The sequence below is a fragment of the Ipomoea nil genome, unplaced genomic scaffold (assembly GCF_001879475.1).
Source record: "Ipomoea nil cultivar Tokyo-kokei standard unplaced genomic scaffold, Asagao_1.1 scaffold0642, whole genome shotgun sequence".
In the NCBI taxonomy this organism is placed as follows: Eukaryota; Viridiplantae; Streptophyta; class Magnoliopsida; order Solanales; family Convolvulaceae; genus Ipomoea; species Ipomoea nil.
In genome coordinates, this window is record NW_017617070.1 from 112,535 (window position 1) to 184,623 (window position 72,089).

Sequence of the window (72,089 nt, forward strand, 5' to 3'; positions counted from 1 at the left end):
GGTGAAAAGGGCCCATGGACTATGGTGGGCCTTTCTTAATTAATTAGTTAATGAGATTTATTTTTTCTTTTCCGGGTAAATAGTTAATTGGTTCATGGGCCGTAACACGGGGTGTTACAATGCTGCTCATCTCCAAAGACCATGAGGTTGCTGCTCATCTCCAAAGATTCTGTAGGAAGTTTGGCTATGTGCAAATACTACGTCGTTTAACATCACTTTCCAAAAAGATTGTACAATAAAGATTGAATCCAACCATCCCCAAAGTGGCCCTGAAATCTATAACCGAGTGAACCCCAAAGTGAACCGAACAGGCGAATGAATCTCTGATACCAGGCTTTGATACTCACTCAACTGGCTATAATGCACATGAGCCAAACCACACTAAAAGATTGAATCCAACCAATTAGCTAGTCTAACCAATACCCTTATAAACCCATATGTTCTCTCATATTTTATCAATGTGGACTCTTAACAAAAGACTTTCACAATTTAAATGGTCGTAGAAGTAAAAACATGGACCAAGCACAGAAGCCAATCATTAATGAGCTGTTAGCTCAAAAAACAAAAATACTCGATCTTATCAAGGAAAAAGACCAAGCAGTATTTCAGGCGTTCAACAATGTTGTTCAAGTCTGGAAATCAATTGCCAAAATTCGGAAGGAGCTTGATAAGGTATTGCATTTTTTTTTTGTTGAATCAATAATTGATTTGAGGTTTATTTTGTTTTTACAGATCATTAAAGAGGATCATGCAATCAAAGCGGTCAATCTCTCTCAGTTGGCTAAATCACTTACTTCTACTGTTGAATCCCTGACTGCGACTGCTCAGCTTGTAAAGGATCACGTGATGCCTTTGAATGCGAAATACTACAATTTGGACAAAGTAATAAACAAATTGATCGGTGAACTTCTCGAGATGGTGAAGAATTTGGTTGGCTATGTTGCAGCCAATTCAATGAGTACTAGCATAATTTCTAAAGCTTTACCGCACATCTCCAAAGCTCATGAGGTTGCTGCTCATTTCCAAAGATTCTGCAGGCAGTTTGGCTATGTGCAAGTACTAGGCACTGATATCCATAACCGGGTGAACCCCCAAAGTGAACCGAACATGCTCTGGTACCAGGCTCTGATAACATGCGATTGAATCTCTGATACCTGGCTCTGATACCAGAGGACTTTTACCATTTCTATGGCTCGCCGGCGAGTGCTTCTTGTCTTGGTGTCCAGGATTCTTACGGGTTTTTCTTCGTAAGTTAGTGTCGTCGAGGCCCACGGCCTCGAGTTGTAGCACGTGGCTTGGATCGTGTACATATTTCTTTAGTTAGGATATGTGGAATACGTTGTGTACCCGTTCCAGTTCGATGGGTAGGGCGAGGCGGTAAGCCAGGTTCCCGACTCTTTCTATGATTTCATAGGGGCCGATAAATCGGGGGCTGAGTTTCCCTTTCCTTCCGAACCTCATTACCCCTCGCGTGGGTGAGATTCTCAACCAGACCTTGTCTCCGGTGGTGAACTCGGCTTGTTTTCTCCCTAAGTCGGCGTAGGATTTTTGGCGGTCTTGGGCGGCCTTCATTCTTTCTTGTATGTGCTTGACTTTAGCTATGGTGTCTTGTAAGTATTGGGGTCCTAGTGTCACTGGGCTGACCATGTCTTCCCAACATAGGGGGGTTCTACATTTTTTACCGTACAGAGCTTCGTAGGGAGCCATGCGGATACTCGCGTTGTAGCTGTTGTTGTAGGAGAACTCGATGAGGTCTAGATGTTCTTCCCATGTCCCTTGGAAATCTAACATGCAGGCCCTTAGCATGTCCTCGAGAGTCTGGATGGTTCTCTCGGTTTGGCCATCAGTAGTGGGGTGGAAGGCAGTGCTCAGATTCAGCTGTGTCCCTAGGGCTGTTTGTAGAGACTTCCAGAATTGTGAGAGGAACCTGGGATCCCTATCGGACACAATGTTTCGGGGGATCCCGTGGTATTTTTCTACTTGGTTCAGGTAGGCCCGAGCTAGCTGCGTCATGGTCCATGCTTCTTTCATAGCAATGAACCGTGCTGTCTTGGTTAGCCGGTCCACTATCACCCAGATTTTATCCTTGCCGGTTGGTGTTGTGGTCAATCCCCCGACGAAATCCGTGGATATGGAGTCCCACTTTCCTTGTGGTATCTCCAGGGGTTGGACGAGTCCTTTGGGTTTGCATCGTTCAGCCTTTACTCTTTGGCAGTTCAGACATTTGCCCACGAAGTCTGCGACTTCCTTTTTCATGTTGGGCCACCAAAACATCTTTTTCACATCTTGGTATAGTTTGTCGCCTCCGGGGTGCACTGAGTATGGGGAGTTTTGTCCTTCTATTTAGATTCGTTGCTTTAGGTGGGGGTGTGTTGCCGGCACGCACCACCTTCCTTGATAGCGGAGGCTGCCATTCTTGCATATCTCGAAGGGTCCGCCTTTTTCCTGAATTAGGGTGACTCGAATTTTATTTAGTTCTGGATCTTGATGTTGTCCGGCCATTATTTCTTCGAATACCGTGGGTATGACTCTGGCATTGAATAGGTGGATCTCAGAATTGGTTTGTCCTTGCTCTACTGCCTCCAAATTCAACTTCTGGAAGTCCTTGTATAGCTGGTCAGGCAGGATCCAGGTGGTGTTGAGGGAGTGGTTAGTCTTTCGACTTAGGGCATCTGCCACAACGTTAGCCTTGCATTCATGGTACTGGATGTCTAGGTCGTAATCTTTTATAAGTTCCAACCACCTTAGTTGTCGCATGTTTAGGTCTTTCTGGGTGAAGATGTACTTTAGGCTTTTATGATCCGTGTAAATTTTGCATTGTACTCCGTATAGGTAATGTCTCCAAATTTTCAAACCGAACACGATGGCGGCTAGCTCGAGGTCGTGTGTGGGGTAATTTTCTTCGTGGGTTTTGAGTTGTCTAGATACGTATGCTATTACCTTGCCTTTTTGCATTAGTACGCATCCCAGCCCCTTTTTGGAGGCGTCGCTGAAGACTTCGAATCCTTCCGTCCCGGATGGAAGGGCTAGGTCGGGAGCCGTGGTCAGCTTCTCTTTCAATTCTTGAAAGGCTGTGGCGCAGTTGTTGTCCCATTGAAAAGGGGTTTCCTTTTTCATGAGTCTGGTGAGAGGCTGGGCTATCTTGGTAAAGTCGGGTACGAACCTTCTATAATAGCCCGCTAGTCCTAGGAAGTTTCTGATCTCCGAAAGTGATTTTGGGGTGGGCCATTCCTTGACGGCGTGGATCTTGGTGGGGTCCACCTTGATCCCTTCTTTGGTTATTACGTGGCCCAGGAAGGCTACGTTGTCTTTCCAGAATTCACATTTGGAGAACTTGGCGTATAGTTGGTGTTCTCGTAGGGTTTGCAAGGTTGTGTGGAGGTGCCTCTCGTGTTCCTCCATGTTTTGGGAGTAGACCAGGATGTCGTCGATGAATACAATGACGAAATTATCTAGGTGGAGTCGGAATACCCGATTCATGAGATCCATGAATATAGCGGGTGCATTGGTGAGTCCGAAGGGCATCACCGTGAATTCATAATGACCGTAACGTGTTCGAAAGGCCGTTTTCTGAATATCTGTGTTGGCCACTTTTATCTGATGGTATTCAGACCTTAAATCAATTTTCGAAAACACCCCGGCTCCTTTAAGTTGGTCGAACAGGTCGTCGATTCGGGGAAGAGGGTATTTATTCTTTATCGTGACTTGATTTAGTTCCCTGTAGTCGATGCACAGGCACATGCTCCTGTCTTTCTTTCTAACGAATAATACTGGTGCTCCCCATGGTGAGGTGCTGGGGCGGATGTACCCCTTATCTAGTAGTTCCTGAAGTTATGTTTTCAGTTCCTTCATTTCCTTTGGCGCCAGCCTGTAGGGTGGTTTAGAGATCGGGGCAGCGCCTGGTATTAGGTCTATCGTGAACTCGACTTCTCTGGTTGGGGGTGCTCCGAGGATTTCGTCCGGGAAGATATCGGTGAATTCGTTTACCACTGGAATGATTTGGGGTTCGGCTATTTCGGTGTTGAGGTCCTTGACCGAGCATAGGAAGGCTTCGTTCCCTTGAGTTAGATATTTCTTCATTTTTATCATGTTTACTAATTTGATTTCTGGATCCTTGTGGGTTCCGTGGTAGGATATCCTCTTGCCGTTCGGTCCCCGTAGGACCACTTTTTGTTCACCGCATAGGATTTGTGCTTGGAATTTCCTTAACCAATCCATGCCCAAGATCACTTGTACCCCATCTAGTCTGAATTGTATTAGGTTGCTAGGGAATTCCACTCCTTTGATGGTGATTATTATTTTTTTGTACATGCGGTCACATTTTATGATTTCACTAGATGCCACCTTGACCTGGAGTTGTACTTTGGTGCCGGCGTTGAGACCGAGGTGAGCGGCGAATTCGGTGGCTATAAATGAGTTGGTAGCTCCTGAGTCAAATAGTACAGTGGCGGGGGTGGTGTGTACAAGGAAGGTTCCAGAGACTATGTTACTATCTCCGATTTTGGCTTTGCTTATGGTAAGGATCCTTCCTTGAGTGGCCGGTGTCGCGTTGTTGTGGGGCGAGGTGGTTTTGGCGGCCTTAGGCTCCCGGAGGGAGTTCGTGTGGTTCTCTGTAGATTTCCTTTTGTGTCTCAGGTGTGTTTCCTGGGATTCGTCTGGTATTTGTTGTAGTTGGAGTGCCTTGGCATAGGCTTCTTGAGAGTTCTCGGTTCTTCTATAGTTAGGGCCTACTGGTCTTCGGGATTGAGGCCTTTTATGAATTTCTTGACATTGATTGTTTCTGTAGGTACTAGTTCGGGGGTGAGGCGAGCTAGCTTGAGGAACTGCCGGTGGTATTCTGTGATTGGGGTCGCTTCCTGTTTTAGATGGAGGAATTCTTCGTACATGGTTGCTTTCAGGTGACTGGGGTAGAATTGTTCTCGTAGTCGTGTCTTTAGGGCTTCCCAATTGAACCCGGGGCTTTGTTCACAATTGGGTTTCTCGTGGACCCACCAGGTGTCGGCCCCGTGTCTGAAGTAGAAGGAGGCCGCCTCTACTTGGTGGCTTTCCGGGCATCCTGTTGCCCTGAATATTTTGTCAAAGGTTCCGATCCATTCTTCGAGGGTCGTGGGATTTTCGTCCCCTGAGAAGGTGGGCGGTTGGTGTTCCGAGACTTGGCGGTGGATCTCCAAGTTTCTGTTTGGTGGTAATGGTTGGGGGACTGCATTGCTTAGTGTCTGGGCAATTTGAGCCAGACGTTGTAGATTTTGAGTCAAGAACTCCTGTGTGGGAAGTTTCGGTGACGTTGTCTGTTTCCTCCTTGGTGCCATCCTGGGGTTCATAGGTTGATATTATTTTGCATCCTTACCTTGATGCTATGCGTGTAGAGAGAGTTTATTAAAATTACGTGTGGGTTAGGGTGAGGGAAAGTGTAAGGTCTCACGGTACCCGAAACGTCAACTAGACTTAGGCACGATAAACGGAGTCCGTTGGGACACCACGAGGGTCGGGAAAGCATCAAACGGGGAAGCCGGAGTCCCGAAGTGGACAATTTCCAGCGGGTAGCCGGTGGGTGGAAGGCCACCCGCCGGCTGCCCGCCGGCGACCTGTCTCCGGGCAGCGGGTGCCCGGCGGGGAGTCGCCTGCCCGCTGCCGACGACGCCCTTTTCGGGCAGCGGGTCCCCCTACCCCCACTGACTTTTTACCAAAATAAACGTCCCGGGATCCGTTGTGGAACCCGAAACCATGCTTAGACACTTTTAAATGCAATTGATGACACTACGTAGACGATTAACGGATCAAAAGCAAGAATCATATAGCACATATCCTATCATGACTTCTAAACATAATCAACACCCGAACATGTGAAATCCCTCCCAATTATATCAAGCATAACACAATATGAAATTCCCAATTTTAACCTAGGGCTCTAGTCATATTCAAATCAATAAAACCATAGTTCATCTTTTAATCATCAAAACATCAAGATTTATCAAGAACATCACATAATCATAAAGAATCTCTTATCATCATCAAGATCATCAAGATCACACATAAAATCATCTCACAATCATCAAGAACTCATCATCAATATCATAAATGATTCATCAAGACACAAGTATAGAGAGGAGGCCAAAGAAGATAATTATAGCAAGGAAAATAGGTTTTGTTGAGACATGGCCTGGGTTACCTCTTAGCCTTAATTAATTTCCTTGGCTATGAAGGGTCTTTCTTTAAGATTCCTTCTTTCTTGATTTCTCCTAGGGGATTCTTGGAACTTCTTGTGTGGTGAGAGATTATTGTGGTGTGCGTTCTAGGTGCCTCCTATGCCCCCTATTTATATACCTAAGAGTCGCTAATTAGGGTTAGTTCTATTCCTTCTAGAACTAGGGGATTGGGTTTAGGGATAAGGGCCCATGGACTATTTTTTTTTTGGTGAAAAGGGCCCATGGACTATGGTGGGCCTTTCTTAATTAATTAGTTAATGAGATTTATTTTTTCTTTTCCGGGTAAATAGTTAATTGGTTCATGGGCCGTAACACGGGGTGTTACAATGCTGCTCATCTCCAAAGACCATGAGGTTGCTGCTCATCTCCAAAGATTCTGTAGGAAGTTTGGCTATGTGCAAATACTACGTCGTTTAACATCACTTTCCAAAAAGATTGTACAATAAAGATTGAATCCAACCATCCCCAAAGTGGCCCTGAAATCTATAACCGAGTGAACCCCAAAGTGAACCGAACAGGCGAATGAATCTCTGATACCAGGCTTTGATACTCACTCAACTGGCTATAATGCACATGAGCCAAACCACACTAAAAGATTGAATCCAACCAATTAGCTAGTCTAACCAATACCCTTATAAACCCATATGTTCTCTCATATTTTATCAATGTGGACTCTTAACAAAAGACTTTCACAATTTAAATGGTCGTAGAAGTAAAAACATGGACCAAGCACAGAAGCCAATCATTAATGAGCTGTTAGCTCAAAAAACAAAAATACTCGATCTTATCAAGGAAAAAGACCAAGCAGTATTTCAGGCGTTCAACAATGTTGTTCAAGTCTGGAAATCAATTGCCAAAATTCGGAAGGAGCTTGATAAGGTATTGCATTTTTTTTTGTTGAATCAATAATTGATTTGAGGTTTATTTTGTTTTTACAGATCATTAAAGAGGATCATGCAATCAAAGCGGTCAATCTCTCTCAGTTGGCTAAATCACTTACTTCTACTGTTGAATCCCTGACTGCGACTGCTCAGCTTGTAAAGGATCACGTGATGCCTTTGAATGCGAAATACTACAATTTAGACAAAGTAATAAACAAATTGATCGGTGAACTTCTCGAGATGGTGAAGAATTTGGTTGGCTATGTTGCAGCCATTTCAATGAGCACTAGCACAATTTCTAAAGCTTTACCGCACATCTCCAAAGCTCATGAGGTTGCTGCTCATTTCCAAAGATTCTGCAGGCAGTTTGGCTAAGTGCAAGTACTAGGCACTGATATCCATAACCAGGTGAACCCCCAAAGTGAACAGAACATGCTCTGGTACCAGGCTCTGATAACATGCGCTTGAATCTCTGATACCTAGCTCTGATACCAGAGGACTTTTACCATTTCTATGGCTCGCCGGCGAGTGGTTCTTGTCTTGGTGTCCAGGATTCTTACGGGTTTTTCTTCGTAAGTTAGTGTCGTCGAGGCCCACGGCCTCGAGTTGTAGCACGTGGCTTGGAACGTGTACATATTTCTTTAGTTGGGATATGTGGAATACGTTGTGTACCCGTTCCAGTTCGATGGGTAGGGCGAGGCGGTAAGCCAGGTTCCCGACTCTTTCTATGATTTCATAGGGGCCGATAAATCGGGGGCTGAGTTTCCCTTTCCTTCCGAACCTCATTACCCCTCGCGTGGGTGAGATTCTCAACCAGACCTTGTCTCCGGTGGTGAACTCGGCTTGTTTTCTCCCTAAGTCGGCGTAGGATTTTTGGCGGTCTTGGGCGGCCTTCATTCTTTCTTGTATGTGCTTGACTTTAGCTATGGTGTCTTGTAAGTATTGGGGTCCTAGTGTCACTGGGCTGACCATGTCTTCCCAACATAGGGGGGTTCTACATTTTTTACCGTACAGAGCTTCGTAGGGAGCCATGCGGATACTCGCGTTGTAGCTGTTGTTGTAGGAGAACTCGATGAGGTCTAGATGTTCTTCCCATGTCCCTTGGAAATCTAACATGCAGGCCCTTAGCATGTCCTCGAGAGTCTGGATGGTTCTCTCGGTTTGGCCATCAGTAGTGGGGTGGAAGGCAGTGCTCAGATTCAGCTGTGTCCCTAGGGCTGTTTGTAGAGACTTCCAGAATTGTGAGAGGAACCTGGGATCCCTATCGGACACAATGTTTCGGGGGATCCCGTGGTATTTTTCTACTTGGTTCAGGTAGGCCCGAGCTAGCTGCGTCATGGTCCATGCTTCTTTCATAGCAATGAACCGTGCTGTCTTGGTTAGCCGGTCCACTATCACCCAGATTTTATCCTTGCCGGTTGGTGTTGTGGTCAATCCCCCGACGAAATCCGTGGATATGGAGTCCCACTTTCCTTGTGGTATCTCCAGGGGTTGGACGAGTCCTTTGGGTTTGCATCGTTCAGCCTTTACTCTTTGGCAGTTCAGACATTTGCCCACGAAGTCTGCGACTTCCTTTTTCATGTTGGGCCACCAAAACATCTTTTTCACATCTTGGTATAGTTTGTCGCCTCCGGGGTGCACTGAGTATGGGGAGTTTTGTCCTTCTATTTAGATTCGTTGCTTTAGGTGGGGGTGTGTTGCCGGCACGCACCACCTTCCTTGATAGCGGAGGCTGCCATTCTTGCATATCTCGAAGGGTCCGCCTTTTTCCTGAATTAGGGTGACTCGAATTTTATTTAGTTCTGGATCTTGATGTTGTCCGGCCATTATTTCTTCGAATACCGTGGGTATGACTCTGGCATTGAATAGGTGGATCTCAGAATTGGTTTGTCCTTGCTCTACTGCCTCCAAATTCAACTTCTGGAAGTCCTTGTATAGCTGGTCAGGCAGGATCCAGGTGGTGTTGAGGGAGTGGTTAGTCTTTCGACTTAGGGCATCTGCCACAACGTTAGCCTTGCATTCATGGTACTGGATGTCTAGGTCGTAATCTTTTATAAGTTCCAACCACCTTAGTTGTCGCATGTTTAGGTCTTTCTGGGTGAAGATGTACTTTAGGCTTTTATGATCCGTGTAAATTTTGCATTGTACTCCGTATAGGTAATGTCTCCAAATTTTCAAACCGAACACGATGGCGGCTAGCTCGAGGTCGTGTGTGGGGTAATTTTCTTCGTGGGTTTTGAGTTGTCTAGATACGTATGCTATTACCTTGCCTTTTTGCATTAGTACGCATCCCAGCCCCTTTTTGGAGGCGTCGCTGAAGACTTCGAATCCTTCCGTCCCGGATGGAAGGGCTAGGTCGGGAGCCGTGGTCAGCTTCTCTTTCAATTCTTGAAAGGCTGTGGCGCAGTTGTTGTCCCATTGAAAAGGGGTTTCCTTTTTCATGAGTCTGGTGAGAGGCTGGGCTATCTTGGTAAAGTCGGGTACGAACCTTCTATAATAGCCCGCTAGTCCTAGGAAGTTTCTGATCTCCGAAAGTGATTTTGGGGTGGGCCATTCCTTGACGGCGTGGATCTTGGTGGGGTCCACCTTGATCCCTTCTTTGGTTATTACGTGGCCCAGGAAGGCTACGTTGTCTTTCCAGAATTCACATTTGGAGAACTTGGCGTATAGTTGGTGTTCTCGTAGGGTTTGCAAGGTTGTGTGGAGGTGCCTCTCGTGTTCCTCCATGTTTTGGGAGTAGACCAGGATGTCGTCGATGAATACAATGACGAAATTATCTAGGTGGAGTCGGAATACCCGATTCATGAGATCCATGAATATAGCGGGTGCATTGGTGAGTCCGAAGGGCATCACCGTGAATTCATAATGACCGTAACGTGTTCGAAAGGCCGTTTTCTGAATATCTGTGTTGGCCACTTTTATCTGATGGTATTCAGACCTTAAATCAATTTTCGAAAACACCCCGGCTCCTTTAAGTTGGTCGAACAGGTCGTCGATTCGGGGAAGAGGGTATTTATTCTTTATCGTGACTTGATTTAGTTCCCTATAGTCGATGCACAGGCACATGCTCCTGTCTTTCTTTCTAACGAATAATACTGGTGCTCCCCATGGTGAGGTGCTGGGGCGGATGTACCCCTTATCTAGTAGTTCCTGAAGTTATGTTTTCAGTTCCTTCATTTCCTTTGGCGCCAGCCTGTGGGGTGGTTTAGAGATCGGGGCAGCGCCTGGTATTAGGTCTATCGTGAACTCGACTTCTCTGGTTGGGGGTGCTCCGAGGATTTCGTCCGGGAAGATATCGGTGAATTCGTTTACCACTGGAATGATTTGGGGTTCGGCTATTTCGGTGTTGAGGTCCTTGACCGAGCATAGGAAGGCTTCGTTCCCTTGAGTTAGATATTTCTTCATTTTTATCATGTTTACTAATTTGATTTCTGGATCCTTGTGGGTTCCGTGGTAGGATATCCTCTTGCCGTTCGGTCCCCGTAGGACCACTTTTTGTTCACCGCATAGGATTTGTGCTTGGAATTTCCTTAACCAATCCATGCCCAAGATCACTTGTACCCCATCTAGTCTGAATTGTATTAGGTTTCTAGGGAATTCCACTCCTTTGATGGTGATTATTATTCTTTTGTACATGCGGTCACATTTTATGATTTCACTAGATGCCACCTTGACCTGGAGTTGTACTTTGGTGCCGGCGTTGAGACCGAGGTGAGCGGCGAATTCGGTGGCTATAAATGAGTTGGTAGCTCCTGAGTCAAATAGTACAGTGGCGGGGGTGGTGTGTACAAGGAAGGTTCCAGAGACTATGTTACTATCTCCGATTTTGGCTTTGCTTATGGTAAGGATCCTTCCTTGAGTGGCCGGTGTCGCGTTGTTGTGGGGCGAGGTGGTTTTGGCGGCCTTAGGCTCCCGGAGGGAGTTCGTGTGGTTCTCTTTAGATTTCCTTTTGTGTCTCAGGTGTGTTTCCTGGGATTCGTCTGGTATTTGTTGTAGTTGGAGTGCCTTGGCATAGGCTTCTTTGAGAGTTCTCGGTTCTTCTATAGTTAGGGCCTACTGGTCTTCGGGATTGAGGCCTTTTATGAATTTCTTGACATTGATTGTTTCTGTAGGTACTAGTTCGGGGGTGAGGCGAGCTAGCTTGAGGAACTGCCGGTGGTATTCTGTGATTGGGGTCGCTTCCTGTTTTAGATGGAGGAATTCTTCGTACATGGTTGCTTTCAGGTGACTGGGGTAGAATTGTTCTCGTAGTCGTGTCTTTAGGGCTTCCCAATTGAACCCGGGGCTTTGTTCACAATTGGGTTTCTCGTGGACCCACCAGGTGTCGGCCCCGTGTCTGAAGTAGAAGGAGGCCGCCTCTACTTGGTGGCTTTCCGGGCATCCTGTTGCCCTGAATATTTTGTCAAAGGTTCCGATCCATTCTTCGAGGGTCGTGGGATTTTCGTCCCCTGAGAAGGTGGGCGGTTGGTGTTCCGAGACTTGGCGGTGGATCTCCAAGTTTCTGTTTGGTGGTAATGGTTGGGGGACTGCATTGCTTAGTGTCTGGGCAATTTGAGCCAGACGTTGTAGATTTTGAGTCAAGAACTCCTGTGTGGGAAGTTTCGGTGACGTTGTCTGTTTCCTCCTTGGTGCCATCCTGGGGTTCATAGGTTGATATTATTTTGCATCCTTACCTTGATGCTATGCGTGTAGAGAGAGTTTATTAAAATTACGTGTGGGTTAGGGTGAGGGAAAGTGTAAGGTCTCACGGTACCCGAAACGTCAACTAGACTTAGGCACGATAAACGGAGTCCGTTGGGACACCACGAGGGTCGGGAAAGCATCAAACGGGGAAGCCGGAGTCCCGAAGTGGACAATTTCCAGCGGGTAGCCGGTGGGTGGAAGGCCACCCGCCGGCTGCCCGCCGGCGACCTGTCTCCGGGCAGCGGGTGCCCGGCGGGCAGTCGCCTGCCCGCTGCCGACGACGCCCTTTTCGGGCAGCGGGTCCCCCTACCCCCCACTGACTTTTTACCAAAATAAACGTCCCGGGATCCGTTGTGGAACCCGAAACCATGCTTAGACACTTTTAAATGCAATTGATGACACTACGTAGACGATTAACGGATCAAAAGCAAGAATCATATAGCACATATCCTATCATGACTTCTAAACATAATCAACACCCGAACATGTGAAATCCCTCCCAATTATATCAAGCATAACACAATATGAAATTCCCAATTTTAACCTAGGGCTCTAGTCATATTCAAATCAATAAAACCATAGTTCATCTTTTAATCATCAAAACATCAAGATTTATCAAGAACATCACATAATCATAAAGAATCTCTTATCATCATCAAGATCATCAAGATCACACATAAAATCATCTCACAATCATCAAGAACTCATCATCAATATCATAAATGATTCATCAAGACACAAGTATAGAGAGGAGGCCAAAGAAGATAATTATAGCAAGGAAAATAGGTTTTGTTGAGACATGGCCTGGGTTACCTCTTAGCCTTAATTAATTTCCTTGGCTATGAAGGGTCTTTCTTTAAGATTCCTTCTTTCTTGATTTCTCCTAGGGGGATTCTTGGAACTTCTTGTGTGGTGAGAGATTATTGTGGTGTGCGTTCTAGGTGCCTCCTATGCCCCCTATTTATATACCTAAGAGTCGCTAATTAGGGTTAGTTCTATTCCTTCTAGAACTAGGGGATTGGGTTTAGGGATAAGGGCCCATGGACTATTTTTTTTTTGGTGAAAAGGGCCCATGGACTATGGTGGGCCTTTCTTAATTAATTAGTTAATGAGATTTATTTTTTCTTTTCCGGGTAAATAGTTAATTGGTTCATGGGCCGTAACACGGGGTGTTACAATGCTGCTCATCTCCAAAGACCATGAGGTTGCTGCTCATCTCCAAAGATTCTGTAGGAAGTTTGGCTATGTGCAAATACTACGTCGTTTAACATCACTTTCCAAAAAGATTGTACAATAAAGATTGAATCCAACCATCCCCAAAGTGGCCCTGAAATCTATAACCGAGTGAACCCCAAAGTGAACCGAACAGGCGAATGAATCTCTGATACCAGGCTTTGATACTCACTCAACTGGCTATAATGCACATGAGCCAAACCACACTAAAAGATTGAATCCAACCAATTAGCTAGTCTAACCAATACCCTTATAAACCCATATGTTCTCTCATATTTTATCAATGTGGACTCTTAACAAAAGACTTTCACAATTTAAATGGTCGTAGAAGTAAAAACATGGACCAAGCACAGAAGCCAATCATTAATGAGCTGTTAGCTCAAAAAACAAAAATACTCGATCTTATCAAGGAAAAAGACCAAGCAGTATTTCAGGCGTTCAACAATGTTGTTCAAGTCTGGAAATCAATTGCCAAAATTCGGAAGGAGCTTGATAAGGTATTGCATTTTTTTTTGTTGAATCAATAATTGATTTGAGGTTTATTTTGTTTTTACAGATCATTAAAGAGGATCATGCAATCAAAGCGGTCAATCTCTCTCAGTTGGCTAAATCACTTACTTCTACTGTTGAATCCCTGACTGCGACTGCTCAGCTTGTAAAGGATCACGTGATGCCTTTGAATGCGAAATACTACAATTTAGACAAAGTAATAAACAAATTGATCGGTGAACTTCTCGAGATGGTGAAGAATTTGGTTGGCTATGTTGCAGCCATTTCAATGAGCACTAGCACAATTTCTAAAGCTTTACCGCACATCTCCAAAGCTCATGAGGTTGCTGCTCATTTCCAAAGATTCTGCAGGCAGTTTGGCTAAGTGCAAGTACTAGGCACTGATATCCATAACCAGGTGAACCCCCAAAGTGAACAGAACATGCTCTGGTACCAGGCTCTGATAACATGCGCTTGAATCTCTGATACCTAGCTCTGATACCAGAGGACTTTTACCATTTCTATGGCTCGCCGGCGAGTGGTTCTTGTCTTGGTGTCCAGGATTCTTACGGGTTTTTCTTCGTAAGTTAGTGTCGTCGAGGCCCACGGCCTCGAGTTGTAGCACGTGGCTTGGAACGTGTACATATTTCTTTAGTTGGGATATGTGGAATACGTTGTGTACCCGTTCCAGTTCGATGGGTAGGGCGAGACGGTAGGCCAGGTTCCCGACTCTTTTTATGATTTCATAGGGGCCGATAAACCGGGGGATGAGTTTCCCTTTCCTTTCGAACCTCATTACCCCTCGCGTGGGTGAGATTCTCAACCAGACCTTGTCTCCGGTGGTGAACTCGGCTTGTTTTCTCCCTAAGTCGGCGTAGGATTTTTGGCGGTCTTGGGCGGCCTTCATTCTTTCTTGTATGTGCTTGACTTTAGCTATGGTGTCTTGTAAGTATTGGGGTCCTAGTGTCACTGGGCTGACCATGTCTTCCCAACATAGGGGGGTTCTACATTTTTTACTGTACAGAGCTTCGTAGGGAGCCATGCGGATACTCGCGTGGTAGCTGTTGTTGTAGGAGAACTCGATGAGGTCTAGATGTTCTTCCCATGTCCCTTGGAAATCTAACATGCAGGCCCTTAGCATGTCCTCGAGAGTCTGGATGGTTCTCTCGGTTTGGTCGTCAGTAGTGGGGTGGAAGGCAGTGTTCAGATTCAGCTGTGTCCTTAGGGCTGTTTGTAGAGACTTCCAGAATTGTGTGAGGAACCTGGGATCCCTATCGGACACAATGTTTCGGGGGATTCCGTGGTATTTTACTACTTGGTTCAGGTAGGCCCGAGCTAGCTGCGTCATGGTCCATGTTTCTTTCAAAGCAATGAACCGTGCTGTCTTGGTTAGCCGGTCCACTATCACCCAGATTTTATCCTTGCCGGTTGGTGTTGTGGGCAATCCCCTGACGAAATCCATGGATATGGAGTCCCACTTTCCTTGTGGTATCTCCAGGGGTTGGACGAGTCCTTTGGGTTTGCATCGTTCAGCCTTTACTCTTTGGCAGTTCAGACATTTGCCCACGAAGTCTGCGACTTCCTTTTTCATGTTGGGCCACCAAAACATCTTTTTCACATCTTGGTATAGTTTGTCACCTCCGGGGTGCACTGAGTGTGGGGAGTTGTGTCCCTGACTGCCCTGGGTGTGACTGCTCAGCTTGTAAATGATTATGTGATGCCTTTGAAGTCGGAATACTTCAATTATGACCAAGTGATAAACAAATTGATCGGTGAAGTTCTCGAGATGGAGAAGAGTTTGGTTGGCTATGCTGTAGCCATCTCGATAAGTATTAACACAATTTCTAAAGTTTTGCTGCTTCTCTCCAAAGCCCATGAGGTTGTTGCGGAGCAAGCTATGCCCAAAGCACACAAACACACACAAGTATAAGCTTGTATATTTCTTACTTTTAACAACTTCACAAAGTTTTTCTTTCATACTTTGACTTCTAACTTTTGCTTTCTATTTTAGCTTTCGAAGTCTCTACTTCTAGCTTTCTTAGCTTTTCACTTTCAGCTTACACTTCTACTTTCAACTTTCAAACTCTTGGTTTTTCACTTTCAATTCTCACTTTTAACTTCTCTACTTTGCTTTCAACAAATAAACAATTTGCACTTTAAACACATTGATAAAGCACATAAACAGTTAGGCAAGCGTAAGGAAACTCACAACCTCACCGCGTTTCTAACTGATACTTATGGCATGTTTGGTTCATGGAATAGGTCAGGAATGGAATAACATTCCTTGGAATAGACCTATTCCATCGTTTGGTTGGATCATTTTGTCATGGGAATAACATGCCTAGGAATGAGCTATTACCTTCGCAAGGGGAATAGCCATTCCTAGGGGGGGCCTTAGTATTAGCTATTCCCATGCCCTTGGGAATAGCTTTTATATCACAAATACAAAAAATACCCTTTGCACATTATATAATATTTATATTTATTTAATAAATATAATGTATTATGTAAATGTATATATTTAATTAATTATAATTTTTATCAATCAATATATATATATATATATATATATATATATATATATATATATATATATATATATATATATATAGTATAACTGTATAAGACTCCTTAATTATGGAGCCTTGGCTCCTAAATTAAGTAGTCTGCCCATCTGCATGCCTAGCGGATGGGCATTGCAAGCTTGCCTAGCGGATGAGCATTGCAATTGAAATTATGGAGCCTTGAAGCTCCTTTTATAGGAGGCTCAAGGCTCCATTCCTTACTTCTCCAACCGATGTGGGATAAGTGAGAAAATAAATATACATATAAATATGTATTTGTATAATAATAATAATAATAATAATAATAATAATAATAATAATAATAATAATTATTATTATTATTATTATTATTATTATTATTATTATTATTATTATTATTATTATTGTTGTTGTTGTTGTTGTTGTTGTTGTTGTTCTCTCTCACACATACATGCATATACATGTATATAAATATAAATATAAATAAACAAATAAACAAACAAATAAATAAATAAATAAATAAATAAATATATATATATATATATATATATATATATATATATATATATATATATATATATATATATATATATATATATATAACATTCAGTATATCATATTCATTAATAATAATAATAATAATAATAATAATAATAATAATAATAATATTATTATTATTATTATTATTATTATTATTATTATTATTATTATTATTATTATTATTATTTTGTATAAGGGTATTTATGTCTTTAAAACTTATTTCATTTCTATTCCTCTAACCAACCAAACACTGGAATACAATTACTAAAGTCTATTCCTTCCGCCAACCAAACAACAGAATACAATTCATATTCTATTCCTTACCTATTCCATTCCCTGTGGAATAGCATTCCTATTCCCTCCAAATTCATTCCGTGAACCAAACATGCTGTTAGAGTTCTTCTTAACTCTGATTCTCATACTTAGTCACTGAACTTAGAGTCTTTCTCATCTCAAATTTCATAACTTAGGGCTCTTTCTTTAACTTATCCTTCCTAGGATTTCACTTAGAGTTCTCTTCTTAACTTGTCCTTCCTGGGACTTCAACTAGAGGTCTTTTCTTAACTTGTCCTCCCGAGGACTTTCACTTAGAGTTTCTATACTCAATCATAAGGGTCAAACTTCCTAAGTCTCCCGCGGTTCAAACCTCGCTCTGATACCAACTTGTAACACCCCACTTTTCTTAAACTTTATTAACAGACTTAACCTTGAAAGGTAAGCTAAGGCAGCGAAATAAACTTACGAAACAACTTAATAGAGGTGTCACCGCCACAATCACCCTTCACGGTGATTGCACAGGCAAATGTTTAACAAACTAAAACATTTAAGTCTTACTAATCATCAAACAACTAGGGGATAAGACCCCGGTGTCCAGCACCATAAAAAACTCAAGGGAAAGTTAACTACAAGTCTAAAAAACAAACATCAAGAGTTTAGACTACAAAAGCTAACTATGCTAGTCTAGTCTAACTCGTACTCTCTCACGAACTGGGCCCACCTGAAAGGGATTAACAAACAACAAGTAGAAAACAAACCCGTTAACACGAAGCTAAGTATAACGCCACTCAACCTTGTAAAGTACTACATTATATACTTTTGGAAAACATTTATCTCACATATTTAGATAAAGTATTCTCAATCACTTAAGCAACATATAAACATGCTCAAAAGGGTTTCTATATGCTTGCAACCTAATTATCAAATAAGCATGCTTTCACAATTATTTAGCTTGTCAACAAGCTCATACTTTCACATAATTATCTTATCACTAAACTCATATCATCATATAACTCAGTAAGCAATCTCATGCTAACACATAACTCAATGAGCAATCTCATGCTAACATATACGCAATAAGCAATCTCGTGCTAACATTTACTCAATAAGCAATCATATGCTATCATCAATTAATCAATAAGCAATCTCGTGCTAACATATAATCTCTAAGCAATCTCATGTTATCATATACTCAATATACAATCTCATGCAATCATGTAATCTCTAAGCAATCTCATGATATCATATACTCAATATGCAATCTCGTGCAATCATGTAATCTCTAAGCAATATCATGCTATCACATACTCAATATGCAATCTCGTGCACTTAACTTGATCATGCAATAGAATGAACATGATGCTTTGGTATAAGTATAGATAGATATACATATACATTCTTTTGTAAAAAGAATATTTTTTCTGTGGAGGTTTCTTAGAGTCACAATGACTCGCTTTTCACTTCTTTTCTAGAGTCTCAATGACTCACTTTCTTTAGAGTGCAATGACTCGCTTTCTTTAGAGTCGCAATTACTCGCTTTCTTTAGAGTCGCAATGACTCGCTTCCTTATACTCGTGAGCGAGGTAGGAAATTCACCGTAACGTGAATGGACCTATCCGGGCTCTGCATCTAGCCGGCCTAATACTCATCTCGCCCACAGAACCACTCTCTTGGTTCTTTTTCTCAAACTTTGTGGAATCAGGTATCGAACTATAAGTGTGCAGTTGTGCACACCCCCTGACTAGGATTCCAAGCCTGGCGGGCAGTTTCCAACCTAGTAACTTGGGAATATCGACCTCGTTACTTCATATCGGATCTCAATGTCCGTTTCTTGCGTTACTTTCTCTTTTCACTGTTTTGTCAGTTCTACCTAATCTTATCTCTTTCCTTCCGAAAGGACATAGTCCTAACGGGCGTCCAAAACCTCGGGTTACTCACACTAAATACATATAGATATGGCTCATGCATTCCAACTCATGCAACACTTATGCAAACTTATGCACATAACTTCTCAACAACTTCTCTTTTCTCACAAATTGGAAATCATTTAACATGCAACCACTGGATGCCACTAGATAATGATTTTCCAAAATAGATATGAGTTTTTGAAAATAGTACTTAGACTCACGTTGACCACCTATGCATTTTAAAACATGGTATACTCAAATATGCATTCTACTGTAAAATATGCTTCAAAACTTCCTTCACTGTGAACTCTCAACAATTGCATAAACATGCTTATAAATCATAGCTTAGCAAATATTCTTTGGCAAACACTTAGCAAGTATTCACATGCACTTGAATTCAAAATACTCAACATAATCTCATCTACTGTAATTTAGCATTCAAGAAGAACATGCTCTGTACACTTCAACATTTAATATTCTTGGCAAGAATCTCAACAAGTCATAATAGACATCTAGGCATGCTTTTCTAACATAACTCATCAAATATTGATCATCTTTCTTAATCTAACAATCATATAATTGTTATGCTTCTCAAACAAATAGCCAAGACTAAACACTTAACACTTTCCATTCACTGTAAATACTCCCAGGCTACTTCTGTAGCATTTTTCTACACAAATTCTATCACAAATTACTCAATTCTACTCCGAATTCAATGAAATCAAATTCTACTCGTGCGTCGTGATGATCCCGAATGTCCGAGCCTCAAGGGCCCCGCGAGTTTCGGTTCGAAACGACACGTAGCTGAGCCACAAGGGTTCGACCACTGCACAGATTTTTGCCTAGCGGGGCTTGTGGCGGGGCTTGAGGAGCCCCGCCGCCTGGAACCGCCAAGCAGCGGCCTAAGGCCATGGCTCTAGCCTGGAGCCGTGCCCTAGGGCCGCTCTTCCACGGGGCTTGCCAACGACTCCTTCCTAGGGCTATTGGCTAGTCCCGTGTCTCATATGGTGCACACTGTTTTGTGCACCAGTGAGATTCTTCTTCACCTGTAATGACATTTTAGGCAACCAAACACTCCCAAATCATCAACAACACATCATAGATCAACAATATATCACTTACTAGCTCAAACACAACAATATTCTAGAATTTCTACTCATTTCAACTAAAAACAAGACTTCACAGAGTTTGAAATGCTTTTGGGAATCCATGGGGTTATACCTTTGTAGATTCCTCCTTTGAGCTGGGATTCCACCTTTTTTCCAAGCTAGCTACACCCTCCTTCACCTCCTAAACATCTCAAACAAACCACACAACCATCTTAATACTAAGTCCTCAGAGATGGAAGCTAGGAAGGAAAGCTAGAAGAGATGAAATGCTAAGATGAGCTATGAAACTTACTGTGATTTTTCCCTTTGGTCTTGCAGAGCAAATGTTGGGGAAGCTAAGAGTGGAATCAGGAGAAAACAAAGGCTCACTATTCTTTTTATATGGGTGCAAAACCCTAGGAAGATACTCAATGATTGGTGGAGGGTAAGGTAGTAATTTGGTGGTTGTTCTACAAGATCAGACAAGGAATTTTGGATGATTGTGATCTACCAAGCTTCATGGACCAAGGCTAAGAATCAAGATTTTAAAATAGTTTGGGTTTGAAAATGAATTTCCCAAAAATGATTTCTAGATGAACACTTGATTTAGGCTTCTCAGATTTCTCCCGGTTTCACTCAGAATGATTTTTCAGTTCAAAACTTGGTACGCAATGTACCCAAAAATTTAGGATATTTGTTTCAAATCATGTTCCGGTGTTATATTTATTTAAAAGTGGCTCAAAATAATTTATTCTAACACCAATTGCATCGCAAAAATTTTTATAGAGTGAAAAATGGCTTTTTGGAATTTCTTAAAACCGAATTTATAAAATTAAATTTTGGATTGTCACAGTTGGAGAATAGCGGTTAGTTTCCTTTGGACATGTCTTATTACTACATCTTTGAGTGAAAGAATGAATTTTTCCGCTCGAGTGGTTCTGTTTTTTTTTTTTTTTTTTTTTTTTCAAGGAGCTTGCGGTTGAAAATTTATGAAGGCAAAATGCATATGTAGAGCTTGTAAGCAGTTAGCTCACCATGATAGTCGTAATTATCCTCTTGCGAAGCATTAGTTTTTACCTGCTGAATGTTATGTTTTGTTCTTTGTTTCATGAGTCTAATGCATTACTTTTATTTTTGTGCATTTAAGTATGTTAACATCTGAAGGTTTAGCTCCTTCGAATATTTGGGATTATGTTTTTTGTTTTTTAAAACCCAAAGAAGTTTACTTTGTTTTTACATATTGTGTGCATGCACATTAGCTCAGTCTAGGATTTTGGTCCATTACTGGTATGTGTCTCTGGATGTCATCATATGAGTCCCCAACATGGGTAAATCCATAGTACCCAACATGGGTAACATTATATATATATATATATATATATATATATAAGTTGAAATCTATCAGTGTTTGATTGTGATAAATATATAGCATATAGTAAACTAGAAATACACCTGAAATCAGAAAATTTTACACATATATGTTATGAAGCACCTTAGATTGTATATAGATATAGATCTTTGTGATAAAATGAAAGCATGTTGCATATTCCTTTATAAGAATTTGACATCTTTTGTTGAATCCATCTACTGATGGACCACTTAGTCCTCTCTACTAAAACAAATATATATGCATTTTCAAAACTTGAGGCATTTGTGCTGTGCTGAAACATTATATTGGGCACCAATAAAAATTTGTAGTTACAGCTAGAAAACATCAAAACATGTAACATCTTATTGATTTATTATTATGCACTGAAACTTAGAGCTTCAGTAAAATGAATTTTTGTGATAATGACTAACAAATTGAATAACTACACAAACACGGTCCACAGATCAGAAGGTTGTCAGCTGCCTAAGTGTGTTCAGAAGAAGAATAATGCCATTGAGTCTAGATTACATGAATTTAGCAGTATCCCAAATCTATTCATTATGAAGAAACAACTTAAGCAAGCAATGCATATATAGATTGCTCCCATATCCAAACAAAAAATTTGGAGAAAGCAAAATTTTAAAGAATATGCTCAGCACTATCCTCGATCTGTTGGTTCTGGAATTGCAGACAAACTAAAGGTGTTCCCACACTTTGCTGACATGAATACGTTAATCGCAGTAATGTACTTTGCTTTTTGGATGACTTAGGTGAACACTCCACATAAAACTGCACTTCACTTCTCAAATCCTGAATCTCCTCAAAAGGGTTACATTCATGTCAGAGCCACTAATGCCCATAGTCTTGCAGAAAGAGTATTAATTCTTCAAACGGCTAGCTTCTTGTTTAAGTAGATTATCTTTGTTTTAACCCATTTTAGCAAATGGAGATCTTACTTAAACCTACTTTGAACAGGTTAAAGGAGAAAAGGTTAGTGAACGAATGAAGTTTTGTGCCAGGCTGCAATAAGGTGCAATAATTAGTGAATGGATGGTGTTTTTGAGTTAAAAAGGAAAATCTGCAGAATTCTTAAAGTTTACCTTGTTTTCATGATAAGTGACTGGAAAAGTTGTTATGCTAGATGAGATCATAAACTATGTGCAATCCTACGTTGCAACGACAAGTCGAGGTAAATTAACCATCACTCCCCACCGCAATTCACTGCCAGATATCTAAATCATTACATGTAGTTCAATTCATTCATACTTTCTGGCTTGTAGTTTCTGTCAATGAAGTTGGTCACTATAAACCCCATAATGGAGTTCAACATGGAATGGAAGCTCTTCTCTCCAAGGATGTGAGTTGTTATTATTAACACACGTAGTCTGTCTAATTTAAAACTTTCTGCTTGAATTATGAACACTCATTTTAAAATGAAAATGTAGTTAGATTCATTTTTTTTAAAGGAAAAAGGGTCAAATAGGCTCCTAAACTTTACACAAAGTCAATTAGACACCTAAACTTTTTAAAAGTACAATAGAACCCTTAAACATGTTAAATTGAGGCAATGAAGCCCAAGAACTAGTAAATGACCAGTTATTGCAGGTTATTTCAGTTCAGGCATCACTCCGACGACATCAGACGAATTTTCGGTGCCATCTCCGGCAGATGGTGACCAACTGGCCGCTTTACGCCGGCGGCTTTTCCATGGAAGGCGACCAGATCTGGTCGCCTTCTCCCGGGAAGACGACGAGAAAGGTCTGTAACACCCCACTTTTTCTAAATCTTAATTACAATTCTAAACCACAATTAACATAATCTAAGCAGCGGATAAACAACTTAATAAGAAAATTTGTCGGAATGTCACCGCTACAACCACCACTTCTCAACGCTGGGCCCACCTGAAAGGGGTTTTACAAACAACACATAGACAAATAGGAAAACACCCGTTAGCACGAAGCTAAGTATAACCACACTCAACCCTGTAAAGTACTATAGAATATACTTTGGAAAAACATTTGTTCACATACTAAGTCAAACAATCTCAACACATAAACAACTGTAGATACATCACAAACTTTCTATATGCTTGCAACCAATAATATCAAAAGGCGTGCTTCAATACAAATGACTTAACAACATAAAGATTCCAACACATAAATATCACAACGATCTCATCATAACGAACTCATGCATACAAGCAGTTTCATACTATTAAACAATACGAAAATTATCGTCATGCTTTCAAGTTCTCATAATGCAAACTGGATATACAAGACCTCAAAATATAACTAAAGCAATCATGCTCGATAAACAAACTTGATTCATCATTCTCATTATGTAATCTCATGCAATACTATAAATGTACTCAAATGCAATCTCGTGCAATACTATAAATATACTCATACACTCGTTTATAAAATAGAATAAATTTCTGTGGAGGTTTCTTAGAGTCACAATGACTCGCTTTCTTTCTTGCTCAAACTTTCTCATACTTTCTTGTTTCTTTTCTTGTGCGAGGCAGGTACTCCGCCGCAGCGAAGCCCTAGCGTACGGTGCAATCTCATGCATCTGCCACATCCGTAACTACAGAACCTCTAACTCGTGGGGAGGTAGGTCTTCACGAATCGTGAATGGACCTAACCGGCTCGGTAATCTAGCCGGCCACATACTCAACTCGCCCACAGAACCACTCTCTTGGTTCTATCTTTCTTTCTTGCTTTCTCTGTGGAATCAGGTATCGTACTTTTAGTGTCCACACCCCTAACCAGGATTCCAAGCCTGGCGGGCAGTCTCCAACCTCGTAACGTGGGAATACGCTGCGTTACATATACTTGGACCACAATGTCCATTTCTTTCTTCCCGAGAGGACGTAGTCCAAACGGATCCTCCAAATCCTCACATATATAGATAGATAATATATATCTCTCATGCACCAAACTTAAGCATGTCACTTCTCAACAAATTCTCAATGCAACCAGATAAAGACTTTCCACATACTCATGAGTTTTGGAAAATAATACTTAGGCTCATGTTGGCCACTTATGCACTTTTAAAACATGATATGCTCGAAATGCAATCTACTATACAACAACTTCAATTCTATAAAAACACTGTGAAATCTCAATAATTCAAGAAAACATGCATATAAGTCATAACTTGACACATCTCCTCAACTAACACTTAGCAAGTATTTAACAAGCCATTGGAGCCCAACTACCAACATAGACTTATTCTTTGGAAGGCTAGGAAAACTTACTGTGTTTTCTTGTAGAACTTTTGTTTGGGGAAGACAAGGAAGGGAATCAAGAGGCAATGGCTGAAAACATCTCATTTTATAGGGTTCTAAACCCTAGGAGAATCACACATGATTGGTGGAGGGCAAATGAGTAATTTAGCTTGGCTTCCAAAAGATCAGACAAAGTTTTGATAAAGCTTATGGTTCAGCTTGCATCATGGACCAATGTCTTGAAAGGGGAATTTTAAATAGTTTGGGGTCAAAATGTATTTTTCCAAAAATGATTTCCAAACCAAAACTTGGTTCAGATTTCTCCCGGTCTCACTCAGATTGGTTTCTCAGTTTAAAACTTGGTACGCGAAGTACCCGAAAATTTAGAATTTTGGAATAAAATTAAGTTTTGGTGTTGAATAAATTTAAAATGTAACTCAAAATAATTTATTCAAATACTAATTTATCGCAAAAATTTTTAATGGAGTGAAAATGGCTATTTTGGAATTTCTTAAAATTGGATTTATGAAATTAAATTTTGGGTTGTTACAAGGTCGCCTTCCATGGAGAAGGCGACTAGATCTGGTGGCCTTCAATGGAGAAGTCGCTAGCGGAAGGCAACCAGTTGGTCGCCTTCCACCGGAGATGGCAACCGGCGACGGCTTGGCCGGTCGCCAGAAATTCGTATGAGGTCGCGGAGTGATGCTTGAACTGAAATGACATGCAATAACAGGTCATTTACCGATTCATGGGCTTCATTGCCTCAATTTGACATGTTTGAGAATTTTATTGTACTTTTAAAAAGTTTAAGTGTCTAATTGACTTTTGGTTTAAAGTTTATGGGCCAATTTAACCCTTTTTCCTTTAAAAAAATGAATCTAAATACATTCTCATTTTAAATCTAACTTATACTTGTTTTTAACTCATTGAAGTAGCTAAATCATTTCTATATTATCTTCATATCTTAATTCTTTCATTAAAAAATTATGCGTGATGCCCGCCGGTGTCTTACATATTAAATACAGGGAAACCTTTTGAGTTATATAGTTATAGCATTTTCTTTTTTGAATTATTCAAGTGACTGTTTTTCTCCTAAAATATTAAATGTATATATTTACCCTTAAAATAAATATTTTATTTATTTTTCTTTTCCAACAAATTATAACCATAATTTGGTCCAAAACCAAACAGACACTATAGCAGCCAAACCGGAATATTTCAATTACAATTTTGAATCGAAACCTGATATTTAGAGTTTATTAAAATTGCGAACCAGAATGGCCAGTTCATGTTCTGAACTGAAAAAAATAAAATATATTTATTCTTGAATTTAGACTACTTTAAAATAGAATATAAAAAATTTTAAAATAAAGACGGTTCAAAATCGCGAACTGGATTTGGAACCACCGATTCATTGTTCAAGATCCAGTTTTTTCGATTCATAATTTTAATAAACTGAATTCCAAATATTGGGTTCTGAATTTAAATCATAACCAGAAATTTTTAATTCGATTACTATAGTGTCCGGTTCAGTTAGAACCGAACCGTGGTCATCCCTATGTATACGCAATAATTTGTTAGAGAAGAAAAAGAAATGAAATGTTTCCTTTAAGGGTAGAAATGTCAATTTAATATATTAGAGGGGGAAAACCGTCACTTTTAAAATAATTGAGGGCTAATGTGCTTAGTGCTTACATGAATAATTTAAAAGAAAAAAAAAATGCTATAAGTATATAACTTACTAGAAAGAGTGTCATTTTTCCTTAAATAAATTCTTACCTTTTTGTTTGATCCAAAAAAGCCAATAAACAACAGAAAATATTCTCCATTGTGTCTTTTCCTAAAGTTTGCACCATCTGATGTGAAAATCCCAAAGTGCCAACAATTTGTATCCATCAACTCTGATGCTTATTGCAATCTAGCTAGCTAGTTCTCTCTCCCCGTGTCTCTGTCTCTCTCTCTATATATATTTGAATCCTCCCTCATGGCTAGATTTTTATATACACTAATACACTGTATAGTACGTCTTGGAGCAAAAAAGATCGATCTTACGTATTAGTAGCTACATCGGTACGTTTTGGCATGGCGAAAAGCGGAGTGGCGTTGGGCACGCTTATTGTGGTTGCTGTTTTTTCGGTTTGGTGTTTTCAGGTGGGAGATCAACTGAAGGTCGACGCCCATGAGGATACAGATGATGTTGTTATGACGCAGCCTCATACTTCTAATGCTTTGCCGGCGGCTAAGAATGGGGGTATTACAGTTGAAGCACTAGTGTTGCTGAGAAGAGCACTGCTCATCCATGATTCGATTGACTGTTGCTATTGTAGCTGTTCCTGCAAAATCCCTGACTGCTACTGCTGCCATGCCTAGCTTAGCCACCTGGCCTGCTGTTCTCCTCGTCGTCTACCAACTGTTTGTGTTTTTGTCTGTAAGTATAAGTAATCATATAAGCAATGGAATAAGTCCCCCCTCGATCAGCTCCATTTCCCTTTGGGGTGAAACCAATGCTCATAAGTTTGATTTCATTTGCTTCAACCAATGTTGTATCCTCGTTGCATTGCATTGCATTATCCAATACATACGCATGTTTATATATTACTCCGTAAATGGGTGCAACTATCTTTTCCATCAATATACTCCACTAAATTCAAAGCCCCTTTGATTCTTCAGATGTCCGTTCTATTTCGGTAAAAAATATTTTTGAGTGATCAGTCAGCTCGAATAGAATTTGTAACCAACAACATGACTAACTTGACTTTAGTTGTCCCGAATTTTTTTTTTTTAATTTTTGTAAATGATGTTGTTTATTTCTGCGATGTCTTTGACTCTAAATGATTGATTGGTACCAAGAATTTTAGTATTAAATAAATAAGTAAATGGTCAATTTTATTTTAAAAAATTATCAAAAGTTTTACCAAATATCAATGTAACGCACTAGTATTAACGAAGGAAAATATATGTACTCTCATTTAATTTTCAACTCTCAACGTTTACTCCAATACATAAAAATTAAGGGTTATAGCAATGCTGTGTTCGTGGTATGTTGTAGTCCCCAGATACTGGTGGCTGAAAGTTGTGGAAAAGAATGGAAGATTATGGTGGGAACAACACTGTATATAGTGTATATATTGCTTGCAAACAATAATGTCATATACTCATATTGATTCCTTAGTAACAATCTCATATACAAGGAGACAAGCATACCAAAATAATGATGATAAACCAATGACATAACAATCCACAAGCAACTAACTTGCTTAAAACAAATTCTAAAGTTTACTATTTTTTTTTTTAAATGGTAAAAGAACATTTAAGATGGATATTTAATACATGCATATAGGTGATGTGAAAAAGCGACCCTAGTTCCTCACACCAAGGAGGCCCGTGACCCTAGAGTAGTAGGGTACCTCAGTGTTGCAAGAGTTTATGGGGTCGCACATTTGTGTCACATCACCCTAGATCATGGGCTCATCACAACTCTCGGGGAGAGATGACGCCCAGAAGTTCATGTTTTCCACCTCCCTTTTGGGGAGGTTGGGATGACATTGCAAGATGTTGAGATTTTATTTGGGTTGAGAGTGGATGGGCGCGTTGTTAGCCATACAGATCAACAAAAGGATGAGTGGTTCAACCGTTGGTCTACACGCTTGCTTATCATGCAATTGCTAGGGGGTTTGCTTTTCCCGATACAATGAGGAAGCATGTGCACTTATACTTTCTTGGATTTGTTGGAGGATTTACAAGAAGCGGGGCAGTATAGTTGCGACATCCCAATGTTTAACTGTTAGGAATAAAGTGTAATGGTTTTGATATGCCAAATATGTATTTGTAGATCCCCCAATTTTATTTCTATAGGTCTAGTAGAGTCTTAGACCATGATCAAAGGAATGAACTTGTCTCTCTAGCATGTTTAGGGTTTTGGCCTTCTTCTAGGGTTTATTCCTAGTTTTCATACACTTTCTAGCTTTCTACGGTATTCCGATAATGTTAATTCTATCGCCGAGTGGTGATCACAACCATTAGATTAACCACGCCGCCCTTTTGTGATCGCAAGTGGTCAATACATCCACGCCGCTGAGTTTTGTGGTCGCATGCAGTAGAAAAGCCACAGGTAAATCCACGTAGCAGCAGATTAATTCACGTAGAAGAATATCTGCGTCGCCGAATTGGTTCGTAAGCAGCAGGTAAATTCACGCCAACAGATTCCCACGTTGCTGAATTGTGCTCGCAAGCAGCGGTTGCTTAGTCCATGCTTTTTGTCCGTATGGCGTCAACAACTGTAGGAGGAGATGTAGCAGGTTTGACAGCCCGATGGGCAGATCTTGTCCTCGAGGAGGAAGCTGACACTTTCGAACCGGTGGTTGCGGACGAAGGGGAAGAATAGGCTGAGGTTGAGGAGACATGGGTTCTGGTCGGTCGCTTCTTGACTGAGAAGACGGTGAAAGTTGAATTTATGAAACAAGTTTTGGCTTCGGTGTGGCAGCCAGTGCGTGGGGTACAGGTGACAGAGGTGCAACCAAAACTGTTTATGTTTGTCTTTTATCACTTAACTGATATGCAGTATGTATTGGAGGAAGGACCATGGGCATTCCAGAATCATACGCTTGTTTGCAAGCAACTCCCGGATGGGGTGGTACCGACGGATGTAGTACTGGACACGGTGGAGCTATGGGTGCAGTGCTATGACTTGCTGTTTGGGTATACGTCGGATAAGATCCTAGAGCAGATTAGCAATTTTTTGGGGGTTTTTATCAAACTGGATGATCGGTTTCTTGATGCGCCTTGGTTAACCTATTACCGTATACGTGTGGCGATCCCGGTGAACAAGCCTTTGAAGCGCAGGATGAGAATGTTGAAGCGAGACAAATCGTATTGTTGGGTGAATTTCAGGTATGAAAGATTGCATACATTTTGTTTTTTTCTGTGGAATGATGGGGTATTCCTATAGATTTTGTCTGAAAGCCAGGAATGCGACCATGCCCGTATCACAATTTCCGTATAGTGATGATCTTCGGGCTGGGGGGGTGCGAGGACCGAGGGAGATAGGGGGCCCATGGTTGGTGCCATTGGGAGGGAAGCCGAAGGGTGAGAAGCTGGTGAGGGAGGTGAGGGGGGAGAGGAGGGAGGGGGACGGTGGGGGTGTGGATGGTGAGTCTATGGACCATGCTGTTATCCATGCAGTGGCCAAACGGAGGAGGGCGATGGATGGGGGATCTGGGGGTGACCGGGTGGATGTGGGAGAGGATGTAGCCATGACAGACGTCCAAAAAAACTTGCAATTGGCGGGTGCTGCAGTGCAGACCCGCCCAACCCAATGAGTACATTGAGCTGGAACTGTCGTGGCTTGGGTAATCCACAGACAGTTCGGGAGATTGAGGGCATGGTAGCCCGTAAGAAACCCGATTTTGTATTTCTAATAGAAACCAAGGTTAACCGGGATCATGCAGAAAGACTTCGGATTAAACTAGGTTTCGATGGTTTGTTTTATGTTGACAATAATGGATTGAGCGGTGGTTTGGCGTTGTTATGGAGAGCGAATAATACAGCCAGGTTGATAAGTTATTCTGACAATCATGTGGATATTGAAGTGAGTATACCGGGATTTGATAAATGGAGAATGACAGGTTTCTATGGTTTTTCAAAGCGGCCACAGAGAGGAGAATCGTGGGATTTAATTCGCTCATTGGCAAACAAATCAGACCTCCCGTGGGTAATGATTGGTGATTTTAATGACCTGTTATTTCAGTATGAGAAACGAGGAGGAAATCCACATCCGGACAGTCTATTACGGGGTTTCGGGGAAACTTTGGAAGATTGTGGCTTAATGCAGTTGCCTATGTCAGGATATCCGTTTACATGGGAGAAGGGGAAGGGAACGCCGGATTGGATAGAAGAGCGTTTAGATAAAGTTTTGGCTACTCAGAGTTGGAGGGACCTGGTCGTCGATGCAAGTGTGCAGAATATATTGACCCGAAAGTCGGATCACTCTGCTCTTTTCCTTGGGATTCTGAATCTTCGGGAAAGGAGGGATGGTTTGAGAAGAGGGTTTCGCTTCGAGATGGCATGGCTGCATGATGATGGTTGCAGGGATGTGGTTGAGAGGGCCTGGGGGGAAGGAAGGACCCGCGGTTTGCAAGGATGTATCTCGGTTTGTGGTGAACGGTTAACACGATGGGGTGGAGATCGTTTCCTTAAATTTGGAGAGCAAATAATGGCCCTAAGGAAAGAACAGTTGCGTTTCAGGGGATGTACGGATCAGACATCTTTAGCTGAGTTCCGGCGGCTAGAGGAGTGTCTCACCCGTATTGAATTGCAGGAGGATACCTATTGGAGGCAGAGGGCCAAACAGCACTGGCTCAAGGATGCGGACGCGAACACGAAATTTTACCACAGGTATGCTTCTCATAGAAAGAAGAAAAATACTGTTCCCAGAATAATGAATGATGGTGGGGATTGGATTGAGGGGGTGCCCATGATGAATGTCATCTTGAATTATTACCGTGATATCTTTACCACGAATTCTCCTACTGTTAATGTGGAATTTTTTGAGAATATACAACCACGGGTAACCGATGCACAGAATATGCAGCTACTGCGGCCTTTTGAGGATAGTGAAGTAAAGGCTGCGTTATTTTCCATGTATCCGGATAAGGCACCAGGGCCTGATGGGATGAATCCGGGATTTTATCAGCACTTTTGGGATGTGGTGGGTAATGATGTAACCTCATATATTGTGAATTGTTTGAACACTAGAACATTACCTGCTAGTCTGAATGATACAAATATTATTTTAATTCCAAAGAAGAAGAATCCGGAGAGGGTGTCTGACTATAGACCAATTGCGTTGAGTAATGTGGTTTACAGGATAATGGCAAAGGTTATTACTGCTCAAATGAAACCACTAATGGGGAGTATTATATCTGACTCTCAGAGTGCATTTATAGCTGACAGGTTGATCACTGATAATATTTTGATTGCTGCGGAAGTAGGCCATTATTTGAACAGGAAGCAGTGTGGATTGGCAGGATGGGGGGCTCTGAAACTGGATATGGCGAAAGCCTATGATCGGATGGAGTGACCCTTTCTACGGAGAACGCTTATGATGTTGGGATTTGATGATAGGTGGGTCGAACTTTTGATGATGTGTGTCACCATGGTGTCATACAATGTACTAGTGAATGGATCACGAACGAATCAGATCATCCCGACCCGTGGTTTAAGGCAAGGTGACCCTCTCTCGCCTTATCTGTTCATTATTTGTGCAGAAGGGCTATCATTATTATTACAGCAGGCTCAAGCGAGAGGAGAAATACATGGCTGTAGGGTAGCTAGAGGTGCACCCGCTATTTCACACCTATTTTTTGCTGATGATAGTCAGCCCTTCTTTAAGGCAAATGTACAAGAAGCGGAGGTGATTAAAAAGAATATGAGGATATGTCGGGACAGGCAGTTAACTATCACAAATCAAGTATTTGTTATAGTAAGAATACAAGAAATGACCTAAGAGAAGAGATTGCCAATATATTGGGTGTGGTGCAAGCTTCGAACTTTGTAAAATATCTAGGACTTCCTTCTTTTGTGGGAAGGAATAGAAGAGCAGCATTCTCATATATCGAGGATAAGATAAGACAGAGGATTACATCGTGGAACAAACGGTTATTATCGCAAGCAGGAAAAGAAATTTTGTTGAAAAGTGTGGCTCAAGCTATGCCTACCTTTTCAATGAGTGTCTTTTTACTGCCCATGAACTTGTGTACAGCCATTGAGCGGACCATGAACAGATATTGGTGGAGATCAAAGGATGACCAGGGTATTCATTGGAAGGCTTGGGATAAACTATGTATTCCTAAGAAATATGGAGGTTTGGGGTTTAGAGAACTGCGAGGATTTAATCTTGCTATGTTTTTTTTTTTTTTTTTTTTTTTAAAAAGAAGTTTATTAATAAAAAGGAAGGCCAAGGCCAGTACAAGGTCCGGATGGACTTAGGCCCCACATGGCCTAAATCCTACTAATAAGCTAAGTAAGGAAAAGTAAGATAAGACAAGATAACATAAAGTGGCCCCCGGGGCTCTAACATGCATGCCCAAAGCCCTATGCTAGCTATCTCTAACTAATCGTAGGCAGGAGTATCTCTAACTAATCTTGCTATGTTGGGTAAGCAAGCGTGGCGTTTCCTAACTCAACCACAATCGTTGGTTTCAAGAGTATACAGGGCCAGGTACTATCCCAGAGGTACTTTTATGGATGCAGTTTTGGGGAATAACCCAAGTTTTTGTTGGCGTAGTATTCTTGCGACGCAGGAATTAATTTCAGGAGGGGTTAGACGCAGAATTGGGAATGGTCAATCAACTCTAATATGGGATCAACCTTGGTTGCATGATGATATTAATCCAACAGTACAAACAGAAACCCCCCCCCCCAACTGGCACATGCAACGGTCATGGGACTTATGGACCAACAAACAGGAACTTGGGATCAGGATATTCTCAAAGATATATTTATACCTGAAGATGTGGTACGAATATTGAAGGTACCTGTATCGCCGGACTATGAGGATTTGTGGTATTGGTATGGGGACCCGAGAGGGGAATATTCTGTCAAAGATGGATATAGGAGAATAATTGGTGACTATACTGGTCACATGGGGGGATTTGATAAATGGTTGAAATTGTGGAAGCTCAAAATCCCCCCGAAATGGAAAACTTTTTTGTGGCGAACCTTGAATGATATATTGCCCACTAAGGATAACCTACTTATGAGAAGAGTGGATGTTGATCCAACTTGTGTTATGTGTGGTCTCATTCATGAAGATATAGTGCATTCTCTAATTACATGTGACTATACGGCTAACATTTGGGCACAATCCCACCTTCCAATCCCAAATAGTGTCACAAACATTTTTAGTGATTGGTTTAATGATTTGATGAATATTTTAGATGATGATGGGATTATTTATGCAGTGGCTCTTCTATATTATATTTGGCGAACAAGGAATGGGGCTGTTTGGGAGGCATATTTACCAAGGCCTCGGAAGGTGATAGCAATGGCAACCTCGGCGATGAACGCGTGGAAGCTGGTTCACACTGGAACCACATGTTCGGCGATCAGAACTATGCCTGGCTCTATGAATATTCGAGCACAAGACATGCAATTGCAACCTGGAAGTCACGGAACGAATGCTGCAAATGTGGAGAGCCCTATATTACCACCTGCTGCTGCTGTGCCACGTACGCTACTGCCACCCGTATTGCATTCCATGCCCAACAACCCACAACTGCCATTAACATACAAATGTTATTTAGATGCTGCATACTCTCATCAAACGAACAAAGCAGGAGTTGGTGCAGTTATCCTCAACGGACAGGGTGGTTTCATCGCAGCAATGTCGGCACCAATAATAGACTGTTTTTCACCGCTCATGGCGGAAGCCTTTGCATGCAAGGAGGTTCTATCTTGGTTAAGGGCACGTGGGGAAAGATCTATTCAACTATTCACGGATTGTTTGACCCTACAACAATATCTATCGTCTTCGACACGCTCGCCGCGCTCATATCTGGATTATGCTATTGATACTTGCAGGACCAGTATGTTAGCTTTTGATTTTTGTTCGATTTGTTATGTTTCAAGATCAGATAATTATTTAGCACACATTCTAGCATCTACAGCTTTTACTCAGTCAGCTTTTATGTATTCGGATGATGATCCACCAGACGCTATTTCAGCATACTTTGAATAAATGCCGAGCAGGCTCCTTTAAAAAAAAAGAGTCTTAGACCATGATCGGGAAATTATTTAAATTGGAAAAGAGAAAAACAGAGGAAGATGCATGAAAATAGAAGAAGAAGATATAAAGCCTAAAATCAAGAATTTGTCTGGAGAAAATGACAAATTGAAGAAGAAGATGAATGATACAATATTCATGTCAATGCTACTCAAAGAAATATCCCAGAAGAATTTTCGTGAAAGAAAATTAAGATTGGAAGAATGCATGAAATTGACTTGGAGATCAAGCATCTATTGAAAGAAAGGAGTACATAAAAGAAGATTGGAGATTTAATTAATAGTTGTACGGACGAAGTGGATGATGTTTGATATGTTATGCGAAATGGCTCAAGTTTGAATCTCACCATTAACAATTTTACAAGGTAAAATTTGAGAAGCCAAATCTAATTAAATCTGATGGAGCCCCCATTGAAATTGGAATTGAAATTGGGAGCTAGTTTCAGAGAAATTGAAATCAAGCCAATGTAGAATTGAAATTGGGAGCCAATTGAGGTTGTAGTTTCACAAGGGAATCAATTCAAGTTGGGAGCCAATGTAGAAGGAGCCAATGTAGAATTGAAATTGGGAGCCAATTGAGGTTGTAGTTTCACAAGGGAAAATCAAGTTGGAGGTTGTAGTTTCACAAGGGAAAATCAAGTTGGGAGCCAATGTAGAATTGAAATTGGCTGTGAAATTGAAATTGGGAGGCAATGTAGAATTGAAATTGGCTGTGAAATTGGGAGCCAATTGAGGTTGTAGTATGGGATGCAATATCAAATTGGGGACCGATCGACAAAATTCAACGTGTAGAATTGAAATTAGGAGCCAATTGAGGTTGTAGTATGGGATGCAATTTCAAATTGAGGTTGTAGTATGGATGCAATTTCAAATTGGGGACCGATCGACAAAATTCAGCGTGTAGAATTGAAATTGGGAGCCAATTGAGGTTGTAGAATGGGATCCAATTTCAAACTGGGGACCGATTCGAAAAAGACATGGAGATCAAATTGAATTGAGACAAAATTCAGCACCAAGAGAGATCATGAGACAAAAGTCAGCATGTAGAATTGAAATTGGGAGCCAATTGAGGTTGTAGTATGGGATGCAATTTCAAATTGGGGACCGATTCGAAGAAGACATGGAGATCAAATTGAATTGAGACAAAATTCAGCACCAAGAGAAGTTTGGGAACCAATTGCAAGTCAAAGTCAATTGGGAGCCAATTACAAAGGAGAAATTCAAATTGGGTGCCAATTACAAGTCAATTGAAATTGGGTGTCAATTACAATGGAGAAATTCAAATTGGGAGAAATTCAAATTGGGTGCCAATTACAAGTCAATTGAAATTGGGTGTCAATTACAATGGAGAAATTCAGATTGGGAGGAAGTTCAAAGCCAGTTTGAAGTCTGAGAACACCCAGACGTGAGAATGAAGAAGATGAAGATGAAGATGAACTTACAGTGAAAATATTCTCACAAGGAAAAATACTAGTTTAACTAGTATGGGATTAAATTGAAGAATATTTTTAAATCCCAAAGATACAAGGACCACTTCAGAGCTGATCAGAGAAGCCGTTCTACACCCAGATATTCCCACTCAACGTAAAACCAGAGGAATATCAGATGAAGTTTGAGAAACCATTCGCATGAAGTTCAAGCTCTCAAACGGCTAGCTTATCCTTTCTGACATCCTTGCAGAAGATAAGATAAGATCTCTGACAAAAAGATACAAGATTTCAAAAATGAGATCGTCTCTTTCCAACGGACAGATTCTCATTACCAGCTATAAAATGATGAAGATATGAAGACTTGAAGATCACGAACAAGAGAGCAGAAAATACGAACTCATCAAGGGGAACGAATAGAGCAATAAAGCTTAAAAGAGCAAAGAGCAAAAATCTCATTTGGTACAGAGCATACCAAAAATCTTCAAGTGAGAAGTGAGAAAAGAAAAAGAACTCAGAGAGCTTCAAAGAAAATATTCAGAGAGTTCAAAAAGAAGAGCAAAGAAGAGCAAAAAAATCAAGTGCTTTACTTGATATATTCAAAGAGAGAAAACACTCAGATCATTCAAGAGAAATCATTCCAGAGTGTTTATCTTCATCAAAGAGACCTGCGCATCATTGAAGATCATCTACAGAGTCTCAGAAGTTGGAAGCGAGATAACACTTGTTTTGGAGCAAAACAAGAGAAGGGAGGAAAGTAACACGGAGCTGTGAAATCCTGGATTGTCACACGGAGCTGTGAGATCCGAAGCAGCAGCGTCGGAGGCACTGGGCGTGATTAGTGCGGGCTTTGTGATCAAAGTACTAGATCACGGGATACGTTTCTACCGGAGTGTGGAAAACGGGGGGAAAGTAACACTGAGTCGTGAAATTCTAGGATAGTAGCGCGGCGACGTGAAACCCGAAGCAGCAGTGTGGTGTCTCTGGGTGTGATTAGTGCGGGCTTTGTGATCAAAGCACTAGATCACGGAAATTCATTGTATCTTGGAACCAAGGAGTGGTAGATATAGTGAATTGCTGTTGGAGATAAGAGCAAGTGGAGTAGGACGATTACACCACCTCGCGAACCACTATAATTGTCTTGTGTTCTTTACTGCTTTCTTTACTTACTGCTCTTTACATAATTGCTCTCACGGAATATACTGCTCACACAATCTCACACACACTTTATCTTTATTTAATTCTGCTGTGCACCATACTCTAACAATCTAGTTGAGAGTTTTGGTTTATCTCTGGCTTAGCAATTGTTGTGCTGTGCGAAAAAGTTTGAAAGTCTATTCACCCCCACCCCCTCTAGACTTTCACCTTATCTCTTTTGGGACCAACAATTGGTATCAGAGCATGTAGCCTATTTGAATCAGTTTATACCAACCTTTGGTATTAAAACACGTTGCCCAACTGGGTTAACTGTAACACTCCAGATTTTCAAGACATTTTAAACTTATATAATAAAGGTAATATCTCATTACATCCCAAGGTATATCATAAGTGTTCGGGGTGCTATGCCACACCTGGGCTAGAGAACCCAGGTGCACAGGCTGTCTAACTAATATCCATTGAAACACAATGCATAATATGGCACGCAGGCCGAAAGGGAAACTAATCTACTTCTACGCTCCAGTTCTAGCGCGCTCCAGTGCTCTAGTCCTCTGTGCCTGAAAGCCAAATATATCTGTTCAGCGAGAGATGCTGGTAACCCACTCCAACGCGTTGAAATACAATACGTATAGAGATATATATAGATATACGAAAACCATTTTGAGCATGAAGATATATCCTACGAACTCTAGCTTTAAAACCGGGAATGACTCGACAGATAAGGCCAGACACAAGCAACAGTTATAACGAGCATATGCAGTTCACAACAGATAAGGCAGATAAGGCAAAGCATAAACAATAGTCGCAACCCAACATAAACAATCCCCAACATAAATCCCATAGTCACATCCCCCAAGACACTCATGATCACCACTCATCCATATCACAACACATAGCACACTTTGTTGGTGCCACAGGACCAATCGCATGCCCATACATGAGGGTCAGCGCATATACCTCTGACACGGCCCCGCAGCAACCTGCCCCGTATCGCAACACGGAGGGGTCGATCGCAACCGACCGATGAACCGCAGCTCATCATAGTGTTTGATCGCAACCAAACAGTGGACCGCAGCCCAAGAGAATGTCATCTGACCGCAGCCAGGAAAGAGGACGAACCGCAGCTCGTATAGAAACGTTTGATCGCAACCAAACGGTGGACCGCAGCCCAAGAGAATCAATCTGACCGCAGCCAGCTTCTGAACCGCAACTCAGGATAACCAATCCGATCGCAACCGAATTGGGGTAACACACACACATAACACATAGCAAGCACATGCAACCCACATTACACATTGGGAAGGGGGATAAAATGTATAACAAAACCTAGGCGTGATCCATCACATACTAGGAATAGTCCTAAGGGGTTCATGCTTCTTCCACCTAGGTCAACGGGATACCAATTCAACTAGCATGCAATATAATAGACTCATAAACCTACGAACGGTACCCGAAATATCAAACTAGACATCGGCACGATAAACGGAGTCCGTTGGGACACCACGGGGAACGGGGGAACATCAAACGGGGAAGCCGGGATCCCGGGTGGGACGAATTTCCAGCGGGTAGCCGGTGGGTGGGGGGCCACCCGCCGGCTGCCCGCCGGAGTGTACTGTTCCGGGCAGCGGGTCGCCTGCGGGCAGCTGCCCGCCCGCCGGCTACCTGCTGCCGGGCGGTGTTTCTCGGCCGTGGGTAGGTGGCGGGTCCCCTACCCCCCACTGACTCTTTTCACACAATAACGTCCCGGGAACCTTTGTGGAACCCGAAACCATGCTTAGACACTTTACAACGCAACTAATAATTAACACGTAGACAATTAACGGATCAAATACGAGAAACGCACGGCACATAACCTATCATGCTTTTCTAAACATAAACAACACCCAAACATGCGATTTCCCCACCCGATAAACCAAGAATAATATCATACGATACAACCTAGGGTTCTAATCACTTTTATATCAACAAGAATACGATTCGTCTTCTAATTGCAAGATTCGGTAAGAATAACACATAAGCATCAAGAGCATCACACAATTATCAAGAACAACACATAATCATCAAGAACTCCATATAATCGTCAAGAACTCCATAATCATCAAGAATCTCCCAATATCAAGATTATCAAGATCCCTCATGGGATCATCACATCAAACATCAATAATAATCATCATATCTCGCCAATACACAATAATATGGGGGAAACCCTAAGGGGGAATCATAGCTATGAAAATAGGTTTTGTTGAGACATGGGTTACCTCTTAGCCTTAATTAATTCCTTGGCTATGAAGGATCTTTCTTTAAGCTTTCTTGATTTCTTGATTTCTCCTAGGGGAATTCTTGGAACTCTTTGGGTGGTGAGAGATTAATGTGGTGGGGATTCTAGGTGCCTCCTAAGTTCCCTATTTATATATTTAAGACTCCTAGTTAGGGCCTGAATGGTATGGGTTTACTAATTCTATTCCTTATAGGGCTAGGGCTTGTTTTAGGGATAAGGGTCCATGGTCCATAGTGGACCATATTAATTAAAGAGAATCCTAATCCTAATCTGAATAGTAAAAGACCTACTTCCTTTATTCCTAATAGGCTTAAGACTCTTATTCGGGCAAGGGTCCACGGTTCATGGTGGACCTCACTAATTAATTTAAAGGTAAACCTAACATAATTAAATCATATTTAATTATTATTAATGGGATTAAGTAAATAATTAATCCGGGGTTGAAGGCCGTAACACGGGGTGTTACATTAACTGTTTTTGACTGCTAGGCTGATCCATTCTACAAAGTGTGTGAATTGGATTAATCTTTCATATCTCTCGTGATGATGATGAAGAAAGATTTAGCTCAAAATCTATTATTCTCACTTGATAAATTTGATGATTGGAAAGTTCGTATGCAGGTACACTTATCGGCTTTACACGATGAAATGTGGGAAGTTATTTCCACTGGCCCTATAGAAATATTAAAAATCAATACGGCGTTTGTCCTATCCCCAGATGCTCCACAGTACGTACAAAAGCCTAAACCGGAATGGACATCGGATGATAGAACGCGGAATAATCTTGACAATATTGCCAAGGATATTCTATTCAAAGCCGTTGATGATACAATATTTCCGAAGATCCGAAAGTGTGCTACTGCCAAAGAAATATGGGAAACTCTCATCAAGATTGGCGAAGGAGATGAACAAGAAAAAGACAATAAGCTCACAATCGCCATGAAGAAGTTTGAAGATTTCAAAATGCTCTCAAATGAAAGTGTTGCAGACATGGAAGCTCGAATGATCAAAGTTCTTGGAGAGATTAGTGATCTTGGCAATAATATTAGCCAAAAAGAAATTAATCTCAAAATCCTACGAGGCTTACCATCTGCATGGGATATGAAGGTTACGGCTATGCGCGATCACCGAGATCTAAGAATGTTGTCTACAGACAAATTATTTAGTGATCTAAAGGCATATGAGTTCGAAATGAAGGCCAAAGATGATGATGTTCATGAAGCTCGAAATTCTGCTCTAATGGCCGAACAACCGTCAACCTCCAGGTCAGTAGAAAATAATGTTGATTTTATGACTGACGAACAGTTTGCTGTTTTTGTTAAAAAGTTTAGAAGGTTTATGCGAAAAGGAGACAACAAAAATTCTGCTCGTGGAAAATTCGTCTCACGCATATCACAAGAAGAAAAAGTCAAAGAAAATAAGGATTTATGATACAATTACCGCAAACCCGGACATTTTAAAATAAATTGTCCATATCCGATCGTTAGCAAGTATCAAGGCAAGAATGTTGAATCCATGCCGAACAAATCTGAAAGCAAAAGGTTCAAGCGCGACAAAAGAAAAGCTCTCGTTAGCAATGAACCAAACGAAAATGATGATTCGGAGGATTCATCATCAAGCGATGAAAGTTCATGTTCGGATGATGATACAATGCTAATATGCAAGTCAATTGAGTTGAGTACAAGTGAAGATTGTCTTATGGCTCTTGAAGCAGAGGAAGAAGAGGTAACATCTAATTCTTTCAATTTTGTTAATTCTTCTTTTTCTCGTGAATCTATTGACAATCTAATGCGAGAATGTCAAAAGATTATGCTCACTCATCCTCAACTCAAGGAGCGCAATAATATTCTAATTCTTGAAAAAGAAGAAATGAATAAAAAATTGCAAGATGCTTTACTTGAAGTGAGTAAATTGAAGAATGAAAATATTCATCTTCAAGAAGAGTGTAAAACGAGAGAGGTTAGAGAACATAATCTTAGAGCTACCATTGCTACGTTCACTAATTCGTCTAAAATTATAGATAAAATGGTGAGCATGCAAAAGCCATCAGGAGATAGAACCGGAATTCGTTATGACTCCACATGTTCTCAAACCCCTCAAAATCTGACTAATTCTACTACTACTTTAAATAATAAAGTTCAAGTGGTAAAATTTGTTAAAAGTCAGAATAGCACGATGAGACAAGGACTTGGCTATCAAACAAAAGCAAAGTTGAATGTTGAAAGGCCGAAACAATTCTATGATACGGCAAAGCAATAAAAATTCATCAAGCAAAGATATGCCAAAGAGTCAAGCGCAAAAAGATTTCATAGAAAAGAGGGAAGCTTTTCTAGAAATAAAGTTGGGAAATTTTATCCCACTCAAAAGGATTGGTTGTGCAATAGATGTAATGCTTTTTATAGACCAGAGCAACCATTCTCTTCCCAGGTGCCAAAATATAAAAATATTTTTCAAAACCCGGCGCCAAAAATGTTTTCTAATGTGAGTTATGATTATCGTGTCTCAAATGGTTACAAATCGCCTCATCTTAATTCAATAAGATTTAGGTGGGTTCGGCTACCAAAAATCACTAACAGTAAAGGACCCAAGGAAGTATGGGTACCTAAAGTTAATTAATTTTTTTTTGCAGGATGTTTGGTACATCGATAGTGGTTGCTCACGCCACATGACTAGAAATAAATCATATCTAGTGAATTTCAAAGAAATCGATGGACCAAAAGTTATATTCGGAGGAAATCAAAATTATGGAATTACAAAAGGAGTTGGCACGATCAAGAAAAATGGATTGAAGATTGAAGATGTTTCTTTCGTTGAAGGCTTAAAATTTAATTTGTTGAGCACTAGTCAATTTTATGATAAAGGCTATCTTGTAGAATTTTCTAAAGATAATTGCCTAATCAAAAATGAGCTCACAAATGAGATTGTTCTCTCTGGAAAAAGACGAAAGGATATGTATGTTGTTGATTGGAGTACAAGCAAAGATTCAGTGTGCTTAATGGCCAGAAATTCAAATGAAGCTAATCGGGAATGGCACAGAAAGCTCAACCATTTAAACTTCAAGACTATCAATCAGCTTGCAAAGAAGAATCTAGTAGAAGGCTTGCCAGATATTATCTTCAAGAAGGACCAAGTGTGTGATGCATGCCAACGCGGAAAACAAATCAAATCATCATTCAAATCAAAGACACACGAGTCAACGTCAAGACCGCTAAGCTTACTACATATGGACTTATTTGGACCGGTTGATCCAATGAGTGTAAGTGGTAAGAAATATACTCTCGTTGTTGTTGATGATTTTTCCAGGTACACTTGGACCGTGTTTCTCAAGAAGAAAAATGAAGTTGAGCAAGTTCTACCGAAGCTGTTGAAGCAACTACAAAATGAGAAAGAATTGCAAATATCAAAAATCCGAGCGGATCGCGAAACCGAGTTCGTGAATGGAGTTATACAAGCTTTTTGCAATTCACATGGAATTTCTCATCAATTATCTGCCGCAAGAACACCGCAACAAAACGGTGTTGCCGAAAGAAGAAACCGGACGCTCAAAGAGACCGCATGAGTGATGATTAGTGCTGCCGGTCTCCCGAAACGATATTGGGCGGAAGCTATCAACACTGCTTGCTACACGCAAAATCGAAGCATGATCCATAAGCAGTACAAGAAGACGCCATACGAGCTATATAAAGGGAGAAAACCAAATATTGGTTATTTTCATATTTTTGGATGCAAATGTTTTATTCATATTAATGATAAATTGCATCTAAAAGCTTTTGATGAGCGTGCAGATGAAGGATTTTTTCTAGGATATTCGACTATCAGCAAGGCGTTCAGAGTTTTGAATAAAAGATCAATGGTGGTTGAAGAATCCATACACGTGGTATTTGATGAAAAATCACATATCAAAAATGATGTTCTGGGCGAAGAAATTGCGCAAAATGGTAACAAGTGTCATATTGATTTTTGTGATACTAATGATACGTGTGAAGATGATGTTTTGCAGGGAATGGATGAGTTGGAAATTAATTCTCTAGAAAATTCCATCCCTCATCTAGAAGAAGTTGGAAATTCTTTTAATAATAATTTTGGTGGTGATGCCTCACGTGGGAATGAGGGTGCAGTACGGGTTGGAGATCCAATTAGTGATCAAGTTGCATGTGAAGATGGTAGTCAATTTCAAGAAGAATTAAATGATGAAATTCGAACCAACACTGCCAGTTCACAACAAATGGATCCACCCAGTACCATGCACCCATTTTTAAGATGGCTCAAAAATCACTCTCCAGAATTAATTATTGGGAATATCCATGAAGACGTGAAAACGAGATCATCTACCATGGAAGCATTGTTCACGTGTTATCTATCTCAAATTGAACCAAAAGAAGTTGACGAAGCTCTAAATGATCCGGATTGGATAAATGCTATGCAAGAGGAGCTCGATCAATTCAAAAGAAATGATGTTTGGGAACTTGTTCCAAGACCGGCGAAACACAATGTTGTAGGAACCAAATGGGTCTTCCGGAACAAAGCAAACGAAGAAGACGTGATTGTTAGGAATAAAGCAAGGCTCGTTGCAAAAGGATACTCTCAAGAAGAGGGAATTGATTTTGATGAAACTTTTGCACCAATGGCTCGACTCGAAGCAATCAGAATTTTCCTAGCCTACGCCGCACACAAAGATTTCACTGTTTATCAAATGGACGTGAAAAGCGCATTCTTGAATGGTCTACTCGAAGAAGAAGTTTATGTCGAACAACCCCCAGGTTTTGAGGTAAAAGACGAAGGTGATAAAGTCTACAAACTTAAAAAGGCATTGTATGGGTTGAAACAAGCACCTCGAGCTTGGTATGATACTTTGTCAATGTTCTTGATAAGCTGTGGATTCACGAAAGGCCTTGTTGACAAAACTCTATTTAGAATTCAAGATGGTGATCATATTTTATTAGTGCAAATTTATGTTGATGATATTATTTTTGGAAGCACTAACAATTCTTTGTGTGAGAAATTTTCAAAGCTTATGCAGAATAAATTCGAAATGAGCATGATGGGTGAATTGAATTACTTCTTGGGCTTACAAGTCAAACAACTGAAAGAAGGAGTATTCATCAATCAAGCAAAGTACACCCGCGACTTGATAAAGAAGTTTGGCCTTGATGGAAAATCATCAATCAAAATTCCAATAAGCACATCAATAAGGCTAGACAAAGATGAAGATGGAAAGGATGTTGATCAAACAAAATATAGAGGAATGATTGGTTCTCTTCTATATCTTACTACAAGCAGGCCGGACATTTCTTATGCTGTGGGAGTGTGTGCAAGATTCCAAGCAAATCCAAAAGAAAGCCACCTCACCGCAACAAAGAAGATCATACGATATCTGAAAGGCACAATCAATGTTGGATTGTGGTATCCAAAAGGTACAGATTTTACTCTAACGGGTTTTTCAGATGCAGATTTTGCAGGTTGCAAAATAGACAGAAAAAGCACTTCCGGGACATGCCAGTTCTTGGGGGGAAGGCTTGTTTCTTGGTTCAGCAAAAAGCAAAATTCCATTGCAACTAGTACCACGGAGGCCGAATACATTGCTGCAGGAAGTTGTTGTGCGCAAATTTTGTGGATGAAGCAACAATTGAAGGATTACGAAGTTGATTGTGATGACGTTAGTATTTATTGTGATAATACTAGTGCAATCTCCATCGCTCACAATCCGGTGCTTCACTCAAGAACCAAACATATCGACATTCGACATCACTTCATAAGGGATCACGTTGAAAAGAAAAATCTGAAGATCGAATATATCCCTACGGAAAACCAAGTTGTTGATATTCTCACGAAGCCTTTATGCGAAACGAGATTTTCTACCTTAAGGCACAAGTTGGGAATGATCGAAATGAGCTAAGTATCACTGAACTTAAGCTCTCAATTTAAATTGATACTTGTGCTCAAAATAAATTGTTTTATATGAATAAATTGTTTTATGTGTTTATATGCATGTTTTTATTCGAAATTTTTATGTGATAAAATTGCAGTATGTGTTAGGAACTTATTTGTGTATTTGCATGTGTTATTTAACGTGAGATCATAAGCCATGCAAATTAATTTGATAAAATGTGCAATTCGTGTTTTATTTGATAATTAGTTTAAAATTGCATGTTTTAATGTGTTAATCAGCGTATGAGTATGTGTTCATGTTTTTAAAATTAATTAATTTGTTTGCATGAACAATTTGTCTAAAAAATGTGATTTACCATGTTTATTTAATTATATATGTGGATAATATGATTTTATGTGTATATGTGTATATGTGTATATGTGTTATAATTTGCAATAAAATGTTTTAGAAAACTGAAATTTAATTTATTTGTTAGTTTCTAAAATATTTTGGAATCTGATTAGTGTATTGTTTATATAAAGTTGTTTCTAATTATAAATTTGGAATATATGTGTTAATTTTGTTAGTTCCCAAAATTTGTTTGTTTTGATTTGAAATTACCATGTATATGTTTAATATAATTGGTATGTGTGATTAATTATTTGTGGAGTAATTTTTGCTACTAACGAGATGTTGAGTATGATTATATCTGTGGTACACAATTTTGAGAAGGAAATCAGGAGACAAAGGAGGAAAATTAGAGTTTAATTGGGCATCAAACCTCCACCCATAAACTCCTACCCTTTCTAAATCTCCACCCAACCTAAACCTCCCCCCATAATCCTCTCCTAAATCAAATCTTTCTAAACAGATTTACCCTCTCTCTCAATCGACACCCCCATCTCGCCTGTCAGAAAAATCACCCTTAATCGATCCCCATAAACAAATCTCAAGGAGATCAAAACCCAAATCCTCTCTAAGTGTCTCTTCAAATCTCCACCATCTACACCTTACGTGCATTGGGTATTTCTAAAGAGGTGTGAGCATTAAATGCTCTTGTCTGCTAATGATGACATTTTCTCTTTCCTCGTAACACACTCTATCAGATGACTCATCTACCCTAAACTCACCCAATCGACACACCTCAACCAAAGGGTACAATTGAGAAATCTCTTCTCACTCTTAAATCCGAAAAACCCCTTCGAGTCATCCTCCTCATATAAACCCCTCACGTAAAATTTAAAAACTCTTTCAAGACCTTCAGAATATCAGAAAACTCTCTCTCAAGAATTATCTCTCCTCTAACAATTGATCTGATCATCATGGCTCAATCTGGAAGAAAGCAAATCGATCCCATTCTCGCCCTCTCGCAACAAGTGACTAATGGGATGGTACTCAGCCCTGAATTTTTCAAATTAGGTTCTACCAACAAGGATACGGCCGAGAAAATCCTTCAAGCTCTAAAAGACTGCGGACTGTTTGATTTCTTCACCTACAACTACTTTGGAACCTTTGAAGAAGATGTAGCCAAATTTTATCTACATGCAGTCGTTGAAAAGGACTCGATTAAATCTAGAGTTGGAGGATCAGAAGTTTTGATCACTGAAGATGACATACACAAGTGCTTCAGTTTTCCTGAATCTCATATAATGCCAGAATCTCACAGCTATGTTGTTCAAAATTTTTGGAACGAGATTCGTGGTCCTACGGCTCCAATTTTCTCTGATGTATCTGCTCATAAGAATGTATTGAAATTTGAATATGAGATGTTGATGGACATGATTTACAAGATTCTTGAACACAAACTAGGAAGTACTGAAGATTTGATTGCATCGACAGTGTGCCTGATGGACGGAATTATGAAAGGAATAAAATTCAAATGGGCAAAATTTATCTACAGGAAGATGGTTATTTTTGTTCATGCTGTCAAACCAATGAAGAAACCTGCTGTGGTGGACCGGTTCTATCAAAATGTTGGATAAGGTCTCATCATTGGAGAACTGCTAAGGAAGAAGACAATTCCAATGAGAAAACACAAAAATATTGGAATCTACAGAGCACTCTTCAGAAAATTCAGCCCTAATTTTGGAAAAAGGTCAAGCCAAAGACGAGGACAAGAAGGTGGGAGTTCTACAAGTTCAAAGACACCACAAAGCTCAAGAATGAGAAGTAACAAAGCAATCTCAGCCTCAAGTAATCAAATTGGATCAAGTAATCGGTCCGAAAGAGATCAAGAAGCCATCAGTACGGCTATGACTGTTGTTCCACTCAAATATGCAGAACCGAACATGTTGGCCGAAGGAGTTGACGATACAACAAGAATGGAATTTGCAGGAGTTGATGTGTAAATTTCGAATGATCTACAAAGAAGACTCTCGAGTCGATCTGCAGCCGAAGGAAGTGCAGGACCTATAGTTTTTGACTCAGCTCTCATTCAAGATAATCCGGAGCTGCTAAGAGAATTAATAATGGCGCAAACTTGGAGAGAATGGAAACTTGAAAGATATCATTCTTTCATGTCAAAAATCACCCCAGATTTGATACGGGGTGAAGATTTTTCTTTGGAATGGTGCGGAACGAACGTGATGCTAGATGCACTCAACATGGATTTAAATCAAGTCTATCACATGAAGCTACACGAAAAGGCAGCCAGACAAAAAGGAAAAGCACCAATAAAAGGAGGAAGTACGGCTCAAGACCGTATAGCCGAACAAGAAAGACAGAATGAAATTTCACTTCAGTTAGCTCTACAAAGGTCAGTTTATGACACACACCATTATCCAGGTAATACATCTCTTGTGGATAATGAAATTTTTGATGAAAGAACTGAAGGGACAGCACTCATTGATGTACCAATCATGAGCACTGAAAATCATATGGACATACCTGTGAAAGTCCATGATGCTTCTTTATTGATATCTGATTTGACCCCCACATCAATTAATGTGAATTTGGAGTGCAATGAACAACTTGTGGGATGTAATGAAGCTGAAGTGTCAGTACGAGAAGAAGTAAGAGAACAAATGTCAGAAGAAAGAAGAAGAGATATACCAGTTGAAGTTGCTACTGAGAATAGGCAACAAATCACAGAGAATTTATCTAGTGTATTGCCAGTACACCATACCGAGTCTACCATGCCTACCATGGACCCTGTTCTAGAAAATGAAGAATTATTTGCAGACAATTACACAAGAATAGAAGTCTTAGAAGAAGAAATTGGTGATCTCAATCAAGAAGCCGAATCACCTGAAGAAGAAGGGATGCAACTTATTGATATAGTTGTTCTCACAGATCCGAATAGAAGTCCATTCGGATCGCCTCAAAACTCTGTGCAGATGGATGATCAAAATGATGGCATATTTTCATCTCTATTTGCAAAAGTGGCCGAGTCCAGTGATGTTGTTTGCCAAACAATTAGAGAAAAGTTGGTTGAACAAAACCAAATACTAGAACAACAACACACGGATACACGAGTCAATCTGAAAGAACTCATGGAGCATCAACACAGTTTGAAGACTCAGATTGACAAAGCAGAAAGAGTCTTGAAAGGAGAAGTGACGAAAGGATTACTTGAAGTAATTCAACTCATGAAGAAAGAACGTGAAGCTGCCGAAAAGATTCACAACGAACGTCACTTGAGACAGATCAAGGCGATTCAAGACCAAGAAAGCCGAATCAACAAACTTGAAGTTGAGCTCGCAGTTACAACAAACAAGCTGGACAACGTACAAACCGTTTCCATTGAAACGCACAATAGTGTTGAAACTGTGAAAGCAAACCAAGACCGAGATTTTAAGACCCTTGCATTTTTGGTTGATAACGCCAAAAGGGGGGAAGAAATTCTCAGTCACTTGGCTTTGCAGCAACAAGAATTTATTCTTGGAAGCCAACAATAGCCAGTAATATCCACTCAAGGTAGAGGCCGAAGCCGCGAACAATCCTCACAAGGACCATCTCAGATTGGTTTTGCTCAGTTCGTGAATCCTAGTCTTGGTACGAGTACATCGAAGGTTGCTGAACAGCGTGGCTGGTTTGAATGCTCTAAGGGTACCGCCACTCAGACAACAATATGGACTAAGGAAAATCTACCAAGCATGATCAAGAAATGGCCTACAGCGGATCAAGCCCAATGGATCTCGGAGAAGAATAAAGAAAAAGAAGGGAAAAGGAAAAGAACCGAGATGTGGTATGAACTAAGAGATTTCACTGGAAATATGGGCATGAATCTTGGAGAAGAAAGAAGCTTCGAAGAATGTGTCTTATGGTGGGAAGCTGGAGTTCTTCCGGGCAACAATATCAAAGAAGCTTTTGGACATTACATGACCGGACAGCTTACAAAGAAATTTCAGAATGCAAAGTTCAAAGATGATTTCTTCAAGCTCAGAGAACATGTCAAGGAAATTTTGAAGAAAGACTCTGGTGTGAAGAAACCCAGAAGGTAATCTGAAAATTCTCTTAAGCTGATATTTTCTATTTTCGAACCTCTGTTGCATTTTTCTCAATATTTTCGAAATATATCAATAATAATTTCCCATGGTCTATTTTGATTCTTTAATTTTGTTTGTTTAATGTAATTAGACTTTCGTGAATTAAAAGACAAGAAATATGTCAAACGCATGACAAAATTAAAAATTGATGATGATCAAAATAAAAATAATTCAAGATGCGTTTAGGAGCTTGTCTAAAAATTTAATTCACAAGTTTCTTTTGATTGTGTCTAGAAAACCATTGTTAAACTCATCTTGGCTTTGTCAAATAAAATTGAGCAAAAAGATTATTTTTCAAAGACTTAAAGCCAATGACTGAGTATAGGTTTTGGCATTATCAAAAGGGGGAAAATTGTTAGGAATAAAGTGTAATGGTTTTGATATGCCAAATATGTATTTGTAGATCCCCCAATTTTATTTCTATAGGTCTAGTAGAGTCTTAGACCATGATCGGAAAATTATTTAAATTGGAAAAGAGAAAAACAGAGGAAGATGCATGAAAATAGAAGAAGAAGATATAAAGCCTAAAATCAAGAATTTGTCTGGAGAAAATGACAAATTGAAGAAGAAGATGAATGATACAATATTCACGTCAATGCTACTCAAAGAAATATCCCAGAAGAATTTTCGTGAAAGAAAATTAAGATTGGAAGAATGCATGAAATTGACTTGGAGATCAAGCATCTATGGAAAGAAAGGAGTACATCAAAGAAGATTGGAGATTTAATTAATAGTTGTACGGACGAAGTGGATGATGCTTGATATGTTATGTGAAATGGCTCAAGTTTGAATCTCACCATTAACAATTTTACAAGGTAAAATTTGAGAAGCCAAATCTAATTAAATCTGATGGAGTTGGGCGCCAATTACAAGTGGAATTTGGGTGGCAATTGAGAAGCAATTGCACTTGGGAGCTAGTTTCAGAGAAATTGAAATCGAGCTAGTTCGAATGAATTGAAATTGGGAGCTAGTTTCAGAGAAATTGAAATCAATTGAAATTGGGAGCAAGTGCACTTGGGAGCCGATTTCATAGAAATTGAAATTAATTGAAATTGGGAACAAGTTTCACAAGGGAATCAATTCAAGTTGGGAGCGAATGTAGAATCAAATTGGGGACCGATTCGAAGTTGGGAGCCAATGTAGAATTGAGGTTGTAGTATGGGATGCAATTTCAAATTGCGGACCGATTCGAAGAAGACATGGAGATCAAATTGAATTGAGACAAAATTCAGCACCAGGAGAAGTTTGGGAACCAATTGCAAGTCAAAGTCAATTGGGAGCCAATTACAAAGGAGAAATTCAAATTGGGTGCCAATTACAAGTCAATTGAAATTGGGTGTCAATTACAATGGAGAAATTCAAATTGGGTGTCAATTACAATGGAGAAATTCAAATTGGGAGGAAGTTCAAAGCCAGTATGAAGTCTGAGAACACCCAGACGTGAGAATGAAAAAGATGAAGATGAACTTACAGTGAAAAAGTGAAAATATTCTCATAAGGAAAAATACTAGTTTAACTAGTATGGGATTAAATTGAAGAAAATTTTTAAATCCCAAAGATACAAGGACCACTTCAGAGCTGATCAGAGAAGCCGTTCTACACCCAGATATTCCCACTCAACGTAAAACCAGAGGAATATCAGATGAAGTTTGAGAAACCATTCGCATGAAGTTCAAGCTCTCAAACGGCTAGCTTATCCTTTCTGACATCCTTGCAGAAGATAAGATAAGATCTCTAACAAAAAGATACAAGATTTCAAAAATGAGATCGTCTCTTTCCAACGGACAGATTCTCATTACCAGCTATAAAATGATGAAGATATGAAGACTTGAAGATCACGAACAAGAGAGCAAAAAATACGAACTCATCAAGGGGAACGAATAGAGAAATAAAGCTTAAAAGAGCAAAGAGCAAAAATCTCATTTGGTACAGAGCATACCAAAAATCTTCAAGTGAGAAGTGAGAAAAGAAAAAGAACTCAGAGAGCTTCAAAGAAAATATTCAGAGAGTTCAAAAAGAAGAGCAAAAAAATCAAGTGCTTTACTTGATATATTCAAAGAGAGAAAACACTCAGATCATTCAAGAGAAATCATTCCAGTGTGTTTATCTTCATCAAAGAGACCTGCGCATCATTGAAGATCATCTACAGAGTCTCAGAAGTTGGAAGCAAGACAACACTTGTTTTGGAGCAAAACAAGAGAAGGGAGGATAGTAGCACGGAGCTGTGAGATCCGAAGCAGCAGTGTCGGAGGCACTGGGCGTGATTAGTGCGGGCTTTGTGATCAAAGCAGTAGATCACGGGATACGTTTCTACTGGAGTGTGGAAGACGGGGGGAAAGTAACGCAGAGTCGTGAAATTCTGGGATAGTAGCGCGGCGACGTGAAACCCGAAGCAGCAATGTGGTGTCACTGGGCGTGATTAGTGCGGGCTTTGTGATCAAAGCACTAGATCACGGAAATTCATTGTATCTTGGAACCAAGTAGTGGTAGATATAGTGAATTGCTCTTGGAGATAAGAGCAAGTGGAGTAGGAAGATTACACCACCTCGCGAACCACTATAATTGTCTTGTGTTCTTTACTGCTTTCTTTACTTACTGCTCTTTACATAATTGCTCTACACGAAATATACTGCTCACACAATCTCACACACACTTTATCTTTATTTAATTCCACTGTGCTCCATACTCTAACAATCTAGTTGAGAGTTTTGGTTTATCTCTGGCTTAGCAATTGTTGTGCTGTGCGAAAAAGTTTGAAAGTCTATTCACCCCCCTCCCCCTTCTAGACTTTCACCTTATCTCTTTTGGGACCAACATTAACAATATTGTATAAATCCTTGTAATTAGTAGATATTTATGTGGTTTTGTTAGATGAAAGTTGTTAAGTCAAGACCACCCCGGACAATGGGAGTGAAGAACCCAAAGTATATATATATATATATATATATATATATATATATATATATATATATATATATATATATATATATATATATATATATATATATATATATATATTTTGACTACAAGATTTTGGTGAGAATTGAACATTCTTGTCTGGTAGAGACTTCAAAGTTGTTCAGCATATGTATATATATATGAACAGTATTCATCCACTTTCAATGTGTTAAAGCTTTGTTTGGGACCTATCGGAAGTAATCAGCAGTAAAAGGTGTAAACCACTTCCCCATCTAGCATTCTTTACCATATATGCAACAAGGCTTTACACACAGTTTGTCTCTCTTCATTATTAGTTCTAAAACATAGCATTGGACTTAGGCGTGCCCAAGGTTCGGTTCTGGTTCGGAACCGCCGGTTTTAGGTTCTAAAATAACCGGAACCAGAACCAGAATCTTATTTGGACGATTCTGGTTATAGTCGCCGGTTCTAACCGAACTTTTTTTTTAACTACTTTGGCACAATGGCCAAAGGCCAAGCTGGCCAAAATTTGGCCTTTGCGCCAGTCACCTATCCCACTGCCGCATTGAGCAGTGCAGCAGTATGCTATGCATTATATTTTTTCATTTTTTTATTTTTTTAATTTTTGGTTTGGAACTGGAACCGGCGGTTCTAGTTCCTGCATTTCAAGAACTTTAATCAGAACTTTATTGGTTCCGGTTCTTAATCGGAATCGGAATCGTAGGACAATTTTGATTCCGATTTGGAGTAGTACAGTGCACGGTTCGATTCGAATTGAACGGTTTGAATCGAACCTTGATCACCCCTAATTAGAGTAGAAAGTGGTTAACTTATTATATACAATTGAGCTTACCATAGGATTGACAAAGTCATATGACCATAAAAGTTGACTGAAACAAATATGTATTGGAATGCCCATGCATTAATGTGTTTCCCAACTTTTAGCAAAATAATAGTATTGAGGAGAAAGGAAACTAACAACACTAAACTTTTTTTTTTAAATAACTACACTACCTTAACCCTTAATTAAATATGGTATAATGCTTCATTTCACCCTATGATCTAAGTTAGCTAAATCATCAACACACCCTAACAGGTGTTTGGTTGGAGGGAATTTAAATTCCCTTCTCACTTAATTTCACCTAATTTCAAAGGCCACTAAATTCCTTAGGGGGTGTATTCAATCATGACCTTCATAGAGTTCTAAAGACTTTTATGAACTTTAAAAGTTTGGAGGTATTCAATTCAAACTTTTAAAGAGTCTTTAAAAGTCGGGCAGTATTCAATCAAGATTTGTAAAGAGTCTTTAAATGTCGTGTGATATTCGATTAAGACTTTTAAAGATTCTTTAAAAGTCATGTGGTATTCAAAAAGTTATGAACTTTTGTAAACTTTTTAATTTGACTTTTCCTTCTCGAATATAAATAATTGAAATCCAACCATCAACCCCAAGATTTCAAAATTTTCTTTCTTAACAACTTTGACTATTTTCTCTCTCTATTTAATCTATATTTTTTCTCCCTATTTAAACTTTATAAACCTATCTAAATTCAATAAAATTAGTTTTTTCTTCATTATCCTATATTTTCCTCATACCTAAACTCTACTAATTTTTCTCTCTCTCTTAAACTTTACAATCTTCATCTAAAAATTTGAAATAATATTATTTTTACTTCATTATTGCTTGTTTATATTGATTTTTATTTTTTCTATGAATTTTTTATCCCCCTAACTTTCTCTAATTCTCCTAAATACATGAACAAAGTAAAATTTTCTATCGTCAAATTTTAGTATATGCTTCATAATATTCATATAAATATTTATATATTTTGATTTTTTTTCTTTTTATGTTTATATTCGTAATATATATTTTTACTTTTTTTTAACAAGTTACTACGAATAGTGAACTACTGTTCGCAACAACAATTTTGGATTGCAAACAGTAGCACCTTGTTGTTGTTCACAGTCCCAAATTGCTATTGCAAATAATAGTTCTTTGTGTGTTGCCTAGCAATATATCAAGTATAATTATATATATATATATATATATATATATATATATATATATATATATATATATATATATATATATATTATTAATATTAGATTTTTATTTTTTATTTTATGCAACTTGTAATTATATTTTCAAATATTTTATTTGGATCAATTCTTTTATTATAAATTTTATTGTTCAATATTTTTATGAATTTCTAATGAAATAGTTTTTTTGTTTGTTGATGTTTATTAATAATATATATAAGTAATTAGCATATAAGTCTCAACATACTATGGATAAAAATAATAATGTTGGTGTGGGTGAAGAACTATATAATAAGAAGAACTTTATAATATATTATAAATGTTTTGTAAGAAAATTATAAATGATAAGAATCAAAATCATTGAAAGTTTGTAAGGATGTATTCAATTTAGAATTTCAATGACTTTTGTAGACTTTTAAAAATAAAAAGTTGACAAAAGTCTATGAATGTTTTTTATATAGACTATTATAGAGTCTTATAAAGTTTTAAAATGTTTTGAACGACTCTCTGAAAGTCCATCAAAGTTTATTAAAATCCATTATTTTAAAAGTCTTTAAAACTCTACAAAAGTCATGATTGAATAAACCCCGCTACTTTAGTTGGAAGGAATTGCAATTCCTTCATTTTCATGGAATTAAAATCTCATGCCCCCATTGGAATTTTAATTCCATGGATTTTAGGAAGAAAAAAGATAATGATGAGACAAAATTACCCTTCTCTTTTTTAACCTAAAATTAATGCCTGACAACAACAATAAGCATTTTAGAATTTATACTAATTCCCTTTCAATTTCCATGTATACCAAACATTGGAATTGAAATTCCCAGTAATTTTATTCCTGTAAACCAAACACTGGAATTTAAATTCCCACTTTATTCCCAGTAATTCATATCTCATGAAATTGCAATTTCTTTCCCACGTAATTCCCTCACTCTAACCAAACGCCCCGTAACTGTAGGCATAATGCTTGATTTGATGTTACAACTGAAGGCGATAATATGATGATGGAAGGTGTGACTTGCGATTTATCTCTACAGTTATTTTAGAGATGGAGTCCTGTAAGCTTAGGATTAGTCCAATAAAGTCGAAATATATGTCACGAGTCACGAGTTTCGATCGGTCTCAAAACTCTTAGGGGGCGTTTGGTTCAAGGAATGTTAGATTCCTGTGTTTGGTTTAAAACTAAAATATGTAAATAAGACAACAGTAATAAGACAAATTGATAAAAACGTCCAAAGCCCAACATTAATAATAAGACAAGGGGATGTGAGATTACCCTAAGGGGGCGTTTGGTTCAGGTTATATAAGATAACCAAGGTTATATTTGCTTGGTAATATAAGATACCCATGTTTGGTTCAGGTTATGTAACTTTCCCAGGGAATGTCAGATAACCTCCACATTAAGTTTTTAGCTATTGGAAGGGAATGTGAGATACCCTCTAATTTCTTAGGTAATCTCACATTCCCTTGTCTTATTACTAATGTTGAGCTTGGACGTTTTAATTAATTTATCTTATTACTGTTGTCTTATTTACATATCTTAGTTTTAAACCAAACACAGGAATCTAACATTCCCTAAGGATGTGTTTGGAAACCTGGAAAATGAGTTCTGGAAATCATTTTCCAAGTTTCCATTGTTTGGTTGTGCATGAAAAATCAAGTCAACGGAAATCATTTTCCGTTGACTTTGGAAAATAGGCTTGTTTTGGAGGAAAATGACTTCCCCTTTTTTGGGGGGAAGTCATTTTCCAACTTTTACACCAATATCACACCACCACCAACATCATCAACACCATACCACCACAACCCCACTACCACCATCACCACCACTACTGCCGCCGCCACCACCACTATACCACCGCAACCACCGCCACCACACCACCACCATCACACCACCACCACTACCACCACCAACACCATACCACCGCAACCACTACCACCACCAACACCATACTACCACCACCACCATACCACCGCAACCATCGTCGTCGCCGCCACTAACACCGCCACCACACCACCACTACCACCACCACCGCCACCACCACCACCACCATACCACCGCAACCACCGTCGCCGCCACCACCACCACTACCACCGCCGCTACCACCACCACCACTACCACCGCCGCCGCCGCCGCCGCCGCCGCCGCCACCACCATACCACTGCAACCACCGTCACCGCCACCACCACCACCACCACTATACCACCACCGCCACCACCACCACCATACCACCGCAACCACCGCCACCACCATCACACCGCCGCCACCGCCACCGCCACCACCATCACACCACCGTCGCCGCCGCCACCACCACCATACCACCACAACCACCATCGCTGCCACCACCATACCACCGCTGCTGATAAGTGCATTTATGTCCATATTTTTACCCCTTGTATAGACATATTTTGAGTGACAAACACTTTGATTTTATGCAAAGAAGTGCCTTAATTCCTTTGTTTATATCTTTTGATGCATAAATTGTAGAATGCAGGCAATTATGGAGGTGGATGCAACACTTTGAGGTATTTTGGATGAATTTGGAGTCAATGAGAGCCAAATATCAAGCTATGGAGGTGGATGCAACACTTCCAAAGGAGTCTAGGGTGGTTCTTTCAATGGTCTTGGTCATGTGGGCAAACCAAAGCAAAAGAGAAGCAAGCGACCATGCAATTGCAATTCCCGACCTGCACGTCGACGTCATGGTTTTTGGACCATATCTCAAGCTAAAAACATCCAAATTACATGATTCTTGTTCCATTGAAAAGACGACTCAAAGGACTACAACTCATATTCAGACATCAAAGCCTAAAAAGGAAGCCACAGTGGTCAAAATAATCCATGAAGTTGAAGTTCCGAACTTACAGATTTCACCCAAAACTGACTACTGTTTGGTAATTTGACCATATCTCGGCCTAGGAATGTCCAAATGCAGTGATTCTTGCGCCATTTGAAAGAAGACTCGAAGGGCTACAAATTTTATGAAGACATCAAAGCCTAATTCTGAGCATAAAGTGGTCAAAATAAGCCTACAAGTTGGAGTTGCGTTGGAGAGAAGCACTCGACGCGTCGAATCTAGGCAATGAGATCGCGTTTTGCGTTCTGTAAATGCTCGACGCGTCGAGAATTACGCTCGACGCGTCGAGCCCCCCGTCTCAGCTCAATTTTAGCTGAGTTTTCACTCATTTTTACTCGGTTTTGAACCCCATTCGAACTCTAACTATTTTCTACTCTTTCTTTTCATATTTTAGTGTTAGATTAGGTGTAGATTTAGTTTCTTTATCATATTTCAAGCTTGTATTCAAGGATTCAACACTTGGATTCCAAGATTTACAATCCATTTCTTAGTGAAGTTTTCTTCTCCCTTTTATCTCTTTATCTTGCAATGTTTATGCTTTACATTTATGTTTTTGTGTTCTTTATGCTTTTGAATCATGAGTAGTTAGTTTATGGACTTGAGTTAGGGTTGTATTATCTATCGTGATGCTTGATTTGTGATTATTGCAAAAAGGGGAAGAACTCTAACCTAGGGTTCTTGAGTTTATGAAGGATTTGTGTTTGTATATTGTCAATGTTTGGTGTACAACATTCATTGGCATGTTTTGGAGGATTCTTGGCCTCAATGAGAGTTGGGTCAAGATTCCAAGCCATTCCTTGCATAAACCCGATTTTTCCTATGAAAATGGGGGAAATTGGGGGTTTTAGATGCTTTGTGTTCTTGAAGAACTTGGAGTTGATTCACCACGAGAGTGGGCAATTCCTTGTTCTAATCCTTGTTAATTTGCTCACGTGAGTGACTTATAGACTAGGATTCCTACGTGCATCCCCTCTATTCCTTGGTTGTGTGATTTTCCCCAATCCTTAGGTTGTGCTATGCATCTAGATGATAATGCTCCCTAGCTTGAGTCCTATTTCTTTATTTTGTGTTTATCTTTGTGTATATGTGTTAGTCTTACCATTTCCTTAAACTTGTAGTTTGCTTAGCATCTTGTTGATTTCCTTATGCTAGTGCCTAGTCGCTTGTGATTGCGTATTACGTGTCATAAATCCCAATCCCCTGAGGACGACATTACACACCCGAGCTCATATCTTATTTTTGCCACACATCAAAAATTGGCGCCGTTGCCGGGGATTGGCAATTTGGTGGTTCTATGTGATTGCTTGTTTTACTAGCATTGGAGTTTAGGGAATCTTAGGAGACTAAGCTTTTTCTTTCTTTTTGTTTGTTTTTATTGTTCAAAGAGCTAATTGTTTTACCTTGTTTGAGTTTCGGTTGAAAGATCCATACTTTGTGCATACACTCTAGATTCAAAAGGGGGAGCTTTTACCACTCAATCAAGAACTTTCACCATGGATGAGTTTGCATTCCAAGGAGGATATTATGATTCTCAATCTTATGGGGGTAACCAACATGATGGATATGAAGATCCTTGCACCACTCAACCCCCACCTCCTAACCATTACTATGATGCTTAATCTCAATATTTTTGTCCACCACAATTCCACCCCCAAAACTCATTGTAACACCCCTGATTTTCAAGACATTTAAAACTTAATAATAAAGGTAATATCTCATTAAATCCCAGAGTGTAACATAAGTGTGCGGGGTGCTATGCCACACCTGGGCTAGAGAACCCAGGTGCACAGGCTATCTAACTACTATCCTCTGAAATATAAATGCATAACATGGCACGCAGGCCGAAAGGGAAACTATACTACTTCTACGCTCTAGTTCTAGCGCGCTCCAGTGCTCTAATCCTCTGTGTCTGAAAGCCAAATATATCTGTTCAGCGAGAGATGCTGGTAACCCACACCAACGCGTTGAAATACCATACATATAGAGATATATATAGATATACGAAAATCATTGTGAGCATGAAAATATATCCTACGAACTCTAGCTTTTAAAACCGGGAATGACTCGACAGATAAGGTCAGACGCAAGCAATAGTTATAACAGTCATATGCAGTTCATAATAGATAAGGCAGATAAGACAAGGCATAAACAATGATCACCACCCATCATACACAATCCCCAACATAAATCCCATAGTCACATTTCTCCAAGGCACTCATAATCACAGCTCATCCATATCCCAACACATAGCACACTTTGTTGGCGCCACAGGACCAATCGCATGCCCATACATGAGGGTCAGCGCATATAGCTCTGACACGGCCCCGCAGCACCCTGCCCCGTATCGCAACACGGAGGGGTCGATCGCAACCGACCGATGAACCGCAGCTCATCATAATGTTTGATCGCAACCAAACAGTGGACCGCAGCCCAAGAGAGTGTGTCATCTGACTGTAGCCAGGAATTCCCATCTGACTACAGCCAGCCTCTGAACCGCAGCTCAGGAAAATGTCATCTGATTGCAGCCAGGAATTCCCATCTGACTACAACCAGCTTCTGGACCGCAGCCCAGGATACCGTCATCCGACTGCAGCCAGGAATTCCCATCTGACTGTAGCCGGCTTCTGAACCGCAGCTCAGGATAACCAATCCGATCGCAACCGAATTGGGGCGACACGCACACATAACACATAGCAAGCACATGCAACCCACATTACACATTGGGAAGGGGGATAAAGCGTATAACAAACCTATGCGTGATCCATCACACACTAAGGATAGTCCTAAGGGGTTCATACTTCTTTCACCTAGGTCAACGGGATACCAATTCAACTAGCATACAATATAATAGACTCATAAACCTACGAACGGTACCCGAAACATCAAACTAGACATAGGCACGACAAACGGGGTCCGTTGGGACACCACGGGGATCGGGGAAACATCAAACGGGGAAGCCGGGGTCCCGAGGGGGGAAATATTCCAGCGGGTAGCCGGTGGGTGGGGGTCCACCCGCCGGCTGCCCGCCGGACAATACTGTTCCGGGCAGCGGGTCGCCGGCGGGCAGCTGCCCGCCCGCCTGCTGCCCGCTGCCGGAACAGTGTTCTCGGCCGTGGGTAGGTGGCGGGTCCCCTACCCCCCACTGACTCTTTCATCAAGTTTTCGTCCCGGGAACCGTTGTGGAACCCGAAACCATGCTTAGACACTTTACAACGCAATTAACGACAACACATAGACAATTAACGGATCAAAAACGAGAAACGAGCGGCACATAACCTATCATGCTTTTCTAAACATAATCAACACCCAAACATGCGATTTCCCCACCCGATAACCCAAGAATAATAACATACGATACAACCTAGGGTTCTAATTACTTTTATATCAACAAGAACACGATTCACCTTCTAATTGCAAGATTCGGTAAGAATAACACATAAACATCAGGGATGCCAATTAATCATCAAGAATATCATAATCATCAAGAACAACACATAATCATCAAGGATCCCGAGTTAATCATCAAGAATATCATCATCATCAAGAAACTCCCAATTATCAAGATTATCAAGATTCCCCATGGAATCGTCAAATCAACATCAATAATAATTACCATAATTTCGCCATTCACAATAATATGGGGGAAACCCTAAGGGGGAATCATAGCTATGAAAATAGGTTTTGTTGAGACATGGGTTACCTCTTAGCCTTAATTAATTCCTTGGCTATGAAGGATCTTTCTTTACGCTTTCTTGCTTTCTTGATTTCTCCTAAGGGAATTCTTGGAGCTCTCCTGGGGTGATGGGGCGTCTAGGCGTGTGGGGGGTTCCGGGTGTCTCCTAAGTTCCCTATTTATATATTTAAGATTCCTAATTAGGGCCTGAATGGTATGGGTTTACTAACTCTATTCCTTATAGGACTCAGGGACTTGCTTTAGGGATAAGGGTCCATATTAATTAAAGCGGATCCTAATCGCAATCTGAATAGTAAAAGGTTTACTACCTTTATTCCTAATAGGCTTAAGCCTCTAATTTAGGCAAGGGTCCACGGTTCACGGTGGACCCTAATAATTAATTAAAGGGGAACTTAACATAATTAATCATATTTAATTATTATTAGCGGGGTTAATTAAATAATAAATCCAGGATTAAAGGCCGTAACACGGGGTGTTACACTCTCCCCCCCTTACAAGGGGCTTCGTCCCCGAAGCCCGGTGTCATAGTCCACCCTTTCACCCCTAGACATCCCATAGTTTGGCCTCCTGGGTAGGAGTGTGGCCCTACGTTTGTCTTAGTTTGGGGTAGGCTGTACTTTTGGTGGCGTGGTGATAGAGAAGTTATGGGTGTACCTCGGTTTCCTGCGCTGGAACAGGGCGCCCCACGAGTGCCCAAGGCGGCCTCGATTGCTGCCACCCTCTGATCGAGTGCGCGTGTGGTGCGAATCAAGGATGAGAACCCTTCTTCCGTGATTTGGTTTTGCCGGTTGAGCTGTGCGAGAATGCGCTCATTGACCGAGCTCTCGCTTGGATCTCTCGAGTCCCTTCCGGATCGTGGTTGCACTGTCGGGTCGGGCCCGTCATCCTCCTCCTGTTCCTCATTCTCTTCCGTGCCTCCGCAATCTTGCATGGCCCGCTTGAGCTTTTTGTTGGAGATGTCCAACCGATTAACCAATTCCCTACGTTCCTCCTCGGGTTTTTGGCAAATTTCTTCGAGGGTGAGATAGTGTCCTCCCTCGGTGTAGTAGATGTCGTTGCGGCGGAGGTTTTGGGCATTAAAAACCATGCCATTGGCGGTCTTGACTTCGGTGTGGCTTAGGTCTACCCCCTTCTTCTCCATGATCCAACTTAGGATCATCCCGTAAGGTAGGCTAAGCCGGTTGCTTGCTTTGCAGAACTCTATGTGCTTTAACATGAGTGCCGGCAGGTTGAACTTGATTTTATGTTTTAGGAGATACGCAAAGGCGCACTCCAAGCTCCCTACATCCTTGCTCTTGTTATTGGTGGGCAAGAGGCTATCGGTTATAATCATAACTAGTATCTTTTGCTCCGCCGATAGCCACTTTCGGTTGGGTCGAGTAGCCGAGGTGAATCCGTCCTCTTTCCCGAGTAAGTACCCGAGATAGTCCTTGTATCCCGTAGTTTGGGTGTCAATCCACCCTTACCGGTCATAGTCGGACACACCCGTGGTGGTCAATTTCAAGAGCTTGGCCAAGCGGCCTTCGGAAAGCACAATTTCCTTGCCGCAGACTTTGGTGGTGATTTCTACCTTGTCACCTCGTTTGGTGGCCACAAGGTGTCGGTAGAACTCCTTCACCAATTCGGGGTACGTGTCCCCTTTGATGGTGAGATATGTATCTAAAAGTCCTTGGTATTTAAGCATATTAACCAATTCCGGAGAGAATTGGTCGGGTTCAAGTGCTTTACCTCCGATCACGGTGTAATCGGCATTGTTCCACTCCGGGGTGCGGATTCCGAAGGGTTTCTTTGGCATTGTGATGCTCGTTTGATGGTGGTGTTGCCGGCGGCTTTTCCGGCGAGGTGTACGGTTTTCCGGCGGGATCTCCGGCGAGGCGGCGGCGGGATTTCGGCGTGTTCTTCGCTTGCGAGGTCGACGCCGGTGAGGTGGGGTCCGGCTTTTAGTGCGGCGGGGTGCGGTGGTGCGGTGGGTTCGGCTGGGCAGCGGGTTGCAGCCGGGCGGCGTTCGAGTGGGCGGCGGGTGGTCTCGGTCTTGGACGGCGGCGAGGTGGGCGAGGTTGCCGGGGAGTTGCCGGGCGGTGGCGGCGTCCGATTGGTGATGGTGGAAGGTGGTTGTGGGTGGCTGCTATGGTGGGGCTGTGGGGTACGCGGGGGTGTGGGGGAAGAGAGAGAGGGAGAAGAAGAAGAAGAAGAAGAAGAAGATAGAAGAAGGGTTTTTGATTTGGGGATTTTGTGGGTTTAAGGGTTTTGGAGGGGTTTATTAAGGGGGTGTTCCCTTGTGGTTTCAAGAAACATCCATGGCTTAGTGGTTAAAGCTTTAACTTGTAATTAAGAGGTCTAAGGTTCCATTCCCAATGGTAGCATTAGTTATTCCTTGATGGGGCGAATTTTTGTCCTTTTCCTTGTTTCGTCTTTTAGTGAGGAAGGGTTGGGTGGATGGCATAACTTGTGTTTTACTCTCGTAGTGGAATTGGAATTTGAACGGAAAGGAGTCTTTATTCATAATACTTTCTAAGTAGCTAAGCTAAGTAAACATATTGCTCCCGAAGTAATTTAAACTAAATAAGTGGCCGATACGATATAGGGAATGATTACACGGGGTGATGGTTCATCCTAGACAGAATTCGCTTCCGGGATTTCCTTCGGCGGGGTCCGTATGGTCCTCGTCTTCGGGGTTTGGGTTTTCCCCTTCCAGGTCTTCTCCGTTTCCGAGGTCGGCTTGCGTTTGGCTCATGACGAATACCTTCCCGGGGGCGCCGTAACTCCTTTGATGGTTGGTGCCCCCGTGTTGACCCACGGTGGTGGGGCGTGGTCTTTGGGGTTGAGTGCACTGGAAGGCCTTGTGTCCTTCCTCTCCGCAATTGAAGCATCGCCAGGGGTTGCCCGCGCAATCCTTGCCTCTGTGGCTTTTGTTGCATCTCGGGCAAGGGAAGCCTCTTGGATTGGCTTCGTTGTTTCCCAGGGGCGGTCTTTGGTTGGTCGGGTTGTTCGACCTTGTGCCGATGTCGTTTCTCGTTCTTTTCATCGGCGGTGCCCCACTTCCAGTGTTTCTTCTTCGTATTTGTTCCTGAACTCCGCGTTGGAGTAGTTGGATTCGATAGAGATTCGCAGCACTGGAGTAAGCCTCGTGGAGGGTTCGAGGTCTGCTTACCACTAGCGCCTTTCGAGCTTCGAAGTTGAGGCCTGACACGAATCTCTCTATCTTGGTTACTTCGGTGGGGACTAGCTCTGGCGCGATGCGTGCCAGCTCTAGGAATCGCTTATGGTATTCCATGACGGTGGTCGTTCCTTGTTTTAGATGAAGGAATTCTTCGTACATGGATGCTTTTACGTGGGTTGGATAGAATCTCTCTCGTAGTTGTGTCTTGAGGTCCTCCTAATTGAACCCCGGTTCTTGTTGATAGGTGGGTCCCTCGTGGATCCACCAGAGGTCGGCCTCGTGCCCGAAGTAGAACGAGGCTATCTCTACGCGGCGTTCCTCTGGGCATTCCACTACTCCAAAAATCTTATCAAGCGTTCGGATCCATTCTTCTAGGACTGCGGGATCCTCTTCTCCCGAAAACGTGGGTGGTCGGTGATTTGAGACTTGTCGGGCGACGTCCGAGTTTGCGTTTGATGGAGACGGTGGGGGCCTGTTGTTGCGAAGGGTCGCGTCACTTAGTGCCTGTGCGACCTGTGTTAGTTGCTGTAGAGTTTGGGTTAAGGGGTCATTAGTGGCGGGTTCCGGAGTCCTTGATTGCCTTCTGTTCGGTGCCATGCTATCGTCTTTCTGGTCAGTGTTTATAAGAATGTCAAGTTAGAGTTCGATGCACTTCTGGTGAAGTGATAAGTGGGGAAGGGTTTTAGAATGGGGAAGGGCAACGTGTAGGGAAGTTATGTGTAGGTCTCACAATCTCACCGCGCGTCCTAAGATTCCTGAGCCCTATGTTCCTAGGTACTTAGAGTTCAAGCCTAACGTCCTAAAGTCCGGTCTTAAGAGTCTTTTCCTAGGGTCAAACTTAGGCTCTGATACCAACTGTAACACCCCTGATTTTCAAGACATTTAAAACTTAATAATAAAGGTAATATCTCATTAAATCCCAGAGTGTAACATAAGTGTGCGGGGTGCTATGCCACACCTGGGCTAGAGAACCCAGGTGCACAGGCTATCTAACTACTATCCTCTGAAATATAAATGCATAACATGGCACGCAGGCCGAAAGGGAAACTATACTACTTCTACGCTCCAGTTCTAGCGCGCTCCAGTGCTCTAATCCTCTGTGTCTGAAAGCCAAATATATCTGTTCAGCGAGAGATGCTGGTAACCCGCACCAACGCGTTGAAATACCATACATATAGAGATATATATAGATATACGAAAATCATTGTGAGCATGAAAATATATCCTACGAACTCTAGCTTTTAAAACCGGGAATGACTCGACAGATAAGGTCAGACGCAAGCAATAGTTATAACAGTCATATGCAGTTCATAATAGATAAGGCAGATAAGACAAGGCATAAACAATGATCACCACCCATCATACACAATCCCCAACATAAATCCCATAGTCACATTTCTCCAAGGCACTCATAATCACAGCTCATCCATATCCCAACACATAGCACACTTTGTTGGCGCCACAGGACCAATCGCATGCCCATACATGAGGGTCAGCGCATATAGCTCTGACACGGCCCCGCAGCACCCTGCCCCGTATCGCAACACGGAGGGGTCGATCGCAACCGACCGATGAACCGCAGCTCATCATAATGTTTGATCGCAACCAAACAGTGGACCGCAGCCCAAGAGAGTGTGTCATCTGACTGTAGCCAGGAATTCCCATCTGACTACAGCCAGCCTCTGAACCGCAGCTCAGGAAAATGTCATCTGATTGCAGCCAGGAATTCCCATCTGACTACAACCAGCTTCTGGACCGCAGCCCAGGATACCGTCATCCGACTGCAGCCAGGAATTCCCATCTGACTGTAGCCGGCTTCTGAACCGCAGCTCAGGATAACCAATCCGATCGCAACCGAATTGGGGCGACACGCACACATAACACAGAGCAAGCACATGCAACCCACATTACACATTGGGAAGGGGGATAAAGCGTATAACAAACCTATGCGTGATCCATCACATACTAAGGATAGTCCTAAGGGGTTCATACTTCTTTCACCTAGGTCAACGGGATACCAATTCAACTAGCATACAATATAATAGACTCATAAACCTACGAACGGTACCCGAAACATCAAACTAGACATAGGCACGACAAACGGGGTCCGTTGGGACACCACGGGGATCGGGGAAGCCGGGGTCCCGAGGGGGGAAATATTCCAGCGGGTAGCCGGTGGGTGGGGGTCCACCCGCCGGCTGCCCGCCGGACAATACTGTTCCGGGCAGCGGGTCGCCGGCGGGCAGCTGCCCGCCCGCCTGCTGCCCGCTGCCGGAACAGTGTTCTCGGCCGTGGGTAGGTGGCGGGTCCCCTACCCCCCACTGACTCTTTCATCAAGTTTTCGTCCCGGGAACCGTTGTGGAACCCGAAACCATGCTTAGACACTTTACAACGCAATTAACGACAACACATAGACAATTAACGGATCAAAAACAAGAAACGAGCGGCACATAACCTATCATGCTTTTCTAAACATAATCAACACCCAAACATGCGATTTCCCCACCCGATAACCCAAGAATAATAACATACGATACAACCTAGGGTTCTAATTACTTTTATATCAACAAGAACACGATTCACCTTCTAATTGCAAGATTCGGTAAGAATAACACATAAACATCAAGGATGCCAATTAATCATCAAGAATATCATAATCATCAAGAACAACACATAATCATCAAGGATCCCGAGTTAATCATCAAGAATATCATCATCATCAAGAAACTTCCAATTATCAAGATTATCAAGATTCCCCATGGAATCGTCAAATCAACATCAATAATAATTACCATAATTTCGCCATTCACAATAATATGGGGGAAACCCTAAGGGGGAATCATAGCTATGAAAATAGGTTTTGTTGAGACATGGGTTACCTCTTAGCCTTAATTAATTCCTTGGCTATGAAGGATCTTTCTTTACGCTTTCTTGCTTTCTTGATTTCTCCTAAGGGAATTCTTGGAGCTCTCCTGGGGTGATGGGGCGTCTAGGCGTGTGGGGGGTTCCGGGTGTCTCCTAAGTTCCCTATTTATATATTTAAGATTCCTAATTAGGGCCTGAATGGTATGGGTTTACTAACTCTATTCCTTATAGGACTCAGGGACTTGCTTTAGGGATAAGGGTCCATATTAATTAAAGCGGATCCTAATCGCAATCTGAATAGTAAAAGGTTTACTACCTTTATTCCTAATAGGCTTAAGCCTCTAATTTAGGCAAGGGTCCACGGTTCACGGTGGACCCTAATAATTAATTAAAGGGGAACTTAACATAATTAATCATATTTAATTATTATTAGCGGGGTTAATTAAATAATAAATCCAGGATTAAAGGCCGTAACACGGGGTGTTACACTCATACTCTCAATACACTCCAAACTTCCAAAATCCTTACCCACCACAATCCTACCAAGACCTACCTTGTCATTCCCAACCTCCATACCATAATCCATATCCTCAACAATACCAAGATCCCCAATATGCTTTTAATGATCAATACCCTCAATGTTCACAAGACTACAATCCACCTCAACATCCTTTCCCACCACAAGATTACTCTCCAAATCCATACCCTTCACACATTCATTACACACCATACCCCCAAGACATTCAACCCCCATATGATCATCACACCCATTCACCAAGTGTTGGAAAGTATGAATTAGATGAGGAGACCTTAGCATTGGCTAGGCGTTGGGGAGTCACTATTGTACCCGATGTTGACATTGAGGATGAAGGATATCCCATGAGACCAAGTGAGAAAGAATATGTCAATAATCAATGGGAACTTCAAGAGCCACTCCACCAAGAACCTCAACAAGAATGTCAACCATTTGATCAAGATCCGGAGATGAAGTTTATGATGGCCAACATGCTTAAGCAAATGAATGAGCAACAAGTTCTACTAGACAACATGATGGCTCAAATACAAGGTTTGACAACTCAAGAACCCGTTCAAGAATTGTCGTCCAATGTAGATGTTCTACAAGAGTTGCTCTTGCCAAATGAAGGTCATGTGGTTGAAGAAAATAAAAAGCGAGGTGAGGACATTGATGGTGAAGATGAAGATGATGAGGTCTATGATGAATGCATTGAGATGGAGACACCAAGTTTGGGAGAAAGTGTAGAGTTGCAAGATAATGGTGATAAGGAGCAACTTGAGAATGAGTCAATGGAAGAAGTGCTAAAGAATGAAGAAGTTGATGAAATGTGTGGCACAAAAAAGGAATGCCCTCTATTGGATGACACTCCCTTGGGTGAGAACTTTAGAATAACTTGGGAACCATGAGGTGTCAATGTTTATGAAAGTGGAGGTCCTCATTGTCCTATATTCATATCCAAGATTTCTAACTTCCTATTGGTGCATGACAAAGACCCAAGGTTTCCATTACTTGCTCAAGAAAATGAAAACCAAGAAGAAGAAAAATGTGGATATCAAGAAAATAATGAATCTCATGGCTACTATCTTGATCCAAAGTTTAGGAAGAAATCCTTGATTGATTTATGGATCAAGAATGGATTTGAGGAAAGAGGCATGAAACTTGGAATGAAGAATAAGGGAATTCTAGCAATGGGAGTGGTGAACTTGATCTTAAAAGAACTTATTGATAGCCACCACTTGAAGTGTTATTTGGAAGAAAAGGTTGAAGAAAAAGAAAAAGAGATGATGATTGAAGAAGAGAGCATATTCTTGGAAGTGGATCATTGCAATTTCTTTGAGGAGAATATGCTACTTTTGAGCTTAAAGGAGTTCCTTAATGCCCGGCATTTAAGGATATTCATTGAAGATAAAGTGGATGGAGAAAAAGAACTCATCTTCATCCAATCATGCATGGATAGTTCTTTGAGAGGTTGAGTCGAGCTAGCGACGTTAAACTTAGCGCTTCATGGGAGGCACCCCATGTTATCTTTCATTTTATTGCACTTTACTTTCTTCTTTATTTTTCTTTACACTTTTATTTTTGATAAATCATGCTCTCACTTGTGCTTATTGTGCTACCATTTCTCCCTTGTGCTTTATTTTCTTTTACATCGAGGACGATGTAATTTCTAAGTGTGGGGGGTGGACAAAATATTGGAAAATTTTGAAATTTTGAAACTTTTTGAAACCTTGCTTGGATGAGTCATTGTGCATAATGTTGGGTAAATTTCTCATCTTTGCTTGAAGTTGTGATCACTCCCTCTTTGTTGGTTTGTGGTTTGATTTGGTGGTGCTTGTTGCGATGCAATTTGTGATTGATGATTTGAGGTATAACACATGATTGATCTATTCTCTTGCCAATTGTCTTGTTAACCACTTGATAAATGAATAAATTCTTGATCTTGTGTGTTATGCTTTGCTAGTGAAGGCTTATGTGAGATTCCGGTCATGGTTGTTTTGCTAGAACTTGCCTCATTATTCTCCAAGTGAAGTCTAAGATTTGCATGTTTAGAAATGATTTAGGCCATTTTTGTTTAGCCCGAGCCTTTCAGGCCTACCATTTACACATGTGTTTACCACTAGTTGTCCCCGTTGAGCCTTTTGTGTTTGTTTAATAAGTGCTAAGCACTTGTCCCTTCATTGTGATTGTTTTTCCTTGTGTTAACCCTCATCATTTAACCCTTAACCCCTAGCCAAAATATTTCCCTCCACCCTTGAGAGAATAGAGCATTTATTCTTTTTCTTTGAAGAGATCTTTATTGGAGCTTGTTTTGTTAGCAATCATCTTGATAATTTTGTCTAAGTGTGGGGGTATTGGTTCATGGAATAAGTTTGTTTATTGTTTTGCAATGAAAGAAAAGAAAAGAAAAAAAAAAGAATGATGAGAAAATTGAGAAAAAAGTCATGAAAAAGAGATGAAATGAGAAAAATGAAAAGAAAAGAAGAAGAATAAAAGTTTGAAGTTTGTTTTGAGAGTTGTACTCAACCCCCACCATTTTAGAGGTTTGTTTTGTACGTCCTTTAAGTCTTGTTTGCTCCTTAGTTCATAAATGTCATATCTCTTCTAGCCTCAATTGTGAATAAATGTGAAGTTCTCTCCTTTGTTTATTTCCATACCCCTTCTTTGTTAACCTTTTACCCTTAGCCCCATTACAAGCCAAATAAAGACCTATTTGATCTTAGCATGCAATCTTAGAGTTGAACTAGTGGGAGTATGAAGGGCAAGCCTATGGAATCTCATTCAAAGCCAAGTTTTGCATAATCTCAACTTAGCATTTGTGCACACTTGATCATCACACACCTTAAACAATTTTGGTGCTTGGTTATTGGCTTGAGAATGGAACTTGTGTGGGATGCTAAAATGATTCTTGAAAGAAGTTGTGTTGTAGCAAGTCGGTTTGTGGATTGATAAGTTGTGCAAATTGGGAGTGTAATCAATTTCATTGCTTGGATGGTAATTTGTCTTGTCTTTGCTTGAGGACAAGCAAATGTTTAAGTGTGGGGGAGTTGATAAGTGCATTTATGTCCATATTTTTACCCCTTGTATAGACATATTTTGAGTGACAAACACTTCGATTTTATGCAAAGAAGTGCCTTAATTCCTTTGTTTATATCTTTTGATGCATAAATTGTAGAGTGCAGGCAATTGTGGAGGTGGATGCAACACTTTGAGGTATTTTGGATGAATTTGGAGTCAATGAGAGCCAAATATCAAGCTATGGAGGTGGATGCAACACTTCCAAAGGAGTCTAGGGTGGTTCTTTCAATGGTCTTGGTCATGTGGGCAAACCAAAGCAAAAGAGAAGCAAGCGACCATGCAATTGCAATTCCCGACCTGCACGTCGACGTCATGGTTTTTGGACCATATCTCAAGCTAAAAACATCCAAATTACATGATTCTTGTCCCATTGCAAAGAAGACTCAAAGGAATACAACTCATATTCAGACATCAAAGCCTAAAAAGGAAGCCACAGTGGTCAAAATCATCCTTGAAGTTGAAGTTCCGAACTTACAGATTTCACCCAAAACTGACTACTGTTTGGTAATTTGACCATATCTCGGCCTAGGAATGTCCAAATGCAGTGATTCTTGCTCCATTTCAAATAAGACTAGAAGGGCTACAAATTTCATGAAGACATCAAAGCCTAATTCTAAGCATAAAGTGGTCAAAATAAGCCTACAAGTTGGAGTTGCGTTGCAGAGAAGCACTCGACGCGTCGAGAATTTTCTCGACGCGTTGAATCTGGGCAGTGAGATCGCGTTTTGCATTCTGTAAATGCTCGACGCGTCGACCACCCCGTCTCTGCTCTATTTTAGCTGAGTTTTCACTCATTTTTACTCGGTTTTGAACCCCATTCGAACCCTAACTATTTTCTACTCTTTCTTTTCATATTTTAGTGTTAGATTAGGTGTAGATTTAGGTTCTTTATCATATTTCAAGCTTGTATTCAAGGATTCAACACTTGGATTCCAAGATTTACCATCCATTTCTTAGTGAAGTTTTCTTCTCCCTTTTATCTCTTTATCTTGCAATGTTTATGCTTTACATTTATGTTTTTGTGTTCTTTATGCTTTTGAATCATGAGTAGTTAGTTTATGGACTTGAGTTAGGGTTGTATTATCTATCGTGATGCTTGATTTGTGATTATTGCAAAAAGGGGAAGAACTCTAACCTAGGGTTCTTGAGTTTATGAAGGATTTGTGTTTGTATATTGTTAATGTTTGGTGTACAACATTCATTGGCATGTTTTGGAGGATTCTTGGCCTCAATGAGAGTTGGGTCAAGATTCCAAGCCACTCCTTGCATAAACCCGATTTTTCCTATGAAAATTGGGGAAATTAGGGGTTTTAGATGCTTTATGTTCTTGAAGAACTTGGAGTTGATTCACCACGAGAGTGGGCAATTCCTTGTTCTAATCCTTATTAATTTGCTCACGTGAGTGACTTATAGACTAGGAATCCTACGTGCATCCCCTCTATTCCTTGGTTGTGTGATTTTCCCCAATCCTTAGGTTGTGCTATGCATCTAGATGATAATGCTCCCTAGCTTGAGTCCT

The 72,089-nt window shown here is 40.8% G+C and overlaps 1 protein-coding gene across 1 annotated transcript; it reads left to right on the plus strand.

The window, feature by feature from the left end:
• Window positions 1–29,758: 29,758 nt before the first annotated feature.
• LOC109174381 lies at window positions 29,759–31,522 on the plus strand. Its single transcript, XM_019323620.1, has one exon. The coding sequence runs from the start codon at window positions 29,759–29,761 to the stop codon at window positions 31,520–31,522; it is 1,764 nt and encodes a 587-aa protein (XP_019179165.1).
• The last annotated feature ends 40,567 nt before the right edge of the window (window positions 31,523–72,089 follow it).

Excerpts from the sequence above, each read along its gene's own strand:
- LOC109174381 (XM_019323620.1), top strand. The coding sequence starts at position 29,759 with ATGAGTACATTGAGCTGGAACTGTCGTGGCTTGGGTAATCCACAGACA.